A 72,089-nucleotide genomic window follows, 5' to 3' on the forward strand; every position below is an offset into this window, starting at 1 on the left:
ATAAAACTTAAGTGATCAACACATTATAGGTCTAGATGGTAGTGTACTCATTCCAAGTCTTTTGTTGGAATCTTATGATGAAAGAAACATAATTAGAAAATCTCATTAAAATTGGCTAATTAAATTATTTTACCTTAATCAATCAACAAAATTTTATAAATATTATGTAATTATAGCTTATGTAACCTAATATAACATATTATACTTATAAAGATCATCACGATAAGAAAATTATTAAATAAAAATAAATTTTAGATATTAAAAAAGTAATTAGTCAATATATTGACAAAATTAGATATTATTTTAAATATTAAAAATATTATTGGTATATAAAGTAGTTTTTATCATTAATAAAATTTATAAACTAATTTCTAAATTGAAATCTAATTAGCTACCAAGGTTTTAACTACCAGATAGATGATTTGTAATTCAAGAAAGAACCCCACAAATTCACAACGTTCAAGATATTAAATTCCAAACATCTTTCATCAAGTTCATGTAGAGCAAACTGATCTTCCACACATAGAGTAACATGATAAGGAACCTTTCCTCGAACAGTGACAATGAACCAGTTGGAGCTTCCATTTTCATAAAGGTTTAGGGTTTAAGATGAGAGAGCGTAAAGATTTTTGGGTAATATACTCTGGTGAAAAGTAAAGTGTTTTTAGGTTAAATTGAGGAATTTATAAGGCTGGGTAAAAATAGTGTGCGAGAACCTTAACATTTTATAAGCAGCTCAAATTTTTCTTTTTCTAAACCCAAACTAAGTAACCTTAAGAATGCGAATAGACATCAAAAAAATACTCAAACAATTTCAATAAGATATTCGATAAATTCATGCATAATTATGTGCATATAACTGCAAATCAATCAAATGCATTGCAAGACATACTAGATTTATAAAATCGTCTAATGCACATAGATATGATTGACCAAACACAATATCTAATGCATACAGTATCAGACCGTCTAATACATCAAGTTTCACTATAAGAAAAAGTTCAATTATCTATGGATAATTACCCATCGACTCTTGGAAGTAGGTAAATTTACTAAGCTAATTAACATTTTTGTAGGTAATGTTGTTTATAGACGAATGGAAGATAAGCCCAAAAATTATGTGGTTCATAAACACTTACCTGCTTATAAAGGGTGGTGGGAAAATAAAAAACATGGGTAAATAAAATTTAATCCATGGGTAAAATTAAAAAAATATTAAAAATTAAATCAAAATCCTAATAACACATCTTGATTCCCAAAATCATTTTGTGTTTCCCAAATATGCAACATTGCTCGTCGAGGTTCCAAATGTGAAGGAAATCCTAATAGTGCCCAAATCTCAGAATCCAATCTCCATTTCACACCTGCAACCCTACGAATCTCAAAATCAACCCCTTATTTAGAAATGTGACGCAATCAGTGTGTAGCCTACCATCATCGCGTCGTGAACTCATGGTGAGTTGGTGAATAACTCTGTTGTGGTGGGTTGAAGAAGTGGCAGGCACAAACGTTGATTGGGAAAGAGACAAATAAAGCCATCACATTAACCCTACTGTGAAAGGAGACATTCAGACTCATAATAAAGATAATGCCCTTGCTTGGGGATATTTGATTACGGAGGACAAAGAGTTGATTGAAGGGCGCCTAGTGCAAGAACAAGCATCTAACGCTATGCAGGAACGTCTAGTGCAAGAAGGGGTTTCTAACACGATATTGGCAAATATCTAGCGCAAAGGTAAGCTTCTAAGCGACAAAGAAAAAGGAAAACATAGAAGAGGAGAAGAGAAAAAAAACTTCCACATATATGCAAAGAGAAGTTACAAGTATGTTACAAGCATCTAAGGTTTTTACAAAGAGCGGTTCCTATCTAATAGCATGTGTGATTGATTGCCTTGTGTGTCTGCTGTTATGCTATAAATTTACTAGTATTAATTACAACTAGTACCAAAGCATTTCTCTCAACTAATGAAAAACACTTATCATGAATGAAAATGTGCTTAGATGCTGAGATGGATATGTTGGAGAGTGTCCATTTTATACCAATAATTTGAACTTGTAAGACTTAGTTTATTTAATTTTAAAGCACTAATGGTGAACCTAAATCTAGTGGCAACCTATCTTTACATATATGAAAATGAATCCATGGGTTGGCTTATGGAAATCAAGAACTTTTTGAGTGGATTCTGTTTTGTTGATATTTGGTTCAGATGGACTCTGAAAAATGTGGGTGCCCAATGGTTTAGTACACCATCTCTTTGCTGTAAAAATTAAAAGTTATGTTTTGGTTCAATATCCTAGTTGAAAAAGGGTGGGTCTTCCGATTGTTAATAGTAATAGATGTTGGGAATATGAGTCAATATTATGAATCTCTTATTAATAAGTGCTTATCTTAATTCCATTGTGTACTATCCCTACCTTTACCACCCACTAAGACTACTGCAACCTAAACATGAATAACCCAAAAAACCAACTCACAAAAACCACTTAAGTTTATATCATATATCCTAACTTTAAGAAGGCCAAGGATAAAGTGATGTTAAAGAAGAAAGAAGGGGTGTTGAAGGATTGTATATGTGAAATAGTTCCTCTATTATCCTTAGTACTCTAGTATTTTTTTTAATGTATTGAATCTCATATTATGATTGATTTTAATTCAGTATATAGTTTTCTTCCAATTTCATTGATTTTGGAAATTGATCCATAATTTTTTTAGTCATGTTAAAGATGAGCACGCTTACAAAGAAACTACTCATTATTGTTGAATTATAAAGCTCAATTGATGAGAACTTGGTGTTTGAACTTTTGGAGAGATAATCGGAAAAATTTACAACTTTTGAAAATTCAATTTAATTTACCTACGAACTAGTTGGTGGGTATTATCTATGGACTAAAATTTGTAGGTATTACCTATGAACTAATGTTCGTGAGTATTACCTACTAACTGAAGTTCGTGGGTATTACTCACAGTTGCAATTACTCACACATTGATCATTCGTAGGTAAATTACCTACACCCATATTACTTATGATTTTTTTTGTTGATAATATTGATTTATCAATGAATTTCTGCTATTATCTACGAATTTCTTCCATAGGTAAATCCAATTTTTTTTTGTATTGTTTTAAATTATCTATATGAGCATAGAAGAAACTTAAATCATCTAGTGTATGAATTCACCAAGACCCTCTAATGCATAAAAGATCTTAGATTGTCTAAAGCATGGATACACCTATAATGCCTATACATGAATATTGAGACTATCAATCAATATATACAAGATAGAATGCTTATCTTGTACACGTTGTGAAAATAGATAATCTAAACCAAAATTTCTTGTTAGTAGTAGAAGATGAAAGTATCATCTTTGTTAGACCAGTTTCAACATTCTTTCCAGTTCATATATATATCTTACTCAATTTCTTCTTTTGTGCCTCCACCTTGGAAATATAAACTTTCTTTACATTGTGAACCTGGATATTCATTGTCCTTTTTCTATAATAAGAGTCTTCTTGCTTGAATTCAGAATATTTGCAAGAGATATTTTTTTTAATTTTTGGTACCTATATCTCTTTGGATCCTTTTCTATTAGTTTTTCTCTATGGTTCCGACATCATTAGAGACTTTACTTGCAAATATATAGTCTAGAAGAAGCAATAAATTAGTTTTTAATTTTAGGATTTTTGTTTTCATATCCTAATCTTGTCTTTTAATTATTTTAGTTGAGCTTTTAATTCTTTAACTTAATTATTAAGTAATTAATATATATATATATATATAATTGTATTATTTTATTAAAAAATAAGTTTTAATTCTATGCATCTCAAATTATGAATTAATAATTGTATTGTCTATATGGATTGAAATATTTGATGAATCCTTATGAATAAAAACAAACTTTATATGCTATTTAAGTAAGATTTTTCGATCTCATCTCTTAAACAATTTTTCATTATCTATTATTTATGTTCTGTTTTTTTTTTTAGTTTTATTTGTTTATTAAATAAATATTATTTTAATTTTATGAAAAATAATAATTTGTAGTAATTTTGAAATGGAAAGAATACTATTAACAAATTTCTTTGAAATTTTAATCAACCCAACTATCATGTCTTAACCATTAGCTTAGGTTTTCCTACCATGATATTAGTGCTAAATATTAATTATGAAAAAATCGGTTCAACCATATTTAGTGAGACTTTCTTCTTATAATATGTTTTCTTACCACAAAATCTAAACTCAAAATCTTATTTAAACGATTTAAGTTGGATTTCACTTGGCAGCATGCTGGTCTACAAATAAGTCTTTCGATGAATGAAAAATATGTTTTATTAACAAAGAAGATGTATTAAACTGTTTCTTAAGATGGAGATTGTTTATTTAATAAGAAAATTATTGGAAACAAAAAATAGTAATTAAGGAATACAAAACATAAAATATAACAGTGTGTGAAATTAAACATCCATGCATAGTGAATGGGTGAATAAAAAAAGCATGCATGATTGAATAAAACCAAACACACCTTAAAATATTTGATATAAATGTGTGTTTGTGTGGATAAGAAGAAAAGAGGTGGTGGTCCTTTACAGCTAATGATGGAGAAATTGGATATGGCATTGGAACCCTTCAGAATCATGTTTCCATCACCCCAACACAGGATTCACTCCCACTTGTTCCTCTCTATGTAACCTCAGCATCACACACTCTTCTACCCAGCTTCAATTTCCATTTTTTATTTATTTATTATTATTAGATTTTATGACTTTCCACAATAATGTATATTAAGTAATAGTAAAGAATCATGATATAGATATAATTAAGAAGAGTTTGATTTACATTTTTCATATATTCATTGGATTTATGAGATTTGCATAGTATATAAGTTCAATAAAGTTGTGAGGAAGTCTAAGTCTTATTGCTCACACAAAAAAGAAACTATATAAGAAAATCATCATGAAATTTATAACTAATTGTCTTATACAAACATATAAAAGAAGACACAATACACCCAATTCTCTCCAATTAAAAATGTTTAGATATTCCCTCTTGAATCATGTTGAATCATTTGTTTTTTTTTTTTAAAACACGATCTTATCTTAGTATATTACAAAATACACGAGGAAAGTAAATATTCAATTAATCATAAGAATCAACATTAATACATGTTTCACATATTTAGTCTACCAAAGATCATTAATCACATAAATATTAGATATATACTAATTGACTGATTTTTCAAGAAGTCTAGTTTAAGTTCAGATTTAAAAAATAACACTTGTCATAATATTTAGTTTACCTAATAATTTATCTTATTCGGTATAGATTTATCTAGCAACACTCTTTTAACATGGTAATTTCTTACACATCTTATTGAGTATCAATAACTATTCATCCTCACCTTAATATCATAAATCTCCATTGACTAATATCACACAATATCTTTATTTATATAACTCATTGTATCCTTAAAATTCGGAATCTCTTTAAATCCTTTAACTTAATACTTTTAAAATAATATCCAACATTAACTAATAATATTGTGATAATTGTTTGTTCCCAAACAACAACTCTAAGATGAGAGGTAGACTTAGAAATGTCTTCAAAACCTCCATCCTAAGCTACACCACCAAACTAATCAAACTATTAATTAGAAATTAGACTAAAAGAGAATAATATTCTCAACTAATTGGACAAATAAAACCTAAGATTCTTAAAGATAAAACAAGAAAAAAAAGTATAAAATATTTAAAATAAAGAATAAACTTACTTCAAACCAAATTTTAATAAGAAAATATTAATCTAGATGAGTTACCCTTCTAATTAGAAAGATCAGTTAGAAAACCGATAAAAAAAATAATTTCAAAAGATAAGAGAAAAGATAAAGAAAATTTAAATATAGAAGTTTAAAAATTCTTAAAAATAAATAATTACACATTTAAAATTCTAATTTATATTTTTAAAATAACTTAAATTTTTAACTTTTATCATTTAAAATCATACTTTCTAAATGAATAAAATCAATTCTAACAAAATTTACTCGTCAACATTTTGTCATTAAATCTAACTGCATAAATCTCAAACCATAAATTTTTTTTTTTTTCATGTAAGCAAAAATATCTTTATATTTCAAAAATATACATTACTTTATTACAAGATGTAGTTCAATTCTAAACTCCGGATGATCCAATTTCCACATTTCCAAATGTTAATTGAAATGAACTATCAAATGTTAATGTTAATGCAACTTCATTATCTACAATTTATTACTTTTATTTAGATTACATAAAGCTTTTCCTCTCTAAATATCATGTTATTCAAAAGGCATATTTTATTTTGAAAATTATACTTAATTCATTTTTTCTTTTTAAAAGAAATGGAAGTAAACAAATAATACTTTGGGGTAGAAAATTCGAGACAAATAGTCAACCTTGTGATAAGTTGACGCCAATTAATCTATAATATATATATATATATATATATATATATATCAGGTTTAAAATAATCATTTAAAAAATTTAATATTTAATTTTAATAAAATGAATTAACCATCTAAAAATTATGTATAAGAATATTCATACATATAAAAAAAAATCTTCAATTTTAATACATATCAAGAATGTATAAAATATTTTGCTATTCCTGACTTTTAAAAACTATACAAATAATATTCTGTCTGTTAACAAAAATATAAATACAATTTATGTTAAACTAAAAATAATTTAAAATCTTTTTTGGAATTACTTATACAAATATTTAAGGCGTCTGACAAAACATGATTAAAAGAGTTTATTAGATGAACTATTATAACTTAGATAAAGTTAAATGTTTTTATAATTATAAATAGTATTTAATATTTTTCTTCAAAATTATCTATATTGTCTTACATTTGTTTAAAAAAAATAGTTTCTTATTGTAAAGATAATATATTAAATCATGACCATAAAAATTTTATTTTGAACATAAAAGTTCCTCACTCCAAAATTATATATATATATATATATCATAATTAAAGATAAAAAAAAGTAAGTAAAGTATGTTAAATTAGTAAGAAAGTCAATCTACAGTATAATTTTCTATATCTATGTCACAGTAAATTACACATTAACAATTATACAAAGTTGAAGATAATCCACCCATTTAAATAAAATTAATTTATAAGAACTCACAATAACGAGAGAGAATTTAAATCTACCTACAATTTTTTCAATGATAATCAAGATTTTTCATTGTTTTATTGTTTTTTTTATTTAAGTGTTGTACGTAAGAAATTCGAGTTTAGATTTAATTTTTATTCATCTAAGCATTAGAGCTAAAATGGGAAACAATATTATGCATACTACATTGATTATCATGAAATTTTCATACAATGAATTTTTTGTAATTAAATACCCATATATTATGTGGTAAAATGGACACATACAACATTGATTCATCTTAATTGATGTAGTAATAGACATGTTTTTTTTCTGTTATTTTTGTCTTATAGCATCGTTTCATCTTCAATGTTATGTCTCTATATTCAACCCCTCATTGCAATGGACCACCTTCACAAAAAGTCACATGACACGAAATTTCAGCACATGAAATCATCTCATCACATGATGTCACCATTGTTTTCCCTTTCTTCTTTACAATGTTCACTCTTTCATTCATGCGAAATTACCATAGACACAATATTTATTTATTTTACTTTATTCATTTTTATTTTGTTATTAGATTATCTATTCATTTAACATTTTGTTAATTTGTAACTGGTCACTGTGAAAAAAAATTCAAATATTGAAATTCAATTCAAAATTATTAAATTCATATTACTTTAAATATATTTAAATGAATTTATCTCAAATCTAAATTCATATTTTTGGATTTTAAATTCAATCCATTTAACTAGATTTTGATTATATAGATGAAATTTTAGATTTTAAAAATTCAAAATCAAGTTGTGTCTCGATCGTTTCAAGTTATGAAATAGTAGATTGAATCAGACACAAGTATGGTAGTACCAGATCGGACTCGGGTCGAGTCGAGTAGATTGTTTCAAGTTATGAAATAGGAGGTTGAGTCATACCCAAGTAAGGTAGCACCAAATCGGACTCAGGTCAAGTTAAATAGGCTTGGGAATAGATTGAGTTGAGTCAATTCAGTTGGATACAGGGGTTAACCTAGGCCTAAGTCGAATTTAGTCAACCCATGCCCAAGTCAAGTTGATTTGTCTTGGACAGACATCGAGTTAAATCGACCCAGACCCAAGTCGAATCTAGTCGCCCGAGTTCGAGTCTAGTAAAATTCAATTTGGACTCAAGTCTAGCTCGGACCCAAGTTGAGCCGAGATAACCCAGATTCCAAATAAGTTGGGTCAGTCCAAGCCTATGTCAAGTCAATTTGACCCAACCCCAAGTCAAATTGAGTCAGTCTGGGCCTAGGATGAATCGAGTTAGAGTTAGTCTAAGCTCAAGTCAAGCTGAGTAGGATCAAAACCATGTCGAGTCGAGTCAGAGTTGGCTCGGGCTCAAGTGTAGCTCACACCCAAGTTGAATCGATTAAGCCCAAGCCCAAGTTGAATCGAGTTAGAGTTAGCTCGACCTTGACTTAAGTCGAGTCGATTCGGTCAGGGACAAGTTAAGTTGAGTTTATTCAAACAAACCCTCGTTGAGCAAAGTTAGCCCGATCCCAGGTCTAGACAAATGAGTTAGGTAAGTACAATATTAACCAATTTTGTACAATGATGAGTGACACTTTTTAAAATGTAATATTAAAAGAGGTTAAATATGTTTTTCATCCTTGTATTATCACACAAATTTGATTTTTGTTTTTAATTGAAACTTTAGATTGCTTGAATTTTTGTAGTATAAGAACTATTGAAATGGGTCACTGACATCAAACACATTAATTTTTTTTACATTGTAAATGGACTTTCATTATGGAGTATATTATGATATAATGTTCACATCAATGATATCATTATTCACGTCAAGAAAGTTCAAGACTAAAATTAATTTTAACTTTATTTTTTTCATAAAATAATTATTTTATATAAAAATATTTAAAATATTTAAAAAATAAAAATATATTTTTTATTATAATCTATTTTTAAATATTTTTTATATAAAAAAATTAAAATTAGTTTCAGTCCCTAAACTTTCATGATATAAACAATAATCACTATAGTTGAACATTATGGTATTATAATTTGTTATGGAAAAAACAGTTAATAATATACAAATTTTTGACGTGAAAAAAAAAAATTTAACCTTATATAACCATTCTTTTCAATTTTACATCTAATGCAATAGATATTTACAACTAATAATTTATTAAAATAACTATTAAATATCAATTATATATATATATATATTTTGACGTTAATTAGTGTTAGTTTTTATAGGAATTGCACATTCAGAAAATAATTTTGATTTTTTTACCTTATAGAACACCGACCCCATGTTTTTAAAATATTTCAATCATTTCTATTCATTATTTCATTCTTCAACAACAAACTATAAGTTGCAATCGGCCAAGACAACAATGAAAATTATGGATATGGATGTACAACATTGACATGACATGTTACTGTTATTGTTCATATAAAATCAACATGTTATTAATGTGAAAACAATAGTGTTTAGTTGAAATAAAGTATATTATATAAGATAACTTTGATTTTATTTATTTATTTATTACAACAAATTTATTTGTGATAAATTATCAATACTGTGTTTAAGTAAGTTTTATCATTTTAATAAATAATTATAAGATAACTATTTAAATATGTAATATTTTTATGAGTTACTATTTCTTTTAGTTATTTCTATTATTTTTTTCTATTTAAGTTTTTAATTGAATTTTTTTTCCCCTCTTTTGAATAATGTTAGTTTGGTTTAATAATATTATCATATAATACCTTTCTTCTATAACATCTCAAAAAAACGTTACTATAAAAATAATAATTAGCTAATAATATCATAACAATAGACATAAACTTAGAAAATATAAAATATAAGTATCAAAAGTATACATAAGAAAATATTATAAAATAATTTAATTAAAAAAACCATGTACAATAAAAAATTAAAAAAAACTAGACACATAAATATATATACAATTATTGTGCTTTAAATTTATATTTTCATCTCCTCATGTGAAGACACCATTGTTAACTTACAATAACACAAATAACAAGGCAACACAAATAACAAGGTAAGTAAAAATAAATCAATATATAAATTATAAACTATACTTATATAAGTTAATACTATGATCAACTTATCAACCATATGTTTTTCTTTATAAATATCTTAAGAAACAAAGATCATTCAACTCTACCATTTTTAGGAGGCAATATTTTTTTAGGATTTAAACATGAGACATTTCTATACTCATTATTTATAATAAAAGGTAAGGATCTCCATAGATTTTTCATTATGTGATACCTTAATTTACATTATTTAGAATATAGTAAAACATGAATATCTCATTTTTCGATAGCGATGACTTAATATTTTCACTATAGAGAGTGTGTCAATTAACTATAGGGGTGAATTGACTTTTTAAAAGTTTCTCGCAGAATCAGTATTTATCACAGTTTACAGAAAATAAATCGATTTATTTGAAAATGAACAGATTTATTTTGACACTGTTTGTGTTTGAAAAAACGTTTATACAGCCAAGTTAATTACGAGAGTATGCAGAATGACTTTCCAGATACACACTGATATTAGAAAGAAAAACAGTGATTCACAAAACAACAAGCTTCAATTTTAAGCAAGTGGTTAAGGTTCAATTGATAGCTTGACAATTAATTGAGTAACCTATCACAATCAATCTGGTTCAGTGACTTTTAACAGATTATGTATGTTCTTTTCAGAATCAAACAGTTTTTCCAGAAATTAAGAACAGTATGAAACAAGCCCAGAAAGAACAGATTTATTTCTTGACAGTTTAACAGATATGCAGAAATTTAAGTGCAGAGATTAAGGGAGAATGAACACAAGGCAATTATACCGGTTCACTCAACTGAGCTAGATCCAGTCTTCACCTAAACCAAGGTGAAATTCACTAAATCACAATTCAAACAAACACAAACACCACTGTTCTTGAACCCTACAAGAACTTTGGTTCACTTGCTGAAAAACCCTATTTCAGCATACACACTCTTCAAGAAACCCTATCAAGAAGAGTTTACAACAACACTTTTACAGAAAATGAAATGTGAAACGAATACACCTGATAGAGGATGCAGAAATCTGCCTTAAACCAGTAGAACAGATCGCTAAAACAGTAGCAGCACCTCTCACCAAGCTTTGGAACCAAACAAGAACAAGCACACTTTTGATTTTCGAAATCTTTCAAGAAAAAATGCTAATTCTTTGTAAAACCTTAATTCTCTGATGCAAAACTTGTTTTCTCAATTGTATGATTGATGTTTAAACTCATAAACAAGTTTTCTTTTTATAGAAAACCAACTTATAACAGATTTTTGAAAAACAGTTAAAGCTGTTATAAAAAGAACAGATTGAAAATAAAATGAACATATTTATTTTCAAAAGCAGTTAGAGAATCTGTTATGTGAGGAGACTTAGTCAGCCATTCTGGTGCAGGGACAAAACTGAAAACCGTCTAAGATAGACATGGCACCAGAGTCAAAAAGAATCTATTCATTTACAGATGAACAGATTTATTTTTTCAAAACGATAATAGAAAAAGCTTAACTATTAGAACACAGTCGTTTTGAAAGGTAGAAGACTTAGTCAAAATACTTGATGCACAAAATCTAATTTTCACAGGACTTAGCCAAGGCATCAGTTTAAAAATGAATTTGTGTATTTAGAAAAGAACAGATTTATTTTTATGCAGTAAACGTGTTTTTTGTAAAACATGTGAAAAACAGTTTAAGAAATTTTGTGTTTGCTCTTATCACATGGCCAGGGGTTAAGAGGCGAGTTACTCAGCAAAAAGCCTACTCTTAAACAACCTCTAAACACTACCTAAGACATTCTTAAAGCAAAAGGAAATATACATGAATTGTACATAAAAGTCTTCATCAAACACATGTTTTGAAGGGGCAACAACCATCTTCAATAATCTCCCCCTGTTTGATGGAGACAAATCCCCATAGCTCTGTTGCTTTAAGAACCCGTACTGCACCAAATACTAAACCAGAAAATTGAAACATTGCATAACATGTAAATCAGTTTTAAGGTGCAAAATGTAACTTTCTGTTTCAGCTAGCTTCACCTAGCTTCACCTAGCATGGTGAGCTATTTTTCTCCCCCTTTGGATTCATCAAACAACATTTAAGCATAAGGGAAGATAAAACAGAAACATAACCATAATAGTCCAGAAAATAAAGACAAATTGTTCAGCATTACAAAATTTTAAAACACTTTTAAAAGAAAGTATGGAAAGCAAGATACTTCTAATCCTTGTAGTATAGCTCTACAAGCTGCGCCTGAACTCCTTCAATTTGATCATCAAGGTGCTGAAACCTTGCTTGAGTGGTCTCAAATTGTGCCCTCTGTTCTGCAGTCATGACATCAAGGCGATACAGAACTTGTCTTTCAAACATGGATAATGGTTCACCTCGGTATTCTGGAGTTTGATAGGCAACAATGACATCTGATGAGCTGCAACAGCTTCTTCATGCACAGATTGGGGAGCAGGTAAGTCTCCTCTGACTTCTACAGATGGAGAACTTATCCTTTGATTTCCAGCATGTTCAGCAGATTGTTCTTGCCCATAGGAGTGATGGATAACATAACACGAGTGTTCTGCAGCTTGAACTGTGTCATCCTCCATGGGAACAGCTTCATCCTCATCTTCATTGTTGAGGTTTGAGGCTCCATGTTCTTCTTGAGGATTCTTGCCTTTGAGAACCACCCAATTGTCCTCTATTTTGTGAAATCCCATTTTTGTGAGAGTTGAATTGTCAATCTCACTTACAGCCTTGATGGGTTCGTTTCTCTCATTTGAAGCATCAACACCAAAGAAATCAATCAATTTTGAAACAAGTATAGCATAAGGAAAGCGATAATCAGCCAACCTTTTGGATTTCAGCATATGTTCATTGATGATAAAAACCCAGTTTACCTTAATTTGGTTCATGATGCAATATAAAAGGATTAAATCCTCTTCATGTAAAACAACATGATTTGTACCTCTTGGGATGAGTTGTCATGCTATAATGTAGGCAACAAGACGTGGTGTAAGATTCAAATGAACTGCATGGAATCTGCTTATGCTCTAGGTAGGGTTCCTCATACAGCTCTTGTAATATTGCAGTTTATTGAATTCTTGAATCCCACTGGTGTTTCCTTTTCCCACTTTCAGTCCAGCATACTTGATTCCAGCCACAGAATTCCAAACATCACTTGTGATCTTCATTTTGATCCCTTTCACATAAGAGACAATGTTCTTTCCATCCAAGGTTAGATTAGTGTAAAACACCTTAACTAAATCAGGATATACATTACTCGTTAATTCTAGCAGCTTTTTTAGTTTCTGGTGCTTCAATACAGCTCTTGTTTCTACCAATTTTTCTGATTTCAGCCAATTGAAATCCAACACCTTGGGTATATTAATCTGTTGTCTGCTCGTCTCGTGGATGTAGGCATTGATACCTTCTTCATTTCCAGCAAACCAACCTTCTAGCACACCTTGAAAGGTGCTTTGCTTGCCCTTATTTTTCTGTTTCTATCTTGAAGAAGAAGCCATGGTTGAACCAGAATTTTCTCTTGTTTCAAATGGTGAGAACCGAAAATGGATAGCCAATGTGGGTAGCAGATTTTTACACAGATTTATATTGAGAAATGAATAGGTTGATATGGCAGTTATGAATGGATATGCATGAAGATTTTTGCATGAAAATGGATAGCCAATGTTGCCTAATTTCAATGTGTTTGGTTCTTGAATGCATGACAGGATTTTTGGTTAAGTTGATTGCACTTGTGTTATCACACAACAGAGGTATATGGTTAAGTAAGATACCAAAGTTATTCAATTGCTGTCTTAGCCATATGGTTTGAGCACAACAACTCCCTGCTGCAATGTACTCTGCTTCAGCAGTGGAGAGAGCAACACAAGCCTGTTTTTTGCATTGCCATGAGATCAAGCTTGATCCAAGCAAGTGACAGGTTCCACTGGTGCTCTTCCTATCAATTTTTCAACCTGCAAAGTCTGAATCAGAATATCCAGTTAAACTTAATGAAATGTTACCTAGATTCCACATGCCAACTTCTTTAGTTCCTTGCAAATACTTCAAAATCCTTTTGGCAACATTGTAATGTGATTCTTTAGGAACAGATTGAAACCGAGCACACATGCACACTGCAAACATTATGTCTGGCCTGCTGGCAGTGAGATATAATAGAGATCCTATGAGTCCTCTATATTTGGTTTCATCAACAGAAATTTCAGCTTCATCATGATCCAAGTGACAACTTGTTGAGAAGGGTGTGCTGATTGATTTGCACTTGTCCATTTCAAATTTCTTTAGCAGATCCTTGCAATACTTAACTCGATTCAAGAAAATGCCATCCTTGAGTTGTTTGACCTGCAAGCCTAGAAAATAGTTCAACTCACCCATCATTGACATTTCAAACTCACTCTTCATGACTTTCACAAACGTTTCACACAATTCTCCATTGTTTGATCCAAAAATGATGTCATCCACATATACTTGTACTAGAATTGTGTCATCTCCTTTCTTCTTAATGAACAAGGTTTTATCAGATGTGCCTTTGTCATAGCCTTGTGAGGTGAGGAAATCACTTAGCCTCTCATACCATTACCTAGGAGCTTGCTTGAGCCCATAGAGAGCCTTTTTGAGTTTGAACACGTATTCTGGATGCTGATGGTCTTCAAAACCTGGTGGTTGTGAAACAAATACCTCTTCATTTATATAACCATTCAAGAAGGCACTCTTTACATCCATTTGAAATAGCTTGAACCCTTTGATGCAGGAGAAGGCAAGCAGTAATCTCACAGCTTCTAGCTGAGCCACTGGTGCATATGTCTCATCATAGTCTATCCCTTCTTCTTGATTGTACCCTTTAGCTACTAGCCTAGCCTTGTTTCTGGTAATCACTCCATGCTCATCCATCTTGTTTCTGAATACCCATTTTGTTCCAATTATATTCACCTCAGGTATTCTAGGAACAAGAGTCCAGACCTCATTAAGAGCAAATTGATTCAGTTCCTCTTGCATGGCTAAAATCCAGTTGTTGTTCTTGAGAGCTTCATTCATATTCTTGGGTTCCAATTGAGATACAAAGGCCATTGTTTCACAGAAGTTATTCAAGGATTTTCTAGTTGACACTCATTTCTCAATGTTCCCAATGACATTGTCAAGGGTTAGGTCTCTAGGGGTTTTCCACTCTTTTGGCAAACCTACAGACATAGTAGATTCTTGCATAACATGTGTATCAGCAGTATCAAAATGAATCGATTCATTTTGATTTAAAACAGATTTAAATTCATTACTGTCAAGGTCATCAACAACAGTTTTAGATATGCTATGATCTGTTTCATCAAAAACAACATGCATTGATTCTTCTACTATGAGCAACCTTTTATTGAAGACTCTATATGCATGACCATTCAAAGCATAACCAATGTGCACACCTTCATCAGATTTAGCATCAAACTTACCCAGATTTTCTTTGCCATTATTCAATACAAAACATTTACACCCAAAAACTCTAAGGTGACTCACACTAGGTTTTCTGCCCTTATACAATTCATATGGAGTTTTCTTAAGGATGAGTCTAATTAAGGTTCTATTTAACACATAAGTTGCAGTATAGACTGCATCTTCCCAAGCTTGGATTCATTTAACATAGTTCTAGCTAGTTCCTCTAATGATCTGTTTTTCCTTTCAACTACACCGGTTTGTTGGGGAGTCCTAGGGCCTGAAAAGGTGTGTGATATCCCATGCTTCTCACAGAACCTCTGAAATCTAGCATTCTGAAACTCTCCCCCATGATCACTTCGAATTGATTTAATGCATCAACCATTTTCATTTTGCAGAACCTTTGCTAATTTCTTAAAAGCAATGTAAGCATCATTTTTATGTGCAAGAAACAAAGTCCATGTAAATCTAGAGTAGTCATCCACAACAACTAAAGCATACAAATTTCCAGCCAAGCTAGCAACTCTAGATGGTCCAAATAAGTCCATATGTAATACATCCAATGGATTTTTTGTACAAACAATATCTTTTAAATTGAAAGAGGATCTGATTTGTTTACCTTTCACACAAGCATCACAGAGCCTGTTATCCTGAAATTTAATGTTAGGTAAACCAGAAACTAGATCTTTAGATTTCAGTTTATTTAAGTGATTAGTGTGTATGTGAGCTAACCTCCTGTGCCACAACCAAGACTCATCACTTCTAGACAGCAAACACTCATTTGAAGAGTTAGTTTCCATGATATTCAAAAGATATATGTTATTCACTCTCTTACCAGTAAACAGTACCTTACCAGATGAATCACTTGAGATTGTGCAGCCCTTTGACTCAAAGTTCACCTTGTATCCTTTGTCACAAAGTTGACTGATGCTGAGAAGGCTATGCTTGAGTCCTTCTACATAAAGCACATTCTCAATAGTGGTTGATTTCCCTGTTCCAACAGTGCCTCTGCCCAAAATCCTTCCTCGGTTATTATCACCATAGGTTACATGTCCCTCTGCTTTGAGCTTCAAGCTAGTGAATTTTGTAAGATCTCCAGTCATATGCTCACTGTCCAAGTACCACTGATTTTTCTTGTTGCTCATCTGCAAAACAGAATAAAAATGATACAAATGGTACCCTTTTCAGTATAGGGTCCAGCACAGATTAAAACCTTCTCTTTGGTAGCCATTTTGCTAAATTCTTAGGAACAAGATGCTTTCTAGCAATGCATGACCTAGAGGTATGACCAGATTTCATGCAGTAAAAACAGGTTACATGAGATGCCTTTTTGCCACTGTTAAAAGCTGAAAAACCTGATTTTGCTAGAACAAAAAAACTTGAAAGCTTTTTGACATTGGTTACATTTCCAGGAGTATAACCAAGACCATTTTTATTGAAAACAGCATTCTGTGAGCCAAGGAGAGACTCAAGGTTTTCTCTTCCCTTGGTGAAATTGGAAAGGGTTTTTAGCAAATACTCCACTTTTTTTTTTCCAATTTTTTGCAGTTTTCACAGGTTTTAATAGAAGCATGCAAGCATGTTAGTTCAAGAGTTACCAAATTTGTTTTGGCCTTATGCAGTTCTTCCTCAAGTGTTTTTACTTTAGGTGCAAGCACATTATTTACTTTTTGCAACTTACTTCATCATGTGTTTTCTTGAAAGCAGCAAGCAATTGATCATAATTATCAGAATCCACAGAGAATTCACTTACTGAATCAGAGATTGACTCCTCATCCTTCATCATGAAGCATAGATTGTTTTCCTCATTCTCAGTTGAAGAGCTGCTGGTTGAAGATACCTCATTTTCTTCCCATGAGATGTAAGCTCTTCTTCCCTTGCTCCTTTCAACCTTCTTGTTGGCAGATTTGTCCTTTGATTGATTGTTTGGACAATCCATTTTGATGTGCCCTGTTTTGCCACAGCCAAAGCAAGTGTAATTAGAGGAATTTGAATCATTAGGTTTATGATACCTTTTTTTCTGTTGGTTCCTATCTCTGCTTTTCTTCTTCAGGAATTTGCTGAATCTTTTTGTAAGAAGACTGATTGTATCATCATTTTCAGCATCTTCTTTTTCTTCCTTGATCTCATTCTGTTCACTTGCTTTCAGTGCAAGTCCTTTGGGTTTTCTTTCTGCTGTTTCCTGCTCTTTGAGTCTCTTGAGCTCTAGCTCATGCTCCATTAATTTTCCAAAGAGTGCAGCAGTTCCCAGCTTTGACAAATCACGGCTTTCTGATATGGCAGTCACCTTTGGTTGCTAGCTTCTGTCGAGGCACTTCAATACCTTTATGTTGAGTTCCTCTCTGTCAAATTCCTTTCCCAAACCAGTAAGGTGATTCACAATATGAGTGAACCTTTTCTGCACATCAACAATGCTCTCCTCGGGTTGCATTTAAACAATTCATATTCTTGGATGAGAGAATGTTTTCTTGACCTCTTTACATCTTCAGTACCCTCATGAGTGACTTCTAAGACTTCCAACATCTCCTTAGTTGAATTACATTGGGATATCCTGAAGAACTCATCCATTGTTAATGCAGAGGTTATAATGTTCTTGGCCACAAGATCATATTGAGCCTTCCTTCTTTCGGTCTCATTCCATTCAGATCTTGGCTTTACCACTTCTTCATCCTTGACAACCTGCATTGGCACATAGGGTCCATGGACCACAGCTTCCTAAATTAATGCATCAATAGATTCCATGAAAATTCGCATTCTAATTTTCCAAAATGCATAATTCATTCCATTGAACATAGGTGGTCTATTAACAGCAGATCCCTCAACAAAAAACACTTTAAACTCAAACATTATTGCAAACAAACTTGATTAAAATACAAGTCCTAGCTCTGATACCAATTGTTGGGTTTAATAGTGCCAAAGTTCACGAGGGGGGTGAATTGACCTTTTAAAAGTTTCTCTCAGAATCAGTATTTATCACAGTTTACAGAAAATAAATCGATTTATTTGGAAATGAACAGATTTATTTTGCACTGTTTGTGTTTGAAAAAAACGTTTATATAGCCAAGTTAATCACGAGAGTATGCAGATTGATTTTCCAGATACAGACACTGATATTAGGAAGAAAAACAGTGATTTACAAAACAGCAAGCTTCAATTTTAAGCAAGTGGTTAAGGTTCAATTGATAGCTTGACAATTAATTGAGTAACCTATCACAATCAATCTGGTTAAGTGACTTTTAACAGATTATGTATGTTCTTTTCAGAATCAAACAGTTTTTCCAGAAATTAAGAACAGTATGAAACAAGCCCAGAAAGAACAGATTTATTTCTTGACAGTTTAACAGATATGCAGAAATTTAAGTGCAGAGATTAAGGGAGAATGAACACAAGGCAATTATACCGGTTCACTCAACTGAGCTAGATCCAGTCTTCACCTAAACCAAGGTGAAATTCACTAAATCACAATTCAAACAAACACAAACACCACTGTTCTTGAACCCTACAAGAACTTTGGTTCACTTGCTGAAAAACCCTATTTCAGCATACACACTCTTCAAGAAACCCTATCAAGAAGAGTTTACAACAACACTTTTACAGAAAATGAAATGTGAAACGAATACACCTGATAGAGGATGCAGAAATCTGCCTTAAACCAGTAGAACAAATCGCTAAAACAGTAGCAGCACCTCTCACCAAGCTTTGGAACCAAACAAGAACAAGCACACTTTTGATTTTCGAAATCTTTCAAGAAAAAATGCTAATTCTTTGTAAAACCTTAATTCTCTGATGCAAAACTTGTTTTCTCAATTGTATGATTGATGTTTAAACTCATAAACAAGTTTTCTTTTTATAGAAAACCAACTTATAACAGATTTTTGAAAAACAGTTAAAGCTGTTATAAAAAGAACAGATTGAAAATAAAATGAACATATTTATTTTCAAAAGCAGTTAGAGAATCTGTTATGTGAGGAGACTTAGTCAGCCATTCTGGTGCAGGGACAAAACTGAAAACCGTCTAAGATAGACATGGCACCAGAGTCAAAAAGAATCTATTCATTTACAGATGAACAGATTTATTTTTTCAAAACGATAATAGAAAAAGCTTAACTATTAGAACACAGTCGTTTTGAAAGGTAGAAGACTTAGTCAAAATACTTGATGCACAAAATCTAATTTTCACAGGACTTAGCCAAGGCATCAGTTTAAAAATGAATTTGTGTATTTAGAAAAGAACAGATTTATTTTTATGCAGTAAACGTGTTTTTTGTAAAACATGTGAAAAACAGTTTAAGAAATTTTGTGCTTGCTCTTATCACATGGCCAGGGGTTAAGAGGCGAGTTACTCAGCAAAAAGCCTACTCTTAAACAACCTCTAAACACTACCTAAGACATTCTTAAAGCAAAAGGAAATATACATGAATTGTACATAAAAGTCTTCATCAAACACATGTTTTGAAGGGGCAACAACCATCTTCAACATTAGGGAGTAAGAAAGTATCACTTGAGTGAGGTTTATTCACTTAAAGACTGGTTATAAAGACTATGATGATTTCTTTTGATGTGACCTACCATTCCTTTCAATCTTGAGGGTTAGTTTGGTGGTATCTAGAGTATGAAGAATGTCTGTAGGTTAGTGTTGAGTAGGTTGCTCTTGGCTATTTTATGAATAAGGGTTGGAACATCCTAAAATGTTTGTATAAGAGTTGAGACACTCGTGAAGTGTCTCATTTTATTTTATTTATTCTTCTCAGTTAAAAATATCTCTAGTAGAAAAAAAAGTCGTTTTTCAGTCTCCCCTCACTTAAGTCGTAGTTTGCTACTCAAATTATATATTATGTTCCTCTTGAATTATGATTTCTTAATAATGTTATATGTTTAAACAACTTTAGCTCAAATACCACCGATAACCCATTAGTATCACATATATGATTTCTAAATAATAAATTTTCACATAATACACTAATATTATTGTACAAAATCATAGAAATGTTCATAAGTTACGTTCTAATGAAAAATTTCATTTTTTCATAAATTAAATCCTAATATGACTAAGGACTTTTATATATTAGACTATAATTTGAGTTAAGAATATAATTAAATATAACATCTACTTTATATACAATTACCTTTAATATAAGGATTATAACATAGTAATATAATTGTTTACAATTCTAATTGCTCTAACAAGTTTCAAGTAACACTTCTTGAATATGCATTATACCCAACCAAGAGGCTCATAACCTTTCATAAAACTCTCCTTTATCAACATTATTATGAGAAAGCCAATATAATACAACTATTATAAAATCAAACTTCAAAAATTTCAATTACTAATAAATTGTGATAATTCCTTTCAAACTAACCAATGATCATTATTACAATTCACCCTTTTCAATAAAATTACCATCGAAATGAACCTTATTTAGTTTTGAAAATTTATAATTAATTCCATGCAACCAATATTGAAACTTAAACACAATAATTCATTCAGTACAACCTTAAAAATCTATATATATGTTTACTATAAATCATTCTAAGAAAACAATTCTTGAAAATATAATTTGTATTCTATCTGATCACACACAAGAAATCAAAATTCTATATTTCAAAGATACATTTGTAGACTCAATTCCAAAGTTACATAAATGTATCTTCCTTTACCATTAATTTTGCTCATGCTTTAAGGAATTTATGTTATGAAAAAGATTTAATAAGTACCCAATTAGATTACTTTAAAGATAAGAGTCCTAAAATTCAAACATCATCCACTATTAAACTCCAACTTGAAAAACCTTAAATTCTCAAAAACCTACCATATATGCATGTCTACTTTAATAGAAAAGAAAGGTGAAAATATGATGAATGAAAGTATAATATGAATTTACCTAAAGAAATAGCTCAAGATGAAGACCCTATGTCATCTCATAGTTACCTCAAATATTGAAGAGTAGAAAAAGAAAAGAAAAAGTAAAGAAAAAGATAAAAGTAGTTATATTTTTAGAAGAGCACTTGGGTTTGAAAAATATTGTAAAAAAAAAGAGAAAGTATGTACTTGATTAAAACAAAGGTAATCTTAATATTTAAGCTCACTCTCAACTCTGGTTTTTTGGGTTTATTTTAGTTCAAGCAACATGCATTAGTATTTTTTTTTAAATAAATAAAATAAAATAAGATACTTTAGGTGCCTCAATTCTTATACAAATAATTTCAATACAAATTTCTTATTACCCAACCAATTGAGAATCCAACATACATTACAAGATATGAGCCATATTAACATACCATAACAATTACATCATCCAAAGGAACAAATTCTCAAGACAAGATAAAAAATCTAACATATACTATTAATTTATTAATTATTTTAAATATTTCATATACATATACTATTAATTTAGTAAAGCTTCTCAAATATTAAATTTAATCATTGTAAGTAATATCACTCACTTATATTAACATATAAAAATGATCGATTGTTATGTGTTTCGTATACACATATTAGAAACAACAATAAATATCCAACTTTTTAAAATGATTTTATTAAATAATCTCAGTTTTTTCATAAATATTTATATTGAATAGGAAAGATAAATAAATGATTTGAGGAAATAATAGGACGACAAAACAAATTAATGTTTCATTGGGAATTGAGTATTTAAGTTATTTTGAAAATATTCTAAATAGCTAAAACTGCAGTTATTTTGAAACGAAGGTAGTAATAATTAGTTGATGGAGATTCACAATAAATAAATAATAAAATAATATATTTATGATGAATTTCTAATTAAATTAGTGGACAAATTTTTTGTATTTAAAAATATTTGTTAATAAAGAACAAAATTTCGAGCCTATTATCTAAAGACTCATTAGAAATGAGAAAAATATTAATACAAAAATAACTAATATAACTTTAAATATATGAAAAAATGTTGTATATATAAGAAAAGTAAATTAGAATAAATTAACTATTACCTTTTACGGTTTTTTAAAAAAAGTTAAAAATTTATGTTCTGATTAATTTATATTTGTAACTTTTTTAGGTATGAATTTTGCTTTAGTTTTTTCTTATTTATTTATTTTTTAATAATATTTTTTTTATGTAATAATAAGATGTGTAAAGTTTAAACAAATAATTAACTAGTACAATTTATGTAATTTTTAATATTTTATTTCACTGTACATCTACACTTTATTTATTTAAATAATTTATTATAAATAATTAAATTATTTATTATTTTTAATAATAATTTACTAATACTTATGATTTTTAAATTTCATTCTTATAATTATTAAACATAAACTAAATTACAATATAATTATCTTTTTAGTTATCATCTACGAATTAGTCTTTCTTGTTTATCTTAATTTTAGTTGTCCTATTCTATTTTTTAGGATTTAGGGTTTAATTATTTACAATTTACAATGAATCCTTAATTTTATACTTTTTTATATTTTAATTAATTATTTTCTTAAAGTTACTATAAAATAATTTTGCGAGGTCTAGAGTTCAACTTAGCCAAACCACGATAAATAAAATTACACAAAAATTAAGAATGAAATAAAAGATTATAGACATTCTAAAATACCAGAACTAAAATATTAAAAAAAAAACTAAAACAGTGGACAGAGAATTAGAAATTTACCAAAATTAAAATCTAGTTCTAAAATAATATTTACAAAATTTATTTAAAAAGGAGAAATGATGTATTTTTTCATAATTAACTTTGAATATCTTCAACAATATATTTTAGGAGACTTTTTTTGATATGAATATAAGTTAGTTAAAATTGTAGAAATACTCATATAAAAAAACTTCAATTTAAAAAGATTTAAAATTCATACTTTTTGTGCCTAAGAAAACTCAAGATGCTCCACAACTGAAGCGACCTCACAATTACACATTAGTGTCCCAACACGCCACGTCACGCAGGTGTCGGCGAGATAACGAGTTAATGTCAAAACCGTAAATAACCCCACAAACCAAGGGCAACACCGTAACTACACACTCACCTCTTTTATAAATATCCACCGTGGTTCTTGCAATCTAATAATTTCCCGCGGTATCAAACGCGCATTCGACATTCTCTCTCCAAAAACAAAACCTTTTTATATATTTTTTTATCATAAAAAAAAATCATTTTCTTTTATAGTTCTTCTTTCTCCGGAAATTGTCGTAAGAAAATCCAAAAGAAAAAGAAAGAGAGAAAATTCCGAACCCGTGAACTCTTTCTCTTAGTCTACAAATGCAATTTCTCTCTCTCACACTTTCTCTAGCACGAATAGGAACACTCTCTCTCCTAGAGTGAAGTAATGAAGCTTCAGATCTCGTGCTGAATCGACGATCTGCGCGAGAGAGAGGAGTTGGATTGATTCATGGAAACGCGGAGATGAAGTTCTACATATCGACGAAGGGGATAAGGAGAGTGACGATATCTAACGGGGACGGAAAGGGATCGGCGAAGACGACGACGGCAGGTACCGGCGCTGGCTCCGCTCGCCGGATTTCGGTTCGGACGGTGTTTCCGGTGGTGTTGGTGCTCGGGATCGTGCTGCCGTTTCTGTTCGTGAGGATCGCGATCTTGATGCTGGAATCTGCTGCAGCGTGTTCCTCATTGGGTAATCTATTCCCTCGCCTTTTCACTTTCTTCTTCTGTTTCTTCCTTTTGCTTACTCTCACAGTTTCACACTCCCTCCCTCACTCCAGTTACTTCTGATACTTTTCCTAACTCTGTAAAAGAACATGTCAATTTTTAATTATTTTATTTGAAGAAACAATTGCTTTTTCAAAACACAATTTATCATTTTAAAATAATTTAATTAAAAATATTGTGTGTGAATTCTCGTTCACTCACAATTTTTAAAAAAGAATTATTGGCTTTTACTGTAATTACTTTAAAAAAATTATGGAAATCTTTATGATTTCAAGGGCATTTAAGATAAGCTTTTTACTTCGTATATAAAAATTACTGGTTTATTATACCGTAGTTATTGTAAAATTATGTGAATAATATTTTTTATTTATTTTCCTAATGGAGCATAAAAGCTAAGCTCTTTAATTAATATACTCTAGTGACGCATAATTTTTTTGGATTTTTTTCGACTTTATTAGAAATCAATAACTATGAGTATAAATAACTTTAGATTTTGTCTAACTTATATTTCGTTTTATTACAAATTTTAAATAATTGATTTCCTAATTAAAGAAATGTAAGGAGATAAATGTAATATTTTTTAAGTTTTTTATTTTTATGTATTGAATATTATATATTTTTGTACTATTGTTGTTGGATCTATAATATTTGTTTTAAAAATAAATTTATAATAATTTTTAAATTATTGAAAACTGTAAAGATATTATTGCTTTTTAAAAATTGCCTATTATTACTCAGATAATTATAATGTTAGTTTTGTTTAATTAAATTTTATTAATTTTATCTGAATGTTTAATTTAACTACGAGGAATAGTAGTTAAATTAAATCTTAGAACGAGGTTAGGATTTTATTTTTATTTAATTTTTTTGACCCCTTCTTATCTTTTTTAAGTTCTACAATAGGATATAAATATAATGAAAGAAAGGTTAATTAAATTATAGTGTTTGAAAATTAAAATATCTTACAATTTTAATTTTTTTTATATAAATATAACAAAAACTGTTGAAAATTTAATTTTACATTTTGTGTGAATATACATTTTGATGAAACATGATTTGAAACTTGAAATATAAAAAAATATTGTAAGATAATGTAAGTGTCTTTTCAAAATAAGTGAATGAAAATGATATTAAATTAATTTTAAATGCATTGTATTGGTAATTTGATTTATTAAAATTGACAAATATATCCTTACATGTATTTTGAAACAATATGTAATTGAAATTATCACTTTGGGCGGAGTTCTTCTATTAGAAATTCTCTCTTTTTTGAAAAATTGAAAATTTCCTTTTAGAAGCTTATTGAAAGGCAGGGAATTTATTTTTGAAGAGTTTATTTACTGATTTTCATTTTCATAAATGATAATGAGAGTATATGGGTGAAAATGATTGTTGCAGAATGTGCTGGGTGGAGGTTTTTCAGTGGGGTTGACACGTCACTGGTAAGTATTTTATTTACCAAATTACCCTTGTATTCTTTCTATTTTAACAACTTTTAAATATCTTTATTTCTCCTTCAAAAAGTAATTAGCCAATTCTATTATTTACTTGCCCCCGTAAACTCAAGTTAATTGGAAAAATAAATTTATTGAAATTAGGAATTTTAATATTATTTAAAGTAAAATCATGTTTAATAATAATACACACATTTTTTACAAGGAAAGAGTCCAACCACAGCTCTTAGGTATACTAATACTTTTTATCATTTTACCTAGTGCATGGCCAAGTAGGTTTCTTATCTTCAAATTCGTCAAAATGATTTTTCTCTGTAAACTAAAACATCAAACCTTTTTTGGGTAAGAAAAAAAGTCAAATACCTTTTTCAAATATAGTGGCCACAGTCGGATCTGATCTGAAAAAAGTTTCCATGCATAATTAATTTGTATATTAAAAAGTGTAACTAGTAAAGAACGTCCACATATTAACAAAAAACCAGTATCAGTCTATTATATACTTTATCTAATTTTGATAAACTTAAAGTATTGTAATTCTCTTGTGATGTTTGAATAATAATCCCTCAACAACTATAATTGTCAGCATTTAGGTTTGCAGACAAATCCAGCATTTTAAAACAAATAAAACCTTAAAATCATGCCATTTAATTTTGGTTGCATTGCCTTATTAACCTCTAGGCTCTAGTTTACCCTGTACTTTATTTTATTACTTTATCACTAAGCAAATATCATTTTAAAAATCTACTGCCAAGTGTCTTGTTTATTGTATATATTTATTATTAATTTTAAAACTAAATTTGCCTTTTTGTAAAATTTAGAAATAATATTAGAGTTTAATGTTCTCTCTGTCGGTGACTGTAAATATATTTTACTGAAAATCAATTAAAATTAATCTTAATATAACTTTAAAATAATTATTTCAAAACTCAATAATCTTACTGTACATGGCGATTTATGATTGAATGGTTATTTACAATTTAATAGTAGTATTAAATATGGAGTGCCATGAGTTATTCCATAAAGAAGTATAAATTTAAGGGGGTTTGTCTATCTGTCACCCACTGAGACACCCCCATTGAACGCTGTTTTGACAATATTAGACACCTTAGAATGGATCATATCCATACATTATGCTGTATGAGATACTTTGTTGTTTCCTTTTCATTCACTTGCCATGATTCTGTGACACATATATTTCCGATTTTGAAATCTCCACTTCATGTGGTTAACATCTTTTGTCAGATAGGTAGGAAAAAAGACAAAGTAAACATTTTCTGATTTTTTTCCCTATAACGTTTAATTTACCTGTGTTTTGTTATTTCTTGGATTGGATTACATCTGTTTACCTTCTTAAAAAAACAGGATTGACTTTCTTACAATACAAAATACATTATTATGTTATTTAAAAAGTTCATATGTAAACAAGGTTTTGGACATAAAAAAAATTGACATTGTATTATTAGAATTGTTTGATAGTTAGTGGCCATTACTTATCCGAAAGATCCATGATGTATCAAATCGTAATTGAAATAGATCAGAATTCAGAACAGTACATCACGATAAAACTTGTTTTTTCCTTGTAAACAAAAAATAAGGAAAAGAAACGAAAAATCCAACTTCATCATATAATACTGCTGTGAGTGGGTAGGTCATTGTCGTACTTTCACAAGTTGCATTCCTGATATCTGTGGGGCAACGAGCATGACCATGCCACTTGTAGAGCAATGATTTCTTCCCCTTCTACCTTTTTTGTTTTCTCCTAGTTGCTAGTTTCACAACTTTTTTCACTGCTTCCAAGGTCTTTATGGTCTCTGTTCTTTTATGGAATCATCAAACTGACTGTTTGAGAAAACACTAGATCAAATTCTTTTATTGGAACACACGTTTTAATATAAATTTATAACTAAAATTTATTTATATGTAAAGCAAACCATTTTTAAACTAGTATTATTTCTATATAACTTTGGTTTGCGCTACCCTGTAATCGTCAACGCGGCCTCTACTGCAGACTTTGACCACCCTTTTAAATTTTTTAAAATGATAATTTGTGATCTGTTTTTTTACGATGGCACTGCATGTCCTTGAAGGAACTCAGAGATGAGCTGACAAGAGCGCTAATAGAGGCAAATGAGGGTAATGTTAATGAGGGAGCAGGGTCATTCAATGAACTTGTGAAAGAGATGACTTCAAACCAAGATCTTAAGGCTTTTGCCTTCAAGACCAAATCTGTGGTATACAAATTTTTTTACTGCCTTTTGCCTTTTCTAGTTACTCTTTATGAAAATGATGTTGGTCTTTTGTTTTCCTCGTGATTCCTTTTCTCTTTCATTCTGATGTTGATTTACAATCATGCGCCATATATAGTACATGCCTGTCCTGACGTGCACTGTGAAAAACAGGAGAAGCCAATGCAACTAGCTTATAAACATAGTAACATACAATAGTCGTGCAGCAAAAGAAACACTTGCAAAATTAAACAAAAGACCGCAAAAAGAAAGGAAATTGATACAACTTGCACAACTAGACTCTGTGTGGCATATAATATTCCAATTGTATGGTTATAGAGAACATGGTCTATGGATCAGGAACAAGGAATAAAAAAGTTAACACAACGTGAAATTTACTGCGTTGAATTGAAGCTTAAAAGGATTGATTATTTATATTCCATTTTTAATTTTATATATTTATGGAAGTTGCTTAAAGGCTCTAAAAGTGGCCCAGATAAAATGTAGGCTAAGGTGCAAGATCACCTTTAACTAAAGGTCAATTTCGGAGACTCATGCGGTTCAAAACACAATTAACTCATCTTCAACTTATCAAACCGTGCATATTATTACCTCTTTACCAGGGAATTTCTGCACTTGGACAGGGAGATAATTTAACACTACGTTCAACAACGTGGAAAGTTTGGGAAGTTGAGTTGTCTTGAGTTTTGAATTGCTGGAGGCTTTCGAAAAACGACCTTTAGTTGGAGGACTTCCTCGGGTATCATGATACATGCATTCTTTAACTTGATGAATTCTAAAGTAAGGAGGAATGTGGGTGAAGGTAGCATCATAGTCCAAGTCTCTTTGTACATGGGTTGCATCATTAATTGTTTACCAATGAAGCATAGGTTCTTGTCAGCTACAAATGTTCAATTCAGCGAATGCAATTGTGAAGTTTTAATCCTCTAAAACAATATGCAATTTCTTCTGTTCATATTCAGCTATCACAGTTGGAACGCAGGGTGCAACTAGCAAGACAACAAGAGTCAGTATATTGGCATCTAGCTTCTCATGGTGTTCCCAAAAGTCTACATTGTCTTTGTCTAAAGTTGGCTGAAGAATACGCTGTAAATGCTAAGGCCAGATCTCGTCTACCCCCACCTGAATTTGTATCTCGCCTTGTTGATCCCACCTTTCACCACCTTGGTCTCCTAACTGACAATATCCTTGCTGCATCTGTTGTTGTAACCTCTACTGTTGAAAGTTCAATCAACCCTGAAAAGTTAATTTTTCACATTGTTACTGACAAAAAAACTTATGCCCCCATGCATGCTTGGTTTGCCACCAATTCTATTAAATCAGCAGTTGTGGAAGTTAGGGGATTGCACCAGTACGACTGGTCCGAAGAAGTGAATGCTGGTGTTAAAGAGATGCTGGGAACTAATCACTTAATTTGGAAGCAATACTATAACAAGGAAAAAGACCGCCACTATACTCAAGAACATAGCAGATATTTGGAGGGTTTAAGTCCCAGCAGCCTATCCTTGATGAATCAACTCCGCATGTATACGCCTGAGGTAATTAATTATTTTTGGTAGCCCTCTGATTGAGTAATAACTGATAAAAAGTCTAAATGCTTGGCGATGATTGTTTCATCATCTAATTTTTGTGGATCACAACAGCTGTTTCCAGATCTCGAAAAGATAGTATTCTTGGATGACGATGTTGTAATCCAACATGACATATCTTCTTTGTGGGAACTAGATCTTAATGGAAAAGTCATTGGTTCTGTATTCAAGTCATGGTGTGGAGACAGCTGCTGCCCTGGAAGTAAATACATGAACTACTTGAACTTTTCACATCCTCTCATATCATCAAAATTCAACGGTGATCAGTGTGCATGGCTCTATGGCATGAATATATTTGATCTTGAAGCTTGGAGGAGAACAAACATAACGGAGACCTACCATCATTGGTTGAAACTTGTAAGTTTGCGTTCACATAATGTGCTTAATGAAGCCTGTACATATATTCTATTCAATGCATTTTGTTAAGTTTCCACATGCATCAATATTAAACTAGCAAGACACGGCTTAAATTTTCATATTTTTCATCAAAGTATATCTTTCTTGATGAAGAACATGATTTGATATGTTCATAAATGTTTATTCTTTTGTATTATGTTAAGTAATATTTAATTGGTCTTAAGTACGGGATTACATTCTGCATACATGTCTAGCATCGCTTATAAGTTAAAACTGCGTTATCCTCATACAGTAGAGTTAATTATGCACTTTATGTCACGCAATCAACAAAAAGACCGCAGGGTATACTTAGGTCTATTTATATAAACTTTTTCATAAGCTAGCACATATAAGAAAAGAAATAAGAAGGTAAGATAAACTGAGCTTCTCTCATTAAGTTAAAATCAACTTATGCCTAAACCCTAAACCCATTTAACTTTTTCCAAAGCTTTTAAACATAGAGTTAATATTAGCTTATGAGGGAAACTCAATTAATTTCTTATTCTCTTCTCTTTGTAAATGTCTATGGATAATTTTATGCTTCAGTATAGTCATCATACCAATAAACATCTATATTTATCTGATCTCACAGAACCTCGAGTCTGGGGCGACAATGTGGAATCCAGGAGTGCTTCCACCTGCCTTGATTGCATTTGAGGGTCAAGTGCATCCTATAAATTCATCAATGCTTGTGTCTGATTTAGGTTATCGCCATCAATCAGCGGAAATTAGCAAAAAGAAATTGGAAGCTGCGCCTATTATTCATTTCAGTGGCCCTGCAAAGCCATGGCTTGAAATTAGTTTCCCAGAGGTTCGAAGTTTGTGGAGTAGACACGTAAATATCTCTAATAAGTTTATTAGGAGATGTAGAATTACAGGGTGAAGGAACAAAGTTTTTTCACCTCCAATATTTATTGAGATTGAAACAGTGATACCGTATGAGGATTTCAGAGGGAAGAAGGTTCTGCTTTCAGTCTCTGACTCATACGCTCTGCACAGTTTGATACCAGTTACGCCACGCCATGTCCATATAAATATAGTAAATAGATGAAGTTACCATGCTACACCCTACTTGAAGCAGTATTTGTGGTTAAGAAAGTTATAGCATCATTGATCTAGGTGCCTGACAATACTGTAAATTTCTTTATCAAAGTTACTTTTTGAAGTGTAGAAATTGCTTGCATGTTTTGAACATTTAGACTCTTCTTGGTCTTGGTAAGTAAAACTCTTAGATAATCACTTACCGTACCACCCAACAATTCACTCCTTTGCTCTTTTAAATGCTTATTATAGGAGCTGGTCAAATTAGTTTTTGCATTGCCTTACATCACTTCCACTTAGTTTTTTTTCATAAGTTTTTTCATGAACACTTCTAATTGATTTATGTATAACATAAAAGTTTAGAAAAATTATGAGAATTTTTATAAATTAATTTGTGCAGAGGTTATGGGAAAGTTTATATTGTATGTTTTTTTATATATTTTTTTCTTCTTGAAGCACTCAGAAAGGAGTTTGTCTTATTCTCTTATTTTATGAACATGGTGCTCATTACACAACTGTCAAAATAGAACAAGTTTAACATATATCCAGAAAGCTGATGTAAAATTCAAAGGCAGTGCTCGAGTAAACTCATTTGAAAAAAAAAGAAAAAAAACTCATGCTGTTCATTATCTTTTTTGGTTCAGGGTTGGTTCACTAGTTCTGGCATTTGCTGTGGTCCATAACATCTACCCCTGATCACAATAAATGATTCAGCTGAGGAATATTATGTAACCGAAAGTGTTTATTGTTGGTACCTAAACTAGACGTTAATAGAGAAACTAAAGGTACCAAGTTTCAATAGTACTTCAGAGATTATTTAAACAACTTTATTACTCTGGGAACTGCTAAAAAAAGTAATAGCTTGAAGATGATATGGAAGGTTTATTCTTTCTAAAATTTTCAAACTTGTGCAAATAGACCATGTGAAGTCATATGGTGAATGCTTTGAACTTAGAATGGAACAAGAATTTTGACATGTCTGACTCTTATCTTGATTGCTTATTGGCAATGGTTGAATGAAATTAATGCAGAAAGAAAATCAAAATCCCCACAGTGGCTCCACTCACACAGTACTACCGACAGCATATGTGAATGTCATCCTTTGTTGCCTCTTCCACGAACATTGGGATAAATTTCCATGCATGCCAGTTGTTTTCTTCAACTTTCTCTCTTCTACTACATTTCACTGACAAGTTAAAAAAATTACCATAGAATTTTTAGAGTTTTATAAGGAAAAAGTTATGACACAATAAATATTATAACAAAACTTGCCTACTCTAACTTAACTGTTTGAGAAGCCTTACAAATACACTCTTTATCCCACCTTTTTAACCAAATTTATTAAAAATCACAATTTGTGTCCTTATTTTATTTAATAAATTTCTTATAATTTTGTAATATTTAATAAATTGTAACTGATTAAGAAGATTATATGTTCCAAAAAAACTACGCAGAAATGTGTTATTAACCCTCCTTTAAATCTTTTAATATTATTTTGAAATAAACATGAAAGTTTTACTTTGATTTGATATAATATTGTTACAAGTTATCAAAATAAAACTAAATTATAATCAAAGTAAAAAAAAAAATACTCCTAATGTGTCGATAAGCTCCTAATGTTCTAACTTTATCTTTATCCTGTGATGAATGTGTCCTTCCTGCACCTCCATATCTTCTTTTTGTACTTCCATAATTTTTATTTAAAAAATCTAATTTATTCTTAAAGAATTTATATTTCAAATTATAAAATTCTGAAGATATTTTTTAATCAAAAATACCTTTTAAATTCTATAATTCAAAAATATTCTCAAGTAGAATTTAGAAGGTATTTTTGAATTCAAAAAATATCTTCCAAGAAAGAACAAGGTTGCCACGAGATAAACTTGCATAGGCTTGACATAGTTGTTAAATCAAATATTACTAAAAGTATTAGATATTTAAGTGTAAAAATTTTAAGAGCCAATTATGTCTTTCTAAATTATTAGTTAAAGGATATTTATTATGATAAGTTTATGGCAATCGCAAGAGTGGATATATTTGGTTTGTTATCCACACAAAGCAATAATGAGGACCAAAGGTATGGATAAACCCCCAAAACAACACAAATGAAAAATAACCAAAAATATGAATCTATGTAGTTTCAATATATCACAACTTATTTCTTTATGTAACAAAAGATCATGAATTTCTTTATACATAATATTTACGATCTATTTAAATGAAGATCTCTATCTAAATACTTTTATAATAGAAAAATAGAAATTAATTTCTTTATAACCTAAATAAATTTTAAAAAATATTTCATATAACTTATCTAAAATTTCATGTTAATTTGTGCATAAAATTAAAAGTAGAAATTCATTTTCATTTTTCTGTTCTTAAATGTTGAGAGAGAAATTCATTCAACAAATTCTTAAGAACGTTAAATATCCCACCTTTGATTTACCCTCATTTAAAAGGCTAGGTGTTTTATTTTTCTTTGAGAATAATACATTCTCAAAATGGGTTTGCCTGAAATGGGTTTGTCTATGTGGGTTTAGAACTTGAGAATTACTTTCTGCACATCCATAATTTCCTCCTATACGTCCACATTTATTTTGAAATACTCATTTTGTCTTTTGTCTTTGTGATTTATATTTTTTCAAGCTTTCAAAACTACATTTTCAGATTGTGCGTTACAAATTAAACAATTTGGAATATAAAACTTTAATTAAGAATTGTATGATTTGAAAGTCAAATGATGAATTTCAGATTGTATAACCTGTACGCAATTACTTGAAGTAAATTTTTCATTATAGATTTGTCCATTCTGAATATACAATTTGTATTCATATAACTTGAAATAATTGTATATTATGGATTAACCAATTTAGAAGGTAAAATTGTATTATGAATTGTGTAGTCCAAAATACAAATATGTTTTGCGGTCATGAATAGAGTGCTGAAATGAATACGCTTAGAAGTTGTTATGGTGATTGTGTTTGACAACAAATGGACAATTGAGTTTGGAGTAAAATATTATATGAAGTTTATATGTTAACTAGTATGGATGAAATTCATGATATTGTGTATTATGAGTCAACATCAGATGAATTAGATAAATGTAATTGTAGTGAACCCTTTACAACAAACAAAGTAAGTAAAATATGTCTTTATTTGTCTCAAAATTTGACAAGTATCATATATCAATGTTGTAATGTATTTGAGTAGATATTTGATATGTTGGATGACTTACTTAAATGGTTTCATGGGGGTGACACTTAAGCTTGGATTTTTCATGTTCATATTGAAGTTTGATACAACAAATTAACAATAAGGAAGGAAGATATATATGTTGTTAGGTTGTGAAAAAGGTGGAAATTATAGGAGTTACGAAAAGGATTTATAGGTCATTACACTACAAGAAAATCATTATATAGAAACTAATTTTAGAGACAAAAAATAATTAGTTGCTATATTGACTAAATTATATACTATTTTAGAGACTAAAAAAATTATTGGTTTCTAAATTAGTTTATATTATTGATAAATGATTTCTAAATTAGTATTTAATTAACTACTAAGGTCTTTGCTACCAAATTTAGAATCTAAATAATTGGTAGTTAAAACTTGGTAGCCAATTAGATACCAATTTAGAAACTATATATCAATAATAGAAACTAATTTAAAAACCAATAATGTGTTTAGTCTCTAAAATAGTATCTAATTTAATGAATATAGCAACTAATTATTTTTAGTCTTTAAAATTGGTTTCTATTTAATGATTTTCTAGTAGTGTTATAACTAGAACAAGGAGATGTTATTGGTCATTTAAAGTATGTTGAACCAATTTACAATGGAGGTCGATGGATTGTGAAATTGTTATTGTAAAGAATGTAGACTAAGTTCAAAATGGGATGAATTGAACAATCAAAGTTTTCTTTAAAAAATGCAAGAGAGTGTGTGAGAGAGAGAAAGATCACACACATTTATATTGATTCTCTCTTTCATGAAGAGTTACATATAGTTTCTCGGTTATACCAGTAAAGATTTCACTATAACAAGTCTTTACAAAACACAAAAGACTCAAAGAAAACAACTCTTTAACCCTAAAATAGTGTTCTACCCAACAAATGACTCACAATTACCTTAATACAACTAGAAATCCTACCTAATTACAACAAACACAATAGAGATAAACGAAATACAAAGGAACAAGAACACCTTAATCAATGCAGAAACTAAATCTCCATTAACCAAGACATTTTGATCCAAGAACTTCAAAAAAGTGCTAAAAACAAAAGATTTTTCGCTCATAAGAATATCTCTCTCAAAAGGTTTTTTTACATCTCTCAATTTGATTTCAAAAATTCTATTTAAAAAAGAAAGATAAAGTTTTATAAAAAATGTATTGTCAATTTTAATGGATTAAAATCTCATTTAAATATGTTGATTTTTCTTTTTCAATCTATTAAAACTTAAAAAAAAACAATTTTTGAAAGCAAAGAAATTTTAAATCATTAAAAACTAGTTATAACATATTAAAGAACCTTCTCAAAACCACTTGGGGTCTTAACTAATTTCAACAAATTGATTCAATAAAATAATAGACTAAATCATTCACTATAGTCTTTTAGGACCTTAGTTAAGAATATTTTAACACAATAAATCATCATTTCAATCCATTAAAATATCTTAGAACCAACAATTAGTTCTAAAACAATTTTATAACAATTTAGAAACATTTTCTTTGGCATTTTAATGGATAAAGTAACTTAGTAATAAAAGTTATTGAATCATACAAAACAAATTCATTCACTTTCTCTCTCTCTCTCCCCCTCTCTCTTTCTCTCACACACACACTATATGAGTTAAGTCTTCACTATTCAAATCCTCATGCAAGGAGATTATTCATCAAATACTCTAGTTGCATCTACAATTATGTGTGGAAAACATAATCATGACTTGGTTGATACATTAGTAGATCAATCATATGCTAACAATTAAAATCTAATGAATAATCCATGCTTATTGACATGACTAAGAGTTTAGTGAAGCCCAATTTTTTTACTAACTTTGAAGAACAACTAAGTAAATGTCTCAACTATAAAACAAGTGTGTGTGTGTGAAAGACAATAGTTAATGATGTTGTTAGAATGTTACATGTATATTCACTGAAATAGGTTTGATGAGTCCTAAGGATTTGTTACAAATACTTTTTTGACACACCTTTATTTAGTGAAATTACTAAATACATTTAACATTATTTTGTTGATGGACAGTACATACAAAACTAATAGGTATAAGTTGCATATACTTAATATTATTGATGTCAGATCCACATGGTTGACATTCTTTGTGGCCTTTTGTTTTTTTGGCTAGTGAATGAGAAACAACTTTATTTAAGCTCTCGAAAGACTTAAAGAGTTGTTTTTTTTAAACAGGGTCCTCCATTTAGTCTTTGTCACTAAGAAAGATCTTGCTTAAATTAACATATTTTTTCATAAATCTTCCAACCTTGTGTGTTGTTTCTCATTAATAAGAATGTTAAAGTAACGTGTAAAATGTTAGTGAATTTTGTAGAGGCCTGGGAGGTGGTCATGGATGCTTGAAGAGGTGTGATGGGTTGTCTAAGCACTAATATAGGGATGTGTTCAATATTTTGAAGTTGTCTATTTGCCATGTCCATTATTTATTGAATATGTGAATTTGATAAGTGTCATAATTCAGTAATATTTCATATAAAAAGTTTGACACTTATGAATTTTAATTGATAAAATAGTTATAATATTCAACCCCTAATTTAGGAATTTGAACCTTTTTACATATATTTTATTATAAGATGAATGTGAATGATTTATTCCAAAATTTGTGTTAATTTTGGGATTCTAGAGGAAAATTGAGATAAAAGGGCTAAAAGAGAATGGACAAGTTAAAGACAAAGATGAAAATACAAAGTTGAAACATTGGAAACTCGTCCAAGACTCTCTTAAGCAAGTTCACTCCAGTTAAGTTAGGTTTGTTCTCGTAAGACTCACTTAAACAAGTAATAACTCACTTAAGCGAGATGTCACGTAGTCCAAGTTCAATTAGGTTAAATAGAAGGCGTGAGGTATAACCCTAAACATCATTAGGAGGATATGGAGAGATAAAAAAATCCTAGAAGAGACAGTTGTCAAGGAAAACACCCCAAATCTTATTTTCTTGCTTTCCATGCTTGTAATGGCCAATATGAGTGGCTACTTATTTCCTTTGGGATTAAAAGTAATCTGTTCAAACTCTTATGTCTTAAGATGATATTTATTTATAATATTTTGTTCTTGATTGATGATTGATATTATCATTTTATAATATGTCTGTTTTATGAATATACTTACCAAATATGCAAAACATTGTTTGTAATTGTGTATTTGTTAGGAATCCAAGTGTGAGTTATAGACCCATATTGAGTAAAAATGAGTGAAATGAACAATATATATAAAAAAAACCAACAAACACATTTCCTTAAGATTTTAGGTTGGAGGTGGTGGTTTAGTATATCTTATATGGTTTGTTTATAGCTCATTAATGTCGAATCTCCTTTATATTTTGTAAGAACCTAACAAACTGGTGTAGTGAACATGGATCAAACATGTGAGTGGTTGAAGAATCCTATATTTAAGGATTATTTATATCAAAAGTCTTCCTTATGGGATTTTCAAGTAAGCGTATCCCGTTGTGGTAAATGACAATACAAGTAGGTCACCACTATGTTCAAGGGGAAGTGTACAAATATTGAAGGGCCTTGCACTTGAGAAGGAGATTGTTAGGGATCCTAATGTGAGTTGAATTTCAACATTAAGTAAGAATGGGCAAGATGAAAAATATAAAAGAAGACCCATAACCCATTATCCTAATATTTTGGGTTAGAAGTGGTGTCTTATTATCTTATATGATTTTCTCATGATTTATTGGTGTTGAATCTCTCTAGCATTTCCCTTTAGAAAGTCTTGAATCGTTTTGGCACAAGATTCAAGACTAGATTGTTTGTTGTTTAACGTATTTTATGTTTTTGTAAGCTTTTGGTTATCTTTATAAACTTTTTTTCTATATAAGTCAAAGGTGACTATTTATTAATAATACTCATTTAGTAAAAGTTTGAGGGAGTTATAAAAGAATATATGTGTTGATCTAAGCTTGGGCAAAGTATGAAATGATACCCATATGTAAATCAGAAATGGTGAAACTCGTGTTGTTTAGTTTAAGTTTGACAATGCATGTCAAGGAGTGCACATAGTATTTCATTAATATGAACCAATACAAAAATATGTGAATGCTTTTATAAAACCTTTAGGCGATCCCTTTTTAAGTGTATATAACAGGACAATTTGTGAAAATATTCAATACAAGTTTGAGCTCTATTCAAACCTCAATTCCACAGTTAACATTTTCTTTCATATTCATTTCATTAAAAAGCTAAACTTAAATCCAAAGTGAGCTCATCTCATATATTTTCCTTTAGATGTTTACTTCTCTAATTGCGTATATTTGATCCTTTATTTTTTTCAAATTTTTTTCTAAAACACTTTCCTGATGTAACTCAAGGGTTACTTGTTTGTTTCAAAGAATACTTCTGGTGTTATAAGAGTCTGAAAAAGTTGTACAAGAATATTTCTACTGTAAATCAGAAGTGACCATCGAAGAAGACTCGTTTTGCAACAAAGCCTTCTTTTAAACTTGACGTTATTAAGAACTACGTAATCTCAATTAAAAATGAACCAATATTGAATCTTGTGTTTGTATTTTATTTTTCTTCATCTATGTTTGTTTTAGTATCTCTTTTGAATTTGTTCTTACAACAAGGACCAAGAACACTCGAATCAGGTTGACAAGATTAGCTCCTTAGGTTCTCTCGGTTTCTTCTTGGACTGGACTCTTAGTTTCTCCTTGGGCTGGGCTCTCTTGGTTTCTCCTTGGGCTGGGCTCTCTTGGTTTCTCCTTGGGCTGGATACTCTCGGCTTCAACTAGGGCTGGATGCTCTCAACTCCTTCTAGGGCTGGACACTCTCGGTTTCTTCTCGAGTTGGGCGCTCTCGGCTTCTTCTCGGACTGGGTGCTCTCGGCTTCTTCTTCACACAGATGAGTGGGTGTACCTGCAAGGCGCTCCGATGCCAAAGTCAGAAATGGTTTTATGTTCATCAGACAGAAATCACTCTTACTTACCTCTTGTGTTGACCTCCTATTTATACGGTTTTCTTAATGGGCTTCCACTTTTACCTTTGGACTTTCTTTCTGTACCGTTTCATTATTTACACACCTCCTAATGCAGACTTTTATTTAATTGGGCCTTGTTATAATAATAATATTTATATTTTTTCTTTATTCTTTTATGCATAACCTTTTGGTTATATCTTGTATCTAACTCTCGGCTTAACCTCTCGGTTTTAGCCTACCAGTACAGAATTGATGTTGAAGAGTGTCTTTAAAACTAAACTACATTTGCTTATATACTTTTTTTTATAGTTTAACAAATTGTACATTAAATTTTTAACTATAATATATCTTTCTATTCTTTAAAATTACTGAAAATAAAATATCCACTTTTACAAAGAGTTTTAAATTTAAAAATAAAACACAATTCCACTTCCATTCTTATACTTTACATGATAAAAACATATGTTATGTTAGGAAATTGTCATCACATAAATACACATTTCTATTTAATGCCATTTTTCTTTCTTATTGTAACTAAATTAAAAGATAAAAATATGTATCATTATCTATAGTGAAGAAATCTACAAAAGTTATATACCTATAATTTGGTTGAAAGGAGTTATATATGAATAGTTTGAGATACTTAAATATATCAAAGAAACATTTTTAGGGATGAAAATGCATTTAAGAGAGAGGGACACCCATATAATAATTTTATATTGATATTAGTGTAAACAATTTCCTAACTTAGATGGGTATATCTTTCAGTGTATTATTATGGATTTTAGATACTTTTTACAGGATAAAAAATTAGAGGGTATGCAATTATAATGTTATCTTAATAAGAAAAAGTTTGATTTCAGACTATGTAATATTTTAAAAAACTGAAGAGTTAAATAAATCTCATTAATTGAGATATTAATTTTCAACTTTTGTATATATTCAATAATAAAAGAAAATATTTTGCAAAAAATGTGAACAATTTGTTCCAATAAATATACTTAAATTGTCAAATGGGCATTCATATTCACTTAAACAAACTTCTTAAAAAAAAAAAAACTTAAAATAGTCAAAATATTTAGAATTGGTTAAGAGGGAGCATGAGAACAAATTAAGATAAAAATAATTCAGTAGTATGTATGATAGAAAAAATAAAATATAGATAATTTTAAAACATAATTAAAATTGATATAATACTCTTTATAACTCTTTAACATCTTTATATTTTTTTTACCTTTAATTTTTGTTCGTTATTTTTCATCCATTTCTATTTTTCTAATTTATATTTCGTGTCCTTAACAAACAAAACATGTTTATATATTATTATTATTGCGAATAGTGACAAACTAAACATTACTTTTAATAAAAAGATCTTAGAAAATTCACTTAATTAATGTTTTATATAATTATTGATGTTAATTTTTTTTAGCCTTAGTAAGTATGAATTTTGGTACAATTCTGCTATACATAGTTTAAAAAAAAAAAAAAAATTCCAATTTTCCAATGTATTACAAGTTCCAACAACCTCCAACAGCCTATGGTAGAGACGGTTGAAGTCAAACAAACCCTTCTCTTGCAAATTCTGGGTCTTCTTTCTTTGCTCTTACCTTCTACTCATTATATATATTCTCTCTCTCTCTCTCTCTTGCATAAGTTCTAGAAAGACCCATTCCAATCCTAAATGGACGGTGCGGCACAATCCGCCGCTGCCGCCGCCGCCGCCGCGGGAGGACCGGCGCCGTTTCTTCTGAAGACATATGACATGGTGGACGATTCCTCCACTAGCGACATCGTTTCGTGGAGCTCATCCAACACCAGCTTCGTCGTGTGGAATCCGCCGGAGTTCGCTCGCCTTCTTCTACCGACCTATTTCAAGCACAACAACTTCTCCAGCTTCATCCGCCAGCTCAATACCTACGTGAGTTTCTTCGATTTCTGCTTTTGCCTCTGTTTTGCTTCCGATTGATCATGGACTTGCTTTGTTTATATTGATTGTAATTCATTTTGATTACTGCTTCCAGTTTAACTGTTTGATGCATTTAATGTTTGCGCTATTTGATTGTCCCCTTGCCAAAATTTATAGCCGCCGGATTTGACTAATTTTTTAGTCGTTGTTGTTGGCTAATAGCACTGTGCTGAATTGAATTGTTGCTTGTGCATTATGAATGACGATGATGTGAGATTGAGAAAATGTGTTGTGAGATGGAGAGAGCTTCAATTTGGATCCGATCGAGCCTATGAAGATATAAGTTAAGAGGAATGCTATGTGCTCCTACTAAATGAAATATAAAATGCATTTAGTACTTGCCATATAAAGGATGTACGAGGATGTTGTAGGAAGGTTAGAATTTTTCATTATTTAGGGTTAAAGAGACTGTCAAGCTTGAAAGACAGGGAAAGGTGTAGGATAGCCTTTTCTTTTTTGGTGTGAATTGGGGAATAGGGCAGAGTTCATTCAGGAAGGTGATAAAAAAAATCTTCTGTACGTTGGGGTATCCCTTGCTCAAATAAACTGCCAGCAAAACTTAGGCCAGCATCAGAAGGTAATAAGAATCTGGTATATCGGCCTGCATCTGAGAAGGCTGATCAGTCTTCAGCAACTTCCGGATGTATCTCACAATTATTATTTAACAAGTCACAAAATGTGTTTAACAAGTTTTCAATCCTGGATTTTGGTATTCTATTATTGACAAGGGATGAATATTGAATGCGTATAATAATTGCTAATTGTCAGAATATTAAGGTTCTCAGTGTTTTACAAGTCTTACAATGGTAGTAATCTTATTTGGCTGCTAATGAGGGTTGTTGTACACTATTTCTTGAACTATCTTATCAGAATAAGTAGTAGTTGATATCTATAACCAATTTCGTTATAATAGTCTTCTCTTTTTTATCTGGACTCTCCATATATGGTTTTAATACTGGTCAATGAAAATTATAATAAAAAGTATAAAACGGTTTGAACATATATACACTTTTCCCTTGGTTCTCCAAAATTGAATTTAATACTACCTAAGTTTCAAGTGTCCCTCCTAGCATGATTGTTTTGGCAGTTTTCATGTATTGTCTTTTTCAGAGTGATATTTGAAGGTTACGTGTTTTGCAAATCATTGGGAGTTTTAGGAGCATGAGTATTGCGTGAATTGTGATAAATATTTCAGTTGAATTACTTATCATCAAATAACTAGAAAAATTCATGCTAGAGCAAGTTTGGTTGTTTTGGACATGTTAAACTCGCTACCTTTAAACTTTCTTCCTCTGTCATATATGCTCTTTATCCAGAAAATGATAACAGAGGTTCATATCAGTTCAATGACTATAATAGTTTAAATTGTATTTGAAAAAGTATTTATGCTTTTCTTTGGTCCTCCAAAACTGAATTTAGTACCACCCAAGTTTCAAGTTCACTAGCATGATTGATTTGGCAGTTTTCATATATTGTGTTTTTACAGAATGATATTTTTTGATGTTATGTGTTCCAGAAACCATTGGGAATTTGTGGGCAACCAATATTGTGTGAATTGTGGTAAAAATATATGATCTGTTTCAGTTGAATTACTTATTATCAAATAGCCAAACTTGAAAAATTCATACTTGAATCTTGAGCATGTTTGGTTGTTTTCATGAAGAGGATATATTACATTATCTCTAAACTTTCTTCCTCCATCATAAATGTTGTTTATCCAGAAAAAAGATGGGTGATGGAGATGCACATCAGTTCAATGACTTTTATAAAATAAAAAGGTATAAAGCTGTTTCAAAACATATATATGCTTTTGTGTTGGTTCTCCAAAAACGAATTTAATACCACCCGAGTTTCAAGGATCACTAGCTCGATTGGTTTGTCAATTTCTCTATGTTGCTTTCAGAGTGATGCTTTTTTATGTTATATGTTTTGAAACCACTGGGAATTTGTGGAGCACGAATATTGTGATAAAAATATGGTCTATTTCATTTGAATTACTTATCATCAAATGACCAAACTTGACAAATTCATGCTAGAGCATGTATAAGGACTAAATGGATGATTTTTAAGTGTAAGGAGTAAAAGGTAAAGTTATTCAAATATAGGGACCAAATGACTAATTTTACCTTATTTTTATTTGCAACTAATTCATTTTATTTTGAAACGCCCAATACTTCCCTCTTATACCTGATTTGAGCTCCCCATTCCATGCCATGAATCAAGATTGCCATCAAAGCTCATGCTACCATGGATCTACTGTTTACTTGTTTGATAGCTGCTATTGTTGTGCTTGTAGTTGAATGCATAAGTTTCTTTATGGATAGTCATAAAGGGACACTTGGGCTTTAATTTTCTGTCTTTGGGAACGCTGTGGACCCCTTCTAAAAGGCTCTATGTCTTATTCTGTGTGAGCAATAATGACTTTGTAAGTTCATTCAGGTTGTATTTTAAGAGACCCATGATATTCTGTAGCTCTGTATTATTATGGAGTGTACTGAATTTCAACTTTGAGTGCAATTAAACTCAAGAAAGTCTGTTGTTTTCTCTTGCTAGAATGCTTCTTGTTTCCTAAATCCCTATTTGTTTGAAGCAAGTAGTACTTGTGTTACCGTGCATGATTTGTTTAATTGGTTGCCTTGGGGATGTAGTCCTCAGAAATTTTCCATATATTGTAAATCCTAACCATAATTTCGGTTCTTTAATACTACTTTGCCTCTACGTTCTAAGCAACTCAAATACTGCATACTTTTGCTTTTTAGAGGTTTTCTTTTTTGTAAAGAGTATCATTTAAGGATTTAAAAGTAAATTATTCTATGAAAATTTTAGATCTTATTGCTTGGACAATAAATAGTTGTTTATGTTCTTTTATTTTTCTCAATATATAATATATATTTCTTAGCTTTTAATAAACCATTATTTGGTTGTTTTTGTTCTGATTTGGTTTATTTGACACTGCTCTGTTATCAGGGTTTCCGAAAAATACATCCAGAGCGATGGGAATTTGCTAATGAGGAGTTTGTGAAAGGTCAGAAGCATCTTCTTAAGAATATACATCGCAGGAAACCTATCCACAGTCATAGTCATCCTCCGGGTACTATTGTAGATCCAGAAAGGGCAGCATTTGAGGAAGAAATCGAGAAACTTTCCAATGAGAAATCTTCTCTTGAGTCCAATATTCATAATTTCAGACAACATCAGTCAACAGCAAAGCTTCAACTAGAAGATTTTCTGCAGCGGTTAGATGGTACTGAAAAGAGGCAGAAACAATTGCTGAACTTCTTTGAGAAGGCTCTTCAGAATCCTAGTTTTGTTGAACATCTTTCCCGCAAAATTGAGTCCATGGATTTATCAGCATATAATAAGAAGAGGCGATTGCCTCAAGTTGATAATGTTCAACCGATTGCAGAAAGTAGCTTGGTGGACAGTCAAAGCAATTTTAGAATGGAATTTGGAAATGTCTTCCATCAGGATTTCTCGAATAAACTCAGACTGGAATTGTCACCAGCTGTGTCAGATATGAACTTGGTATCACGTAGCACACAGAGTTCAAATGAAGATGAGGAAAGTCCACAGAAAAAACTGTCTGAAGTGGAACCAAAAGGAGTTCAGACAAGAACAGCTCTTACATTTGCACCTGAAACATTAGAACTTGCGGATACCGGGACTTCTTTTACTTTTAAGATGGATTCATGTTTATCGCTAAAAGCAACAGCTGCTGAGAGCTCAAAACAGATCTCTTTGGAGCCAAGTAGTGAAGAAGGTGATAGTCATATATCCTGCCAATTAAACTTAACTCTGGCATCTTGTTCATTGCAAGCAAATAGAAATTCATATTTAGCCAGATCACCCCAAATAGACTGTCAAGAAATTGGCAAATTGGCAGAATCCAGATTTTTTTCCAGTGGTAAAGAATCTGAAAGTGGTGTTTCCTCAAACCAAAATGCAGCTGCTGAGGCTACCAATTTAGCTTCACCACAGGAGGCTCCAAATAATAATAACCCAGTTAATCCAGCTCCTCCAGAAAAGGTGAATGATGTTTTCTGGGAACAGTTTCTTACAGAAAGGCCAGGCTGTTCTGACAATGAAGAGGCAATATCCAACTACCGAGCCAACCCATATGATGAACAAGACGAAGGACGGTCTGCTCATGGAATATCTAGAAACATTAAAAACATGGACCAACTCAGACTTTGAGTTGAACATGCTGTCTTGGACAACAGTTATATTATTGTTATATGAAATTTTTCTGACTGATATACAACATAAATTTTCAAACTTTACTCATGACAGCAAATTGTGTCGCAAAGGGCTGAAACTATTGTTTCTGCCTTGCTACCTCATGGATACAAATGTTAATTAACTGTTTGACAGTGTTGTATATTTTCTAGTTGTGATTGGCTTTCAAACGTATTACTGCAAACATATTCATGGTTGAGTAGATCGAGTTTCACTACTTGATGGAAGTTATGATAAAATGATTTACTTAGAAACTATAATTGATAAATGTGTTTTTTGAAGTGTTCGACTACTAAGTACATTTGAATTATCGGGTTGAGGACAAAAGTTGTTTTAGTGAAATGAAAACCGACTTGATTCTTATTTCTTTACTTTAGAAACAAATCCAATTTATACTCATTCCTTTAAAGATAATTTATATTTCCTTATATAGGGATAGATTTGTCTGATTTATAATTGAATTTTTAATTTTTATTTATTTTAATAATATTGTATTAATAATTTATTTTATTATAATAAATAAAAATGTAAATATAATTAATTACGGTTTTTTTTGCAAATCTTCACTCTTGAAGAAAGTTACATTATTTGGCTTTTATTTTTAATTTTCATGTTTATTTTTTTGTTTTGCGTTTTATTTTTCATCTCTTGTGTTTTATTTTTCATCTCTTGCTATCTAGTACATATGTGCCTTTCTTTCCCTTGTTACATAAGGAACACAAAGATGAGGATATGATGATACCTCTTTTCAAAATAAAATTTTCATTGCTTGACTATAAGCTGAAGGTGTAGATAGATGTAGAACTTGATATGCAAACTTAACTGAGTATACTCCACCCTCATTAACTAGCCATACTACCTTGTCCAGAGACTCTTTAGCTAGCCATACTACCTTGTCCAGAGACTCTTGTTGTGCTATACCATTATTCAAATGTGTTATTTGTGATAATTGTTCTCGTTTTTATTTCCATTTTAAAGTGTCCCTTCTCCATTCTAACTTCCATTTCTATTTTACTTTTGACCAAAAACCTACCTAGTAATATGGCTCATATGGAAGTCCATTTCTTGTCAATTGAACCGATTAAAAGGCATAAGAATTCAAATGAACCGATTAAAATGCTTAACAATTGAATTGCATCGAACAAAAGTAAGAAAGAAGGAAGATGAACCGATTATATTCAGCAAAGAAGAAGATGAACCGAACAAAACATGAAATAAAGCTAAAGCACCGAATAGAAATGCAAGAAAGGACCTAAGACATGTTTTAAGAGTTCATAAGGACATGGAGATGGAAGAAATAGATGGAAAAGAGAGAAGACTTATGTGGTTGTAGTTCTTGGTTGATGAACACGCCACTTGAAGTATGATTGCTCCAAGATAAGTGTGAATTGCCGCCACTTGAGGAATCAAGGCACTCAAGATGAGACTAGGAAGAGGAGAAGACAATTCTCACTCACTCAATGACCAATTTGGGAGAGTTTCATCACTTCAAAAATCAATTCTATTATTTGAAGGACCTAAGCCCTCCTTTTATAGGGGCAAGGACCAATCATGAAGCTTTACAAAGCTTGCACCACAAGCTACCCTAAACCCTAAACCCTAAACCCTAAACCCTAAACCCTAAACCCACTTCTAACGCCTATAGTGAGGCATGAAGAGTCACCTTCTAGAAAATTCTAAACTAATGCCTAAAGATGCTTTACAAAAGAGGTATCTAATGTTTCCATCTAAGCACCTTCCTAAAAACTATATATTTAAACATTCTACTTTTTATACAAAAGATACTATAAAAAGAGAAAACATTCTACCACTACTTCCTAATTCTTTAAACTTGCTCCTTGTAAGCCTTTGAGGTAAGCTAATGTCTTCTTGAGCCTCTTCAACTTCGGCCTCTACCTCTTCTTGATCTTGATCTTCGGCCTCTACCTCTTCTTGATCTTGATCTCCATCACTTTCCCACTCCCAAAAGAACTTCCTTTGCAAGCTTGTAATCTCTTTGCACATCAATATTGGAGCCTTGAATAAGGATAAGTAATACAACAATATTGCTAAAGACTAATTTAATCATACATACTTTTCCAGCAAAAAAGAGTTTCTTTCCTTTCCATTTAGATAGTTTCCTTCTCACTTTGTCAACAACCTCTTTCCAGAATTCCTTCTTCCTCGGATTTCCTCCAACTTGTAATCTTAGGTATTTGAAAGGAACAAACATTTGTGCACAATTAAGCATATTAGCATAAAACATGAGTTGCTGACTTTCAATACCTATGACTCCTATCCTTGTCTTATGGAAGTTCACTCTTAACCCATATGTTAATTCAAAACATTTGAGAATCGTTTTAACCGTCATAAAATCTTGGACATTAGCTTGGCATACCACCAAAGTATCATTTGCAAGCTATAGCATTGAAACTTCTACCTGACCATCACCTATTTTCACTACATGCAACCTATTTTAAGTCACAACTTTTCTCACTATTCCTGCCAAACCTTCAACAAAACCAGGAAAAGAAATGAGCAATTAGATCCTTTTGTCTCATACCACTTATAGGCATAAATTCCCGAGTTGGGCTTCTGTTAATCAAGACTGACACAAATGAGGATTCTAAACAACCTCTTATCCATTTTATCCATTTCTCACAAAAGCCTAGTTTGCTTAGCATATAGTATAGGAATTCTCATCGAACTGAGTCATATACCTTTTCATAATCAACTTTTATAATTAATCCTGACTTCTTTTCCCTCTTTAGATCCTCCATCACTTCATTAGCCACTACTATGATTTCCAGCAGACCCCTATCTCTCAAAAAAGCTGATTGTGATGTATCAATATTCTAGGAAATGCTCTTTTTATTCTATTTGCTTTAAAGATAATCTTATATATTGCACAAACTCGAGATATAGGTTTGTATTGGTCCAAATTTGTTGGGGTCTTTTATCTTTAGTACTAAAGCAATAAAAGAAAAATTGCAACCCTTTGGATTCTTCCCTGTATTTTCAAAGCTTTCAACTGCTAGTATAATATATTGCTTAAGAGTTTTCCAACAAAGTTTAATAAAATTAAATTTGAACCCATGTGGCCCATGAATTTTTGAAATCTATCCTCTGAAATATTTGTTGTCAACATAACATTTTCCCTGTGTGAGTCCCATAAACTTCACATTCCCAAGTCTAACCATATAATGATTTGGCTCAGAAAAATGTTTTGCAAATAAGCTTCTTGCCTTAGATCTTACTACTTAAAGTTCCTCATTCCCACTCCTTCCACCTCCACACCTTTAATTTGATTCATCATTCTTCTCCAAGAGATGGTTGAGTGATAAAATTTTGTATTGGAGTCACCCAACTTGATCCATTTGATTGTTTTAACAGAGATTTTAACTTGCAGTTGATTTCCTTTAATTGACTTAATAACATTACTCTTTTCCTTCTATCTTCCTTACCTAAATTGTTTTCTTCATCCATTAAATCTAGCACTCCAAGGTTTTTCTACTGGGGCAGTTGCGTGTTGACAAGGAAAAACCTACAAAAGAGAGCATTAGTGTTGCTCTTTAAATTTAAGTAACTAAGGGGAAATCGACGAATGGCGAGGGACGACGACGAGCAATGGCGGAGGCGTGCGGCGCGAAGACATACCTCCTATGCAAACTCCTTTACTACCTACTTTTTCTCAAACTTTCCAGATAGCCATGGAGAATACGAATTGTTCAAGCTTTTTCAGAAATGGGGTAGAGTCAAAGAAGTGTTCATTTCAAGGCGGGTAAATAGATGGAGCAGAAGATTCGGGTTTGTGAGATTCTTCGGAGTAGAAAATGTTGGAAGCTTGGAGAAGGCGTTAGATCGCTGTTATGTTGGTAGTAAGAAGTTGCATGTTAATCTTCCTAGGTATAGGAGAGAGGAGTTTGTACGTAACGGTGGTGATGCTTTGTCTGGAGGAACGAAGGCAAGAGGAGGTCAATCCTTCTATAGGAGAAAGAGCGTGGAAGTATTGAGGGAAAAAGGAGGGAAGGCTGAGAATGTAAAGGGTAAAGCAAAGCAAATGTATGCAGAGGTAGTAAGAACACCAACACAAGATCGTTGGAGAGGACCCAACGTCACAACTAAGGCGACTATCCTTCCATGGATGACCAGTAGCATGGTTGGCCGTTTGAAGAATGAGGTTAACTTTGAGATTCTACAAGAAGAATGTGTCAAAGGGGGGATGTCAATGTTTAAGGCAAGATATATGGGCGACAATATCGTTCTTCTATCACCTAAGGCAAAGGGAAGAATGGAGGACATTGTTAAGCTTAATAAAGAGTGGTTTGATTGTATCTTTGAAGACGTTAAACCGTGGTCTGAGTCTGTTGTCGCAAAGTATAAGCGTGTATGGGTTAGGTGCTTTGGGTTACCGTTTCATCTTTGGAGTAAGGAGTGCTTGTCGAAAGTTGTGGGGGAAGTAGCAACATTGGTGGATATTGACGATGCAACTCTATCTTGGGATTGTATTGAATATGCCCGCTGTCAAGTTCGCTTACTAAGGTCTTGTAAGGCAGAGGTTTCCAAGGATTATAGGATTAATGGAAACGTGTACAAAATTACCATTGTTGAGGAGACAACGAAACATGATGGAGAAGACTCTGGGTGTATGTGTGAGTGTAACCACGGTGGTTCTTCGGACAGCGTAACATCCTTAGAGTCCTTTGCTGAAGACTCTATTCTCTCTGCAAAATTAAGTATTGAGGTGGGAGGCCAAGGCGGAGGAAGTGAAGGGCGACCGGAGAGGTCAGCGGAGGTAGGAAGAGGGTGGTCAACAAACCAAAGAAAGAAGGCGCCTGAAAAGGAAAGTTCAGAAGGCTACGAGATTTGTCAGAAGGAAGTAGAACGCTCTTATATCTCTAAGGCAAAGAGTGTGCAGGGCGTCTTAGCAGAAAAAACAGAGATGACACCTATTCAACATGTCAGTGATGCGTGTAATGCTATCCATATGTCTTTGGTCAACTTAATTGATGTGGTGGCAACTTTAAGTTCTACGTCCAGGCCCAATTATATTGAGGCCCAAACCAAGGAATGTAGTTCTTAGACCCAGCTGTGTGATGGGCTCAAGAGTGGTTCGGGGTCAAAGGAAACAGTCAACGACACGGGGGATGTGCCTGAGACACCGTTACTACAGGGGAACACGTGGGTTGCGCAGCCTTTGGCTGAGGGTTCCAAAGTGGTGGAAAGCTCACCAAGGTGCATTGAGGGTCAATGTATGGTTCTTAATAGCAGTCGGAGCATCACGGCGGCGGAAGTTAGTGGGGGACACGTTGGGCAAGAGCAAGTAGTCGATACTAGCGGTAAGGGTGGAGTCGTAGTGGGCTTTGCTAGTGTAACTTCGGAGAGAGTCCGTCATCTTCGATTCTCTTTGGAAAAGGGGTACACGTACTATCCAGAGGAGATGGCGCTCAAAAGGGGGATTGGGCTCTCTTCATTATGGGAATAGCTATGCTACTAGGCTAAGTTCCAAAACCTATGCCACGTCTGATTCCGAGATTCTAGAATGCAATAACCGTATTAGAAGAGAAACTGCTCATATTGAATCTTCCAGGATCTAGGAACTGGGAAAACGGCTAGGGAAAAATTGCACAGGGGATGTAGGGATGCTGATTAAAGAGATGGAGAGTTTGGAGGATAGGGATAGACAAATGCTAAGCATTGTTAAGGAGGGGACAAGAAGTGGTGTATTATGATCATTGTCAATCTAAACATCAGAGAATTGGGAGGGGGGAGTAAGGAAAAATACTTAAAGCACATTATTGCTAAGGAGGGTGCGGAGTTTGTGTGTTTGCAAGAAATTAAAACTATGGAGTTCTCTGATAGGAGGTGTTATGCTATCTGGGGAAGTAATAAAGTAGGATGGGTGTTTAATGAAGGAGTAAACGGGGTTGGGAGCACTCTATCTATGTGGCAAAAAGAAACATTTGTGTACATTTCTCATGTTACAGGAAGGGGTTTCATTGAGGTTGTGGGCCATAACGTTAAAGCGAACTGCATATGTGTTATTATTAATGTTTACGCCGCTTGCTTTTTAGGAGACAAGGTTGCATTATGGGAAGCCTTGTCAACTTATAGAATCTCTTCTCGAAATGTGGGTTGGTGTTGCTGTGGGGATTTCAATGCTGTTAGAAGTGTAGAAGAGAGGAAAGGTGTTAGAGGAAATACTAGTCAAAAGAAAGAGATCCGAGGTTTTAATGAGTTCATTGAGAAGAATCTGCTGGTGGATTTACCTTTAGTGGGTAAGAAATATACCAGGTATAAATCAGATGGGTCAGCAAATAGTAGATTAGACAGAATACTGGTATCTGAAGAGTGGCTACAAGTCTGGCCTATGAGCAAACAATATATACAACCAAGGGAGGTCTCAGATCATTGTGCTATCGTGGTAAAATCATGGGTCAAAGATTGGGGTCCAAAACCCTTCAAAACAGTGGATGCTTGGTTACAGGAACCTGGTTTTAAGGAGTTCGTGAAGGCAAAGTGGAACTCTTATGAGGTGCAGGGAAACGGTTTAGTTAAAGTCAAGGAGAAACTCAGGTGCTTGAAGGGTGACCTTAAGGAGTGGAATAGAAATGTCTTCGGGATTCTTGAGGAGAAGAAACGATTGATCTTGAGGGAGATTGAGCAGCTAGATATCAAGGATGCCAATTATGATTTGGTGGAAAACGAAAAACTAAGAAGAATGGATCTCTTCAGTCAAAAAGGTTTGGTAGAGAAAAAGATGGAGTCCCTGTATAGGCAAAAAGCCAGGTCAAACTGGTTTAAGCATGGGGATTCTAACTCCAAATTCTATCACTCTCTTATCAGGTGGAGAAGACTTAGGAATGAGGTCAAAGGTGTTGAATTAGCTGGTCAGTGGTGTGAAGAACCAGAAGCTGTACGCAGGGAAGCAAAACGTGTGTTTGAGCGAAGGTTCAAGGCCACTACAGATCTGGGAGTTAGGCTTGAAGACGTGGATTTTAAATCTCTCCCTGAGGCAATCAGTTTGAGTATGGTTGAAGTGTTTTCGGAGAAGGAAGTAAAGGAGGCAGTTTGGATGTGTGAGGGATCTAAGAGCCCAGGTCCAGATGGTTTTAATTTTAACTTTATAAAGAGTAACTGGGAGACCTTAAAGGTAGACATCATGGAAGCTATTTATTCTTTCCAAGAATCAGGGGTTTTCCCAAAAGGATGTAATGCATCGTTTATTGTTCTTGTTCCCAAAGTGAAGGACCCTATTATGATTGATCAGTTTAGGCCTATCTCTCTCGTGGGAGCTATGTACAAGATCATCACCAAAGCTATGTCTCATCGTATCAAGAATATCTTGCCTTTGGTTATTGATGAAAATCAGTCAGCTTTTCTGAAAGGAAGGGGGATGTTGGAAAGTGTACTAATGGCCAACGAGGTGATTGAAGAGGTACGAAGACATCGGAGGAGTGGAGTGTTCTTGAAGATGGACTTTGAAAAAGCATATGATTCGGTTAGGTGGAGCTTCTTGATGGATATGTTGCACATGATGGGGTTCCACAGTAAGTGGATTAAGTGGGTACAAGGTTGTTTGGAGTCGGCAACAGTGTCGGTTTTGGTTAATGGTAGCCCGACAGAGGAGTTCAAACCTTCTAGGGGTCTGAGACAAGGCGACCCTTTGGCTCCTTTTTTATTCCTTATTGTTGCTGAGGGGTTAGCGGGCTTAGTCCGTAATGCTTTAAAGGAGAACGTGTTAAAAGGTCTGAAGGTGGGGAGAGCGGAGACTGAGTGTTGCATGTTACAATTTGCAGACGATACTTTGTTTATGTGTGAAGAGTCTTTCTCTAATATTTTTACAATCAAAGCAATCCTCAGGGTTTTCGAGCTAGCGTCTCAAGGTTAACTTCCATAAATCAAAATTGGCAGGCATCAAGGTAGAGAGGAATTCCCTAGAGATATATGCAAAAACGCTTAACTGTGGTGTTATGCAGATACCGTTTAAATACTTGGGGATGCAAGTTGGTGGCAATCCAAGGAGGAGGCAGTTTTGGGAACCAGTTGTGGACAAGGTTAAAGCCAGACTTAGTGCTTGGAAAGGGAAGTGCCTTTCATTAGCTGGTAGAGTATGCTTGGTTAAGTCGGTTCTAACATCTATACCCTTGTTTTATCTTTCTCTCTTTAAAGCTCCGCATGCAATTTGCCACAAAATCTCTAGCATTCAGAGGAGATTCTTGTGGACAGGGGGTGATGACCAAAAGCATATCTCTTGGGTTAGTTGGGAAAATGTATGTAAGCCAAAGGAGGAAGGGGGTTTGGGGATCAAGGATATTAGAAGGTTCAACTGTGCCTTGCTAGCAAAGTGGAAATGGAGGATGTTGACTGAGGAAAAGGGGAAATGGAAGGACATTTTGCTATCAAAGTACGATCTTGGTATAGGAAGTAATAGTAAGACTCTTTCTTGGTGGTGGAAAGATTTGTCAAAGGTGTGTGAGGAGGGAGAAGAGGAGGGATGGTTTCATAAACGTGTAGCTTGGAAGGTTGGGGCCGGGGATAAAGTTAGGTTCTGGGAAGACGCTTGGGTGGAGAACAAAAAGCTCAAAACCTTGTTTCCCAGGCTTTTCTCCGTATCTCTGGACCAAGATAAGACGGTGGCTGAGGTAGGTAGTTGGGAGGATTCAGATTGGAATTGGCGGTTAAGGTGGAGAAGAGCTAGGTTCAGTTGGCAAAGTGCTATGGAGGGAGAACTACTTAACCTCATAACAGGGAAGACCTTGAGCAAAGAAGATAAGGATACGTTAGTTTGGAGTGGGGATCAGAGTGGTGCTTTCTCTGTGAAATCTGCTCACCTAAATTTATGTCATTAGCATGAAGGCTCTTCAAAGGAAGTCTTTTCTCGTCTATGGGAAGCAAAAGCGATGCCCAAAGCCATGGTAACTGCATGGAGGATCTTACTTGGACGCCTTCCAACTTTTGACAACCTCATTCGAAGAGGTTTGGTAGTCACCTCTTCGTCCTGCGTGTTTTGTAATGGTTTTGAAGAATCAACACAACACATCTTCTTGGATTGTGTCCTTGCTCAGAGAGTTTGGTCTTCATGTTTTAGATGGATAGGAATTTTGTCTGTCCAGCACAAGGACATTCTAGTTCACTTCGAGAGCTTTTAGTTACCACATTACACAGCTAATCAGAACCAGATTTGGATGGGATTTTGGGTTGCTATTGTACGGTGTATATGGGATCAAAGGAACTTGATTGTCTTTGAGCAAGGGGTAGTTGATGCTGATGAAATTGTCCACTTAGCTCAGTTGGCAGTATGGCTAAGGTTAAAACATGGGGTCTTTCCTTTTGACTACGCCTTTTCGGACTGGATTCTTAATCCGGGTCTATGTTTACAAAACTGCCGCTAGTGATGGTCATGAGGGTCAAGTTTTCCCTCTGGTATATTGAAGGAATCCAGGTAAAATGGGTGCTGCATAACGTAGTGAGCTGGATTTGTGGTTAGATTGAAAGGCTGGTGCAGGACACAGTTAGGTAGGGTGATCTTTTCTCCTATTAATTGCTTGAATTGAAGCAGATGTGTGGACGAAAAGATTGACTATATGGAGCCAGGAAGTAGCGGAGGTGATGCATAGAAGGATTTGTTGCGGTTGCAAGAGTTTGTGCGATGGCTGGATGATGTTTTTTATCTGTTAGCGTTTGAAGAGCAAATGCAGAATTCTGATGATTGGTTGTAAGGTCAATCTTTAGATTTTGGAGTGTTCTGTGCTGGTTTTGCTAAGGGCCTTTTGTCGAGCACATGGTGTGCAAGCTGGGCTAGGCCGAACAGGGGTACATGGGAGGGTAGCTGGTGCCCATAACAGTGTCCCATTAACAGCAAAGTGGGTTTGGTTTTGTGAAGGACAAAAAGCATAGCTACTGTCATGTGCGTTTAATCCCCATCAGGGAGTGTGTCATGGTGCGGTAGAGCAGTAAATGGGTGTGCAGTTCATGACGGAGCTAGGTTGATTACAAAGTGTAGCGAGAGCAGCATGTGGAGGTCCTGAGCAATGGTATTCGAATGTCCTGGCAACAAAGGTACGAAGGAAGGGATAGAAAGAATTCTCTTGAGGAGACGCATGTGCTATAACTTTAGCTATAAGGAATTTAAAAGCAATATAAGTATTGGAAGATGGGGTCTGAGAAGGGGACAAACCTACAGGCACCAGAATTTGTTTTTGTTTGTTCTTTAACAACGTTCATTACTAGGTTGTTTATGGGTGCAACCTTGTACCTTAAGCAATTGGTTGCTGCTAGGTTCTTCTGGATCATGTATTTCATATGTGTTTTGTTCATTTTGGGTTCCTCTTTGAGGAGTCCGGGTTTGTATAAGGGTTGGGATACCCCTCAAGTATCCGTTTTAATTTTAGTTTATTCTTTGCTGATAAAAAATAAAAATAAAATTTAGCACTCCAATCTAATCAATCACTTCTTTCTTTGCAGTATATATGTTTCCAAATACTTCTATATTCCTTCTCTTTTTGACAAATAAGAATTCCATTCTGTTTTAACCATTTTTACAAACCCTTGAGATGAGAGCCATGTATCTAATGATCTAAACGAACTTGGTCCCTACTGAACTTGACTTGACAATGATTGCACAGTGATCTGAGACCTATCTTGTTAGAATATATTGCTTACTTGCCGACCATAAATCAATCCATTCATGCGTTACCAACTCTTTATCCAATCTGCTATTTACCTTCCCGTTTGATCTATACCACGTGAATTTTATGCCAACTAGAGGAACATCTAACAATATATTCTTATCTATAAAGTCGTTAAACCCTCCAAACTCTCTTTTCTGCCTTTCGTAGTTGTTTATACATTCTCTCTCATTAAAAGACCTTACTGCATTAAAATCACTGATTATGCACCAACTTTTGCAAATATGTGCTTGCCTCAATGAGGATAAATTGTTCGACAATTGTTGTTTTTCCTCCCAGATACAAAAGGAATATACATTTACAACAACAATCTTAGAGCTAGTCTCTAAATGTTGTGCGAACACCACAATAAAATCATCTTTGAAGGTTTGTTAGTTCTTGATTTTGGGTTTATGTGAAAGGTTTTGGAAGAGTAAGGTCTTCATGCCTTGAGATTTGGCTTTTGAAGGCTAAGTCTTGATGCATTAGAGTCTGATGAAAGTTCAACAAAGGGTTAAGAGGCTGGTTGAGGTCTTTAGGCTTTTTAGGTGGTGATTTTGATTCTTTTAGCAAGACTTTTTCTACAGTTTGTCAATTGATTGGTATTAATAAATATTGTAGAGAAAACATCTTTTTGAGCTTAGTTTCTAACAAAATGATGTTTAATTTTAAGTGTACTTAACTTTGGATATTGGAATGTTTAAGACATGATTGAGTGCCAACTAGTTTAGGTATTTGTGATCCTTACACTAATTGTTTTGATAATAACCAATATAATTAAGTTTTGAAGTACCAACAGTTCATTAAAATATATTCAAATTAAAATATATTCAAAAAATTATAAGAAATACAAAGAAATTCACCAATTCATTTAAGAACAACTAAAACTTCATGTGTTATTTTAACTTTTTTATGTTGTAAATATAAATCTTGAACATATTAAAAAGTTTTGAGATTTGATGAGGGTAATAAAGCAATATGATATGTCTACATGCATTCAAATTTTTATAACTGAATCTTGATAAAAAAATATGATGCATGTAGACATATAAATATGTAGACATGTAGCTATATGCTTTCATTTCGGTCTTCATGACTGACACTATGTTGCATATGATTTTTGTGTCCACTTAAAAACGTTATAACCCACTTTAATAGTATCTTGCATGTGGTCAACATTTAGATTTAATCTTTAAACAAACGTTTTCATTTACATATTATTCATTTATATCCAACTAATTTTTGTTAGTTGAAGAAATGAAAAAAATAGAATAAAAAACTATTATATGAACACTTATTTAAATCATTAACCATTAACAAAGATGCAATAAGTTGATGACAATAAATAAACAACATTTATTCCAAATGATATTTTTCCACTCTCAATTAATGTACCAAATTACTATTATTTTGAGAAAAAAATATCATAATACATTAGGTACCTTCTATACATACTTTATACATTAGGTACATTCTATACATACTTATATTCATCGATATTTTTTTATATATATAATTAAATCTAAAATTTATTGAATTTTTTTTATCGTAATTAAAATTATTCATAATAATTATCAATTTCCAGAATGTTAATTAAAATAAGTAATTAATAATTATTAAAACCTCATCAATTCCAAAATTCACATGCTCAAATGGTATTTTTTATTCTTAAATTATTAGAATATGAAAAATATGTGTTGGGTTATACATGTTTAATGGGAATTTGAATTCTTTATTAGATTTTTTGTGTGTTGTTTTTGTATCATTACTTGATTTTGATATTTTTAAATATATTAATATCATAATTAATATATTTTGAAGGTGTGACACCCAAAAATTGCATATAACTATTACAATACAAGTTCTACATGTTTCTATACAAGTTTAGAGTTTTTCAAAACATATTTAATATATGATTAGAGCTTATGGAAATACAAATATTTACAATATAAGGTTCAAAACAACATCCTAAAGTCCTCCAGACCCTTCGACACCTGTATGATCATCTGCTCGTGTACGTAATACAGTCATCACAATTCACAACACAACAAGAAAAACAAGGGTAAACTAATGAAAAAAAATTCCACAACGTACTTAATCCACTTAATCCATGCAAAAAGAACCAATCAGACTAATCATTTATAAATATTTCTTCAAGTTTTGTCATATAAAATTTCAATACCAATTCCATCATTCATATAGACCAGATATGGATCAATTTTCAATCATAATAATTGGATTTCATTTCAATCCACAACACTTTGATTTTATTTCAATCACTCTGACTACACATGAATCCATCGTCTTTCAGAAGACTCATTAAGTATGCCCCTGCCAGAGACTAACATCTAATCCATACATCAAGGGTAAGGGTAAGTTCAAACATCCAATACCGAGTGTCCACAACGAGACCTAGTGTATGACATCAATTTCATACAATTTTCATCATTCATATATAATACATATTATTTAATCACATAAAATTTAAAAATGCATAAGATATAAGAACCTTTCCAACATTAAAAATAATATTTAACTTTCAAATTATCAAAATCTAATATTTATACGTTCACATAACATAAAATCAAACAATTTTATTAAATAACATAACTGCAAGAGAAATTAAAACTTTGAACTACGTCCCCTCCACATTCAAATCTTCTAATATAGGGCACTATTGAAAATTAAAGTTAGCTTCCCTTACCTTAATTGCTTGCTTTCCAAGCAACCTCTAGAATTTTAACCTCCCAATCTAGATAATCTTCAAAATATAAGGGCCTAATACATGATTTCTTGTTTTTAAGGGGGTTATACAAGGCACATTAACATAACAATATAACAAACTAATAAAAACTATGGACTCGTTTAATTAGATTAATAATAATTACCTCCTTATGTTTTTTTTCTCTCCAATTGGATTAAGCACCACTTTCTAGGTTTGGAATTTAGTTATTTGGGAATAATATTGGTCTCTAGTTTCTGAACTTTTAATCCTATTATTACATAGACATTTTTTTTTTTTGCATGAGCAACTTGTTAGAGAAGAGTGATCTCTCTACTCTAAAACTACGACTATGGCCAAAAGAAAATAGATAATGTTTGATAGACATTTCAAATGCTGATTTTGTATAAAAAAAATTAATTTTCAAGAAATTTAAATATATTAAATTTCAATTATTTTATTTTAAATTATTTAAATTTTAAATATTGCATTTAGATAACAAAATTCAAATTTACTAAATTTAATTTTTCTTATTCGGATACAATATTTTCCTTATCACCTCATACAAAATTTACTACTTACCTTATAATATTAATGAAATTGATCGAAAATTTTAAAAAAATGTATCCAAATATTATTACAAATAAAGAAATTTTTTGGGTGAGTTGTTTTATGGCATTGTAATATATCCAAATAAAAGCAATAATTAAGTTATATTGCATGAGAAGCATATAGAAGTGTCTGAATCACACACAGTTCTTATTTAATTAAAAGATACATAAGCATTATATATATAGTATGAAATAAGGGTCCAAAATGCTGGGACATTTTTAGTTCAGAGTTTGGTGACCTTTAGAAAAAGTATATTCTAAAGGCACTAATATATGGTTCAGAAACACAGACATGTGCATGGCATTATTGGATCTCCAAATATAGACACTACACATAACTATTAATATATAGTTAGCAAGATCATCATAATTAACCCATGAAGACTGTGCCACAACTTCCACTCTAGCTTTAATTTCAACCATATCTTCAGCTGCATTCAAATATAAACAAATAGAGGTTTATCACTTTTGTAAAACTGTTAATTACTTGATGCATTAAGGGTGTGTCTTTAATCAACAATAATAAATTAATTAAATTAAAATGAAACACTAAACCATATACAATTTTACAAACATATCAAGCATAAAAAAATCCTAATAATCTTGATGCGTCTTTTTAGGTGCAGACATTCGTTTTGTAGAGCACACTATAGTCTAAGATACTTCTATGTTGTGCTTAAACAAATAGCAAAGGATTCTAAACCTTTATACTTGTTTGAATTTTTGTGAATTATATTTTGAAGATGAGCTGTGTATAAAGGATTGAGATACTTGGAGTGTTTCGTTTAATTCATTTATTTATTATTGATAAAAAAATTAATCTTGATATATGCATTAAGGGTGATTCTAATTTTTATTTCACACCATAAATTTTCATCCTACATATGTAATATTTTTCTCCCTTTTTTCTTCTCATCTCTCTTCTTGAATTTTTTTTTTTACAGAAAGATAGGAAAAAATTCATGCAAAAATGTTAAAAAAGGTTATGAATAATCAGGACTAATTAATGCATGTTAACTTGTTTAAAAAATATGGAAGCTTTTTCAAAGTATAGTTCACTTTATAAACATTTATGCTGACAAAATTTTCTCCTTTATTACAAACAGAATTTGTATACGAACAAATTAGTTTACTTGCTTATGAGTTTTTGTAATGTTCTAGAATTGGGTTCTGCTTTTACTTTTATAACTCTTTAAAAAAATAATATATATATATATATATATATATATATATAATCTAATTGATTTTTTTTTTATACTGATACATTTGCATTCCTTTTACTTGTTAAATTTAAAGCTATAAACATAATGGGGATTGAATCTTTGTTTCATCCGTTTATAGTGGTTTTTTAATCTAAGAAAATTCTTGGAACATTTATCTTTTATTCAGAAATTAGCTTTCTGAAATATTAAAATTATAAAATATATTCTGAAAAGTAACAATGGAGAGAGTAACCAAGAAAATTTATTGAGAGGGGAAAGCAGCTTTCCCTTCTTGTCAAGTGTGTTGGAAGTTATTGAGAATGAAGGAACTATGTTTAGGATCCAAAGTTGTGTTTGAAGTTTATAATTTACTTTTGAATGTAAAAGTAAAATTATTTAAAGTAGTTTCAGTTTTTCCTTACATCATATAACTTGATTTCACCTTAAACTAAACATCATATTAATTAAATTAAATATTATTTTAAAAATTAAAAAAATAATAATATCTAAATTATTATTTAATTAACTATCAAGATTTTAATTAACAATTATTTAGATTTTAAAATTGATAGCTAAAATCGTAATAACAGATTAAATACGAATTTAAAAACTATTTACAATAATATTAATTAATTTAGATACCAATAAATTTTTTAATTTTTAAAATAATATATAATTTACTTAATATAAAAAATAATTATTTTTTATTTTTAACTTTTATTTAATGATTTTTTTTTTGGTGGGAAATGGTTAGAGCTAATAATTTTTAAGAAAATACATGTGAAATGTTAAAAATCACGTCTAAAATGAGGAAGCGAAACACAGTATTAATTAATAGGAGAAAGGTGATGATGAATGCTTACACAAGTTGGAGAGCAGTTTGGTCTTGACGTGAATATTGTTGATCAGAAGGTATGAGATTTACAGGGAAAAAGTTCCTGTCATAAGATTGTGAAGGAAGGGACTCACACAGTGTTCCCTGCATCATATTTGATTGTTGTTGTTGTTGTTGAGCTCTCTCATGTTCAGCTATCTGCATCAATAATCAACAATCAACTAACACACCACGTTTATGTGTTTTCTGCATAGATTCTTTGACAGTGTAATGTATGTGTGTGTTAATAGAATAATGAGAGGACCTTAGCTCGCAGATAATTGTTATGGTTTTGCAGCTCAATTTCCTGCACAATATCACCAAACTTAAACCTCAGAATTTGGTTACTCATGCAGAAAAACCTTCATCAATAAGATGAAATCAAACTGCTAGTAGGATCAAACCAATTAAAAGAGAAAAAAGAGAGTCCAAGTTTGATAAAAAAATATATAAACTCGTATTGCAGAAGACAAGAAAAGATAAACCCTAATCAGATTATTCTAACATCATCTTCTTCCTTATTCTGTTTGGGGAACTTGCTATATATGCTAGCTATGGTATATAAAAAATAAAAACAAGTAAAACATAAGTTAAACAACATCAAAGAAAAATATGAGTACCCGTTTTTGCATGAACTCGACATCAGCAAACAATGTTTCATGCTGCAAAATTTTTAGTGCATCAGTCTACAGGAATAAAGATAGACAAACAGGAGGGAACATATGCTACCTACAACGAATTTTATTAATAATTTAGAAGAGAAATATAAGAAAAAATTAAACAAACCTTTTTTATTAGTTAAAATTCAATGAAGTTTTAAAAGTAGAAATTTTTAAAAAATATATAAAAATGTTTTACAAATTCAGTTATGTATAGTTAAAATTTATGTTGTGGAAAAATTAATTTCAATTTTTAAAATCATTAATGGAAAATTTCATCAAAACATATCCAAAAGTGTAAAAGTTCTTGTATCTTTTTTTATTTTTTTTGTAGTTTTTACTCATCTTATATGCATGCTTGGGTTTATAAGAAAACCTTCCAATAACAATTTTATTTTATCAGAAAAAAAAATAAAGAATAAATGTATATATTATTTTCCTGTGAGGAAACCAATTTATACCTTTCTAGACCTAACTCTACTTAATCCTTTCTCCAATCTACCCTCAAGGTTCTTGAGTTCCTTGAGACTCAGAGAACCAAGTGCTTCCCCAAGGATGTGCCTACAAGGCAAAATTCATGTGAGATATGGAAAAAATATAAAGAAAAGAAGTAAGAAACTGACCTGTTTAGGTTCTGAATATCTCGAATTTGTCTTCTCAATTTGGATGATTCTTGCTGGTAAAACTGATTTGATAGTGTTAATATGTGAAGAAGATTATACATATTGTTGGCAAGAAATAGTCAAATATCCACAATATTGTGTATATTTTGAATGAAGAATTAGATTCATGTTTTTCTTTTATCAATAAAAATAAATAAATAAATATAACTCTTTAAGAGGTGTTTTAACTCGTGTACACATCAACATCATAGAAATAAACAGTTTTTTTTATCAGCAATGAATAAATAAAATAAAAGGGATACTTCAGGGGTATCCCAACCCATATACAGAAATAAACACGTTATTCTTTGAATATATCAAATCCCATATGAAACTTTCAATACCATGATATGCTATGATGAAATATGAATCAATAATTTGGAATGGTATTTTCTTATAACTCAAATATACTAAAAGAAGAATATTTACAATTTTTTCAATTAAAAAGCATAATTAAAAAAAATAATGACATTAATATTTTTTAAGAAAAAACATTGACATTAAATAAAATTTAATTAGCTGGAATTTATTCATATTAAAGTTCACAATTTCTTTTTTTGCTTATTAATTGTGTGCTAGATATATTATTTTTTTAGTATGCTAGACATAGAAATACATTAGGGATTTGACTATAAAATCATTGGTTTAAAAAGGCTGTAACTATGAAATGTATGTGCATTTGTTAAATAACCCTAACAAAACATTGTTTTAATATGCCAGTTTTTTTTTTTTTTTATAATTCTTAATAAATTTACCTGCGTATTAACTTCAGATACAGATTCTGCGTTTGTGGAAGCAGCACTTGCCTTTTTGTACCTTTCAATTGTTGCCCTAACACTGCAAAGAATAAACAAGTGAGATCAATGGCACAAATCTATGAACAACATTGAGAAAAATACAAACAATGTTATATGAGTTCTTATATATTTTTCTTAATTTGGTGACATATACCATTTACAACAGCAAATATATGACTCAAGATCCCACTACAACAAAATTATTAAATAAAAACTAATTTTATAAATAAAATAGAATTAATTATTATATTAAAAAAAATTGTATACTATTTTATTGAATAATGTACGAAACTCTAAATGATATAAAAAAGAAAAAGAAACAAAGTATAATTTTAAAAGTTGACTATGAAAAAGCATGACTCGATGAGTTGGAAATTCATTGTTTATATACTAGGAAATCAGACTTTTGTACAAAATGGAAAGACCAGATGATAGGCGTCTACAGTCGTCAACCTTGTACGTGCTTGTTAATGGGAGTCCCACCGCTGAATTTAAACTTGAAAGAGGTCTTAGATAGGGAGACCATTGACTCCCTTTCTATACATCATAGTTGTAGAGAGGTTAGCTGGGGGTGTTAGACAAGCGATTAAAAATAATCTCCTTCAGAGTGTTTTGGTGGGGAATGGGGAAGTAGAGGTTATTATGTTACAATATGTGAATGACACTTTATTTTTCTATAAGGAAACAACTGAAATATCTTTGTACTTAAATATATTTTGAGATGCTTTGAATTAGCCTCAGGTTTAAAAGTAATATTTTAAGAGCAAAATAGGCAGGAATCATTTAGACACTATTTTGATGAGTAAATATACTGCTATACTAAATTGTGAAATGATGAGCACCCTTTTTACTTACATAGGGATGTCTGTTGGGGGGGGGGGTTCATAGAAAAATATCATTTTGGAATAGGGTTTCAAATAAAATTAGGTGTAGATTGGCAAGGTGGAAAGGGAAGCATCTCTCTTTTGTAGGGAGGATATGCCTTTTTTAAAACAATCATTACCTTGCTTCTCCTATTTTATATGTTAATGTTTAAAATACCAACAACTATTGGGTTCAATATTATGAAAATACAAAATAAAGTTTCTTTAGGGATGGGGCTACAATGAGAGAAAAATTAATTAGATTTCGTGGGATGGAATATGTAAGGAATGGGAGAATGGCAAGCTTGGGATTATGGATTTAAGAATTTTTAACATTCCCTTACCTGGAAAGGGGAATTGGAGGTTAGGTTTGGAAAAATGACAAACTATAGAGGGAAATATTAGTCTCCAAATATGGGGGCTGGAGAGAACTAAGGAGTATTGTGGAAGGACATTATATAGAATGCTAAATTGGGGTAAGAAAAAGTATTAGGGTCTGGCAGGACATATAGATTGACAGTGACACGTTGAAAGATAATTTTTCAGGTTATATAATATATCCACCTGCAACGATGCAAGGCTGTGTGAGATTGAAAGATGGGAATATAATAGGTGCACTTTTCAATAGAGAAGTGATACAATCCAAGCCAACAAGGAGATGACCAAGGACTCAAATTACCATTCACACTATGAGAAGTCATCTCAACTTTCAAGTGAAGACCCCACCAAGGATCTAACAGACCTCACCAGAAGGAGAAACGGGCAAAGACCAGAACATCAAATGTTCTTCCTTCTGGTCTTATTAAGAATAAAACAAGTTATAAATAAATTGGGCTCACTTTAGGGGTACAAATAGTAAGATAGGGTAGAATATGTGCCTTTAGTGTTATAGAGGGGTGTAGTTATCATTTTAGCTTGTTTTTGACCTAGTTTCTAGAAGAAGTGGCCTAAGGTGTGGTTTTGACTTAGTCAAACCCTAAAGGAAGCCCCCCTCACACATTTACCATCCTACCCTTGCTTCTTGTTTTCCAAGGCACCATCTCTTATAAATAGGGTGCCTTCCTCCTTGTATTTTCATGTTGAATTTTATAGAAGAAGGAAAACTCTGCACAAATTGTGTGAGGCTTGTTAGCTCTAAGCATTAGGTCTTATCTTGAGTGAGTTGAGAGCTCTCAAGTGGCGGCCCTCTACACTCATCTTTGAGGAAACCACACTCCAAGTGGCGTGTCCACTCTCATTTAATTTCCATAAGCTTTCTTTCCTTCATCCTTTCTTCCATTTTCCATTACACTTTTATCTTTGTGTTGGTATTTCTTGTTTGCTTCATTTCCATTTCGGTTTCCTCCCATATCTTGTGTTTCCTTTCATGTCTTTATATTCTGCACCATACATCATGTTCACCTTATTATCTGATTTTCCTTTTTGTCTTTGGAAGTGAACCTTCACACTTACTTAACTACTTGGTTAAGTTTGTGTCTGGTGGGGATCTTCCCTAAGTCTCACCATATACTTGTTAAAATCTCAATCATAAGTAAAGTGTCATCTTTAAAATGGAATCATCTAAAATCAACTCACATAAAAAAAGGAGTTGATGGTGTGAGAATCCGATCTGAAAGAAGCTTTAATGAGAGAAATATGTGGTATATAGCTTAGAATAGGAAAAAAGGATAAATGGGTATGGAAACATTCATATTCTAAGACTTACATGGTGAACTTAACGTATAACATGCTATATAACAGAACTGCAGGGGAAGACAACTTAGTTTTTGAGAAGTTATGGAGGGTGAAAGTGATTCCCTCAACACAATGCTTAGCCCAGAGAGTGATAAAAAAGTAGAATGGAAACCATGAACAATATTTTTCGAAGAGGTTTAAGGCCTTCCAATATTCTCTATGTATTTTGGGGTTTACAAGATGAATAAATGTCTTAATAATTGGGTTGCACAATGAACCAAAGAGGCATTTATGCCAATTTATGGTATGTAGGTTGAACACAGTTGCAAACAAAGCTTGGGCATGTATGTAGGTGACCATTATTGCAGAAATCTAGAAACAAAGGAATCACATTGTTTCCAGCAATGCTAGACCTGATCCGGTTGAAGTTTTTGCTCCTGCTTTGCTACAAACCTAGTCTTGGTTAACTCGTAAGGTAAAATTTTTAACTTTTTCTACTCTGATTGGTTTTAAAATCTTATTACTTGTCTAAACTCAACAAGGAGAAAACTCGATTATAAGAGGTAATTGCAGTTTCTTGGATATAATTTTTATATTGGTGAGTCACATTGATCTATGCGAGATAGTCAAGATGGGTATAGTTTTTGGAAATTGCAGGGTATGTAGAAATTTTGTTCAATAACACCCCTTCAACAACAAATCTTTCAAAGTTGGTATTGAGTCTACTCTAGCATGGTCTAAGTTTTTGCATGAAGGGTTCTATTACACTATTTGTTGTACATCACTACATTACACTATTTGTTGTAAATCACTACATTGTGGCATGAGGAAAACTTCATAGTTTATTATGTTTAGGGCACAATTGAGGTGTATGATTTTTGGTTTTTTCCATCCCTGCTAACATGTTGTGCTTAACCAACTTATACACCCTGCACCAGTAGTGTTTTTCGTGTCCTTTTGTATAGGGTTGGTTAGGTGCATGGAGGGACACACCATAATCTTTTTGATGTTCAGGTTTTTGTGGTATATGTCATATAGATGATTTATTCTGTATAAGGATTGAAATATCTCTCAAATGCTCCAATTAATTCACTTTTCAATGCCTATAAAAAAACTTTAAAAACGATAATTTATAGGAGAGATAAGAATTTGTAAATTGAGTTTATCATGCATGGAAAATGAAATAATGATCCATTAGTTGGGAAAATCCATATGAATCTGTTTTATTGAATATGGTAGTTGATGGAATTAATGATATTAGTATCATCTTCACAACAACTAGAAACCCCTTTATTCCTTTTTGAAAACTTATTAATGTTCAAAATTCGAATGTCAAGAGCTACTTCCATGAATATGAAGAAGCCAATTATTGAAGAAACAATGAAATATTTTGGTTAGACTTTCTTCCTTAACTAACTTTCAAAATCCTATACTCATTGAACCAACTCACCTCTATAGTTAAAAGAAGTATTTTATGATAGATGACATCATTCTTTTTTAGTCATTTCCTAACGAGTTATGGTCAACAAGATATGTGTAGATTATTCAGGCATTAGGGAAGGGTACAAGAAGTTTTCATATCACAAAAGCTCAATCAGAGATGATAAATGTTTAGTTTTGTAGGTTTACGAAGGTGCACAATGTGATGGACTTAGAGAAAACGTTTCCACTTGGATTGGGAGCATAAAGATCAACATAAGTATATTGAGGTATAAAAGGTGTGTTCAATTCATACATACATATTGTGCTATTCTGGTTTATGTGTTTTGGCTTTGTGTGGAGGGGAAGGTTGTTTCTTTTGTATGCAGGTTAAGCTGTGGGGAGCAGGGATATATTTCGGTTAAGGAGCAGGATGAGAGTAAAGAACTTTGAAGGAATGCGAAGTTCCCATGTATATAACGTCACACAAGGTTTGGAAGAAAGAGTTTTCTGTGGGAGATATTGGATTGATGTCGAAGAAAAGCTGGAAGTAGAATTAAGCAGAGGTTTTAAAGAAGAATTTTTGGAAAGTGGAGTGTTCATGAAAGATCATTGCAAAAGCATGTTGTGATGCTACTGTGGTACATCAGAATTTTCTCTAAGTAGTTGGATGGCTCTGCAGGGTGTTATGGTCAACCAACTGTGTTAGTCTAGTGCTGGGCATTGCAACATTTTTTCATTTGACCGAAACAGGATGTTGGACTTTCCGCTTAGGAAGTCTCGAGCCTGATGTTGCAGCCAAGTAGCAGGCTTTTTCTGAATCTGGAAATGTGAAGGTGCCTTGTAATATATAGTTAAATCTTAAGTTGGTGTGAGTATATGCTTTTTAGGATCAGTTAAAAAGAGGGTGGTATAGGTGTACGAGCGAATTTTTGAAGGTAATGCGGGGCAACTTTGATACCTTTAGGAGTGGTCTGAGGTTTTTTTGAGAGGAGTTAGTCTTGTATGTTGCTGGGTCTGTTTATTCTGGATGCCTAGGCATGTTTGCTTGTGTAGGTTAGTTTAATCTATATGTTAGATTTGATTTTTGGTTTTTGGTTTTTTTATAAAAGGGTTGGGACACCCCTAAAGTGTCCCTCAATTTAATTTTATTAATTCTTTGCTGAAAAAATAAAATAAAATTGAGGTATAAAAGGAATGAGGAAACAAGAAACGTGAGTTGAAGGAAGTATGAAGTCAATTGGGTAACAAAAGAAATGAATACAAAGGTAAAGCACCATCAAACGTATGTACAAGCACTAATTGGACCTACATTCAAAGAAAGACCTAAATGACATTGGTGATAATTGCCAAATTTCAGTAATATTTCATATTAAAATATAGGCACTAATGGATATTAATTGATAAAATAAGTATAAAATAACCCCTAATTTATGAATTTATACCTTTTTACATATTTTGTGACTTTAATTTGAATAAGAATGATTTATTCCCAAATTTGTGTTAATTTTAGGAGTTAAGGGAAGAATGGATATGATTGGGCAAAAGGAGAATATACAAAGCTAAAAAGGGAAAGTTGGAATGTACCAACACTCACCAAAGCTCGTCCAAACTCGCCTAAGCCAGACGCCACTAAAGAATCTTGCTCAAGCGAGCTCAATCTCGCCCAAGAGAGCTCAATCTCGCCCAAGCAAGATTGCTCTAGTAACGTGGGGCCTTTTTTCGTGCTTCTCGCCCAAGTGAGTCCAATAACGCCCAAGTGAGAACACACTTGGCCCATGAAAATTTTGTTAAATAGGAGACTTGACGTGCAATGATTGAGAGGAAAACACCATTAAGTGAGTTGTAATCCAATTGGAGGAATAGAAGATGTTAGAAACCCTAGAGGAGACAACCTTCAAGGAGAAACATATGAAATCTTCTTTTTCTTACACTCCCTGCTTGTAACAACCATCGTGTGTGGCTAATTCTACCCTTTGAGATTGAGAGTAATCTATTCAAACTCTTATGTATTTAGGTGATATCTAAACATAATATTTTGTTCTTGATTGATGATTGGTATTATAATTTTGTTAGTAATGCTTGTTCGCCTTGATCTTGAAATTTAGATTTGAATGGAAAGTACTTCTAAGTTTCTGACCCAAATGATAATGTTTAACATATTTGAATGCTATGAATAAATTTGAAATGTTAATTGCTATGAACGTCTGATCTTACTGAAAAATTGTTTTTATAAATATGCGAGGAATCAATATTTAGGAAGCATCTTAGTAATTTTATATGTGAGGAATCAATATAAATGATTTTTATACGGGCATCAATATCAATCAAAGGACACAATATTTTCATGGTAATAAAAAAACAAAAGAGTGAGAAAAGATGAACCCCAATCCCTATTTTTCACATTGAGCAACAAACTCTTGACTTGTTTTCTTATTAATCATTGTCATCATAAAAAATCTCAACAAACTTTTATTATTTTGGTTTATATTTAATGAATCTTTTACTTGATTATTCAACTGTTCCTTGTGGGTTCAATTATTACTTCTGACAACACATTGCACTTGCCGTAGAATAGTCATCAATTGGGGTGGATTTTAATGTAGTGGAGAGAGAGAATGGTTGGCTGCAAATGAGCTATATTTAAAGGATAAGTGAATGTGAGGAGGTTAATAAAATAACACTCAAAATGGTTGGAATTAGTGTTTGAGTCAATAATGTCATAATTAACTCGAGATATACTTGGGAATAAGGTGGTATGGATGAGGGTGAGAGGAACCCTTATTTTGTTATGGAGTTACGAGTGCTTTCAAAAGGTCATGGTGATCATAGAAAATCTTGTCCAATGCGATGACATAAGCAAAGTAGAAACACATTTAGAGTTTGCGAGGATACGTGTAAGACTATCGTACGGGAGCGAGACTGGTATGAATAAGAGATTCAAAATCAATTGAAATATTTATCATATTGTTCTCAAAGAGGAATTTATTAATACTGGGCACAAAGGGTGTAAATTTCAAGTGTTTGGATAGTAATGAATAAGACAAAATAACTCTAGAGAGTCGATTAAGGGAGTGTCAGTTCTATCATCAAAATCAAAATGCTCAAAGAAGGGAAGTTTGTACAAGTGTGCGAGGTACAAAAAGGGGGATGAAAAATTGGTAGACATGCTGGAGGAAAACATTGACGAACATAGTGGTTAAGGGTGTAATGAACGAAATGAAGAGGTAATGATAGAATGTAGTGACAAAAAACATGAAAATGGTAGTAAAGAGAGAAGGTGGCTCTATAAGGAAAAACTAAACAAAAATTGGTACCAAAATAGAAACATGTCTGTTGAAGAGCACAGGAAAAGGTATGGAGCAGAAAATGACAACAATTTGCAAATTAATAGACATATCTTTTGTATGCATGAAGTTTGGTCCCAATTAGAAGTTATGAAAGAAGGATTGTGTGAAAGACTGGACAATGTCCAAGGGAGGGGCGACAAAAGCAAACCCAAACAAAAATGAGTAAGGGGGAGTCATATGAAGGAAACTCTGCAGAAGGCCAAAAACCAACCCTACCCAAAGCAGCGGATAACACAAAGACCTAATCCCCATTACTCCAAGTTAAAGCAGAGTATAAACTTTGGAGATGTTGCTGGCAATGAGGTAACAAAATCAGAGTATCATGTAACAAAATTAGAGTATAACGTAACAAAATCACAGTATCAAGAAATTATATAAATAAAAATGCAATGTCATTTTTGTAAATATTATTATTTAGTTTTGTTTTTTCAAAGTTAAAAAATAAAGTTTTTAAAACACTTATTTTGGCGCTAGACATATTACACCAGTTTGTTAATCCAACTGGTGTAATATGTTTATTTACCCAACTTTTTGCCTCGTGCTCTTATTGCTTACTCGCGCGTAAAGTTATTTTTCTCGCATTTTCCTTCACACTAGTGCAGAAGGGTTAAAAGAAGGCAACTATTTTCACTTTAAAACGGTGGGTTTCTAGTCGCATTTGATGTACACGTAGTCTTATGTCCAACAGAGAAGAAGGCGACTATTTAACCGCATTCTTAAATGTTGATTTATAAATGTGGTTATGGTAAATAGCCCCATTCTTATATGCTTATGAATGAGAATGCCATCAACGCTTGGGTTGTTCACGGTAATGACACTGTATACACGACATCCACGGATGGTAGCATCAAAGTTTGGAGAAGGGACTGCAAGGCGAAACTACACGCATTGGTGAGCACTGTTGCGGGGTAGAACTCGACGGTGAATGTGCTTGCATTGCACGGTGATGGTGCAGGTTTGTTTTCCAACATTTGCGACGACGCGATATTTCGGTGGGAGTGAGGGTGTGAGAAAAACGGCACGGTGACGATGGAGATGTTTAGGGGTCACAGTGGGGCCATACTGTATATGATCCACATGGCGGGTTTGTTGGTGAGTGCAGCGGCGACAACATCGATTACGACAACAAAAGTGGTAGCAGTGACACAGTAAACACCCAAACACCAGCGAGACAATTAGAAAGTGAGCTTCAAGCAATGACAGAAAAGAAACACATAAGAGAAATGAAAAAAAAA

At 32.0% G+C, this 72,089-nt stretch overlaps 4 protein-coding genes across 8 annotated transcripts in view; 3 read left to right on the forward strand and 1 right to left on the reverse strand.

Annotated features, from left to right (window-relative positions):
• Positions 1 to 23,668: 23,668 nt before the first annotated feature.
• LOC137831141 (probable galacturonosyltransferase 15) lies at positions 23,669 to 31,209 on the forward strand. Of its 2 annotated transcripts, none has more exons than XM_068638692.1 (6): positions 23,669 to 24,238; positions 25,672 to 25,715; positions 27,815 to 27,958; positions 28,936 to 29,511; positions 29,617 to 29,919; positions 30,551 to 31,209. In XM_068638692.1, the coding sequence occupies exons 1-6, from the start codon at positions 24,010 to 24,012 to the stop codon at positions 30,839 to 30,841; spliced, it is 1,587 nt and encodes a 528-aa protein (XP_068494793.1). In that variant the 5' UTR covers positions 23,669 to 24,009; the 3' UTR covers positions 30,842 to 31,209. The 2 variants fall into 2 exon arrangements, with proteins under 2 accessions (XP_068494793.1, XP_068494794.1); XM_068638693.1 differs by having other exon boundaries at positions 24,069 to 24,238; positions 27,823 to 27,958.
• A 9,455-nt stretch (positions 31,210 to 40,664) lies between these two features.
• Positions 40,665 to 45,516, forward strand: LOC137831142 (heat stress transcription factor A-5-like). Its single transcript, XM_068638694.1, has 2 exons — positions 40,665 to 41,088; positions 44,104 to 45,516. Exons 1-2 carry the CDS (start codon positions 40,852 to 40,854, stop codon positions 45,328 to 45,330), a joined length of 1,464 nt encoding a protein of 487 aa, XP_068494795.1. The 5' UTR covers positions 40,665 to 40,851; the 3' UTR covers positions 45,331 to 45,516.
• Positions 45,517 to 48,955: 3,439 nt separating this feature from the next.
• LOC137833404 (uncharacterized) lies at positions 48,956 to 50,434 on the forward strand. The gene has a single exon (XM_068641755.1). The coding sequence runs from the start codon at positions 48,956 to 48,958 to the stop codon at positions 50,432 to 50,434; it is 1,479 nt and encodes a 492-aa protein (XP_068497856.1).
• A 9,047-nt stretch (positions 50,435 to 59,481) lies between these two features.
• LOC137831143 (agamous-like MADS-box protein MADS1) overlaps positions 59,482 to 72,089 on the reverse strand; it is a 22,220-nt gene continuing 9,612 nt past the window's right edge. For 3 of the 4 annotated variants that reach the window (XM_068638697.1, XM_068638696.1, XM_068638698.1), the window contains exons 3-9: positions 63,507 to 63,588; positions 62,713 to 62,774; positions 62,551 to 62,650; positions 62,051 to 62,092; positions 61,696 to 61,737; positions 61,420 to 61,589; positions 59,482 to 59,785 (exon numbers count right to left, since the gene is read on the reverse strand). In XM_068638697.1, the coding sequence (XP_068494798.1) occupies positions 59,782 to 59,785; positions 61,420 to 61,589; positions 61,696 to 61,737; positions 62,051 to 62,092; positions 62,551 to 62,650; positions 62,713 to 62,774; positions 63,507 to 63,588 (502 nt within the window). In that variant the 3' untranslated portion in view covers positions 59,482 to 59,781. Of the gene's footprint in view, positions 59,786 to 61,415; positions 61,590 to 61,695; positions 61,738 to 62,050; positions 62,093 to 62,550; positions 62,651 to 62,712; positions 62,775 to 63,506; positions 63,589 to 72,089 lie in introns of those variants that run through there. The other variant, XM_068638695.1, reaches the window with a different exon arrangement.

Source organism: Phaseolus vulgaris, chromosome 6 (genome assembly GCF_000499845.2).
Source record: "Phaseolus vulgaris cultivar G19833 chromosome 6, P. vulgaris v2.0, whole genome shotgun sequence".
Lineage (NCBI taxonomy): Eukaryota > Viridiplantae > Streptophyta > Magnoliopsida > Fabales > Fabaceae > Phaseolus > Phaseolus vulgaris.

What these genes read in the sequence shown, in the direction of transcription:
- LOC137833404 (XM_068641755.1), top strand. Translation starts at nt 48,956, where the DNA reads ATGGCGAGGGACGACGACGAGCAATGGCGGAGGCGTGCGGCGCGAAGA.
- LOC137831141 (XM_068638692.1), top strand. Translation starts at nt 24,010, where the DNA reads ATGAAGTTCTACATATCGACGAAGGGGATAAGGAGAGTGACGATATCT. An exon ending in TGCAGCGTGTTCCTCATTGG is followed by an intron (nt 24,239 to 25,671) that starts GTAATCTATTCC and finishes TGATTGTTGCAG; the next exon opens with AATGTGCTGGGTGGAGGTTT. An exon ending in TCCGCATGTATACGCCTGAG is followed by an intron (nt 29,512 to 29,616) that starts GTAATTAATTAT and finishes GGATCACAACAG; the next exon opens with CTGTTTCCAGATCTCGAAAA.
- LOC137831142 (XM_068638694.1), top strand. Translation starts at nt 40,852, where the DNA reads ATGGACGGTGCGGCACAATCCGCCGCTGCCGCCGCCGCCGCCGCGGGA. An exon ending in TCCGCCAGCTCAATACCTAC is followed by an intron (nt 41,089 to 44,103) that starts GTGAGTTTCTTC and finishes CTCTGTTATCAG; the next exon opens with GGTTTCCGAAAAATACATCC.